Source organism: Quercus lobata, chromosome 12 (assembly GCF_001633185.2).
Source record: "Quercus lobata isolate SW786 chromosome 12, ValleyOak3.0 Primary Assembly, whole genome shotgun sequence".
Classification (NCBI taxonomy): domain Eukaryota; kingdom Viridiplantae; phylum Streptophyta; class Magnoliopsida; order Fagales; family Fagaceae; genus Quercus; species Quercus lobata.
Window position 1 is genome coordinate 6,730,462 of NC_044915.1, and position 71,839 is coordinate 6,802,300.

A 71,839-nucleotide genomic window follows, 5' to 3' on the forward strand; every position below is an offset into this window, starting at 1 on the left:
GGCAAGTTGTTACTAGTTGTTATTGTTGGGGCAAAAAAGTAATCTTAGCGTTAGTTTGAAATTTGAACCAATAACCACTAACTACATGTGATTTGTTGTAAAAATATTGTAGAAATGTTGTAGACGTAGCATCTCTCATTTTTTTTAGGAAAAAAGGTGTTGTTTTATGTTTCATTTGTTTCGTTGTAAATATTTTTAATAAAATATTTATAAGAGAATTTGGTGTAACATATAAAAAATTTTAGCACAAACCGCCAAAGCTAACAGCACTGTTTGTCGAGCTAACAGCACTGTTTGTCGAACTGTCAGCTCCAACCACTGGTTTCAATTGCTAAATCAGTAACCTAGCCACCAAATAAGAGAGAAAAGCCACTGTTTATTTTTATAAAATAAGTATATTACGGTTTTAGGAAAATATTTTCAGTTTTGACCAAATTTTACAACGAGTAACGCACAATAATATACTAAAATAATTTTCCTTAAAACATTACAACAAAACAACAAAGTGGATAGTGAAATATATCAATAAAAAAATTTCTCCCAAATTGTTCTATTAATGATTTTTATCATATCTAGGCATAATTCTTAAATTGACATAATTTATAATGTCTAGAGTAATATGAAAAAAAAGGCATAATTTAATAATATATCATGTATATTATATTAAAGTTAAAACACAAGTCGAATCTTAAATTTTTTTTTTTAAAAAAAAAAAAAGAACTAGAATCCAAATTAGTTTTTTATTGTTGTCTAATTTTGCATCATATGTCCAATTTATTTTTTTATAATTTTAGTACCAAGTGAGTAATTTACAATACTAAAAAAAAAAATAAAAAATAAAACTGAAATGACCACCTTATCAAGGATGGCAAGAAAAGATTGCTACATAAGTACTAAACAATCCACCACAATCATGGTCTTAACACTAATTAGCCTTTTTCATATTATGGAATATATCAAAACTTTAATCATGCAGAGCTGGTTGAAGAGATTTGGTGATCACCAAAAATGCTATACACCAAAAAGTTACCTTATCTATTTTAATACACTAATTTACAATACATCTTACATCACATCTCTTATTTTAAGACATCACTTATTAAAATAATTTTAAAAAACTCCTACCTTCTATTAAAAACAAAAAAAATCACCAGCACCAATAAGCAACAGCCAGCCAACCACCACAATAACTACTCAAAACTCATCAAAACCCACCCAAAACTGAAGAAACCCAACTCAAAATCACAACCACAACCCACCTAAAACCCATTGGCACCACCCAATCACCAAAACCACAACCACCAACACCACAACCCACCTCCAAAACCAACCAAACCCACTAGATCGGACCACCGCTAACAAGATTGGCCACGTACTGCCGCCAAAAACCACGGCCGATAGGGGAGAGAGAGAGAGAGAGAGAGATGAATAAAAATAAATAAAAATTTTTAGCACTTTTGTTCATACCATCTCGAATTTAGGACAACACTTTAGCTCCATGCCAAATTTGTTAAGATTTGAAACATTTGATTTAGCTGACTTTTTTCCTGTTTGGTATGTTAAATGTTAAAAATTTTATCATTTAGCAAACTTGATACCAATATACCCATCGGAATTTTTGGTCAAAAGAAGCTATGACCTATCAATTGAACCTTGGTGAGATATCGGTCTATTGAGTGTACCTAGTGGGTTCTATCTCCTTGCCAATTATGGCAAGAACTAGTCCCAGAAAAATCACAAAAATGACAAATTTCCTCGTGGTATATTGCACATGTTGTTTAGTAACCTCTGTGAAAAGTTTATCCAGAATCATCTTTATAGTAAAATTCTTCGCAATTTTTTTTCAATATAAATTATCAAATAGTTTGTAAAAAATTGATGGGTTATTTGACTTTAAATACATTCAATGATTAATGGATCATTCTGACTTTGAAAGTGCTCAATTGGTTTATTTAGACTTCAAAAGAAAAGATGGGTAAAAGTACAGTTGTACTCTTTTTTCTTTTTTTTTTTTGAGAAACAAGTACAATTGTACCTTAAAAAGTAAATTTTAATAAGCATAAAGCTAATTAGTAATTAGTCAAACAAACAATCTAATTTAAATACACTGCTCATCCAAACAGTCTATTCGACTATTCCCCACCCCCCACACCACGTATAGTTTGTCCATATTGTGAAACCCTTAAAATGTTTATTTTTTGTCTTTAAAACTTTAAATTATTTTTTCCTAATAGTTCAAGAATGAAAATTTGGACAGAACCTTTTTCCAATAGTTTTGGGACAATAAAAAAAATATATATCTTTTTAAATTTTAAGGACAAAAAGTGTAAGATTTTTATTATTTTAGGAATTGGAAATGATTTTTTTAAAGTTTAGGGACAAAAACAAAATTTATACAAATTTCAAGGACAAAAATAATATCTTAACCCAAAAAAATTTGTATGTACTACAATAATATGTGATAAACACAAGAAAAAAGATATAATTTTTTATAACTTTTATGCTAAATGTAAAATGTGTGACAAAAAGATAAAGTTAACTTATTTTTAATAAGTTAATTTATTAATTTAAGAAAAAATTGGGACAAAAACAAAAAGCTTTTTGCCAAATAGACACCCAACTTTCGATTATATAGGACTATTTGGTAGGTGGATTTTTGTTTATATTTTCAAAATAGTGTGAAAACAATTTCCAAAAAATTGAATTTGAAACTAGTTTTTACTTTTTAAAGAACAATTTTTGCTCCCATCAAAAAAAAAAAGAACAATTTTTGCATTATATATATTTAGCTCTCACTTTTAAGAACAATTTTCAAAAGGAAAAAAAAAATGGAAGACCATTTTATATTTTTGAGACAAAAATTAGCTGGTAGAGTATATATTAAAAAAAAACCAACCGTAAAGTAAAACACCAATGAATTATGCAAAAAGAAAAAGAAAAAAAAAAGTAAAAGATATTTAAAAAAAATAAAAATTAACACCATGCAACAAATCTATTCCTGCTCGCTAGCTTCCTCCTTATCTAGTGCAAATATGTTGTTTTCAAAAATTTTGTGATAATGATATGCTCATTTTCTAATTTTTTTTGTGTAATAATGATAAGCTCCTAAATTGTAGAGAAAGAATAGTTTGTACAAATCTATGGGATCCATTATTTTTAATTTATTTAAAAACATTTTTTCCTCTTTAATTGTTTTCAAAATCTTATTTTTAACCATGAATCTTCAGAAATGTGGGTCTCACTATTTTTGGGTTTTTTTTTTTTTTTAATTGTATTTAAATATAGCTACCAAACAGACTTGCGGCTTGCTTTCTGGATTTGACGCGTGCATGAACAGTACATTGACACGTGTATGCATTGGAATTTCACTTAGGTCGCACTATCTTTAATATTTTGGTGCCAACTATAGGTATACTCTGCTATCATCGAATATTATCGGTCTGAACAAAAAAAGAATATTACCGATCTGATCAAAACAGGTTCTACATCATCGCATGCACCTTATTCAGCAAAAAAAATACATCATCACATGCACCTTTTAGTTTTTATTTTTTTAAGGAAAAATAGTACTAATAATTTCATTGAACTGAAAAGACGTTATGGGTCGATTACAAGTTCCTAATAATATAAGCAGTCTCTATCATGTCAAATCATGGTTTCAGTCAAGGTTTTGGCTTTTCTAATATATATATATAAAACATAATTTTGATACAAAACTTTTTTTTTCTTTTTTCTTTTTTTTGTTTTTGTAAGGTATAATAACTTATGTGTTGTTCGTTAAATTTTCATCTTAAGATTCATCCACGTAGTTACTTAATTAAAAAATACATTTTTATCTTATGATAAAAAATTCAATTAGATTCTACAATTGAAGTCCAATTTTATACCATGTATCATAAATTATTTATTTTTAGAGAGAGTTCTATTTCTTAATTTTGAAGTAAGATTACATCATAAATATTTATCCAAGTAAGTTTTTACATACAAAAATCAAAGAGTTTAGAATTAATAAAAATTTTAAAAAAATTGACAATTTACATTTTCTACCTAATAATATCCTTACAAAACTTTTTAAAGAGTTAAATAAATACATATATAAGAATGACTATCAATAATATTTAAATTATATATATGAGAATTATACTCTGTATCTTAATGTATATCTTTTAAGTATATTTATACATATATATGGAATTACAAGCTAATTCTAACTAATAAATGGGTCATTAACTTGCATGACTTGAATGGTTGATACTTGAACCTCTAAGTTGATAAATTTCACTCTCATAACTAGCAATATGGGCATCAAACATGTGGTCTCAATTCTATTTTGTTGTCGGTTATCCTCACAAGAATCAAATCTCTAAAAAAAATCTAAGAAAAATCCAAATGATATCATGCCAAATTCAAATGTCATTTTACTACCCAAAAAAAAAAAAAAAAAGCCCCATATCTCCATATATATATATATATATATAGAGGAGAGAGAGAGAGAGAGAGTGTGTGTTAGGTCCATGACAATCCTAAATGGCAAATAGAAAAAAAAAAAAAAAAAATATATATATATATATATATGGAGCTCTAATGTGTGGTTACTGCTCCTAACTCACTTAAACGCTACTCATAAGTGATGTGAAATCACCTATGCAAAAGTGCTATTAATCGAACTCACAATCTTTGACTCGCAAGATGATAAGCCACAAAGGCATCCTACCACTACTAGGCCATCTCCAAAAGTGATAGCTATGTATGTTATTTTTGTTTTGAGTGAAGTCTCGCATTAAATAATGAATGATTAATATACCATAATTAGAGCCTTAGCATTAGTCTTGATACAATTTTAGCCATATTCCTTCTAAAAACCTTGCTTTTCTAGTTTAACTAATCTACAATATAGAGACCCCATCAAAAAAAAAAAAAAAAACGACAATATAGAGACAGCTACATTAAGTCATTAACCTCACAGTTTCTCAAAAAAAAAAAAAAAAGTCATTAACCTCACTACTCTATCACTATTCCATTTAAATATTATATTTTTATCTCTAATAACTTCTACCCTTTCCCTATTTTCGGCCAATTTTTTTTCTTCACCCCTCATTCTTTTTCACATATACAATTCACATATTAATCTGAACTTTAATCACATTCTAAAATGGAAAGTTTAGTTCCTCTTTCTTTCTTTTTTTTTTTAAACCACATTTGTTCACATTAAAAAAAATAATAATAAAAAAAAAATAAAAAGAAAGAAAGAGACGAATCCAAATATACATCACCCACAATTCAAAAGGAGATTTTGCATATTCTTGCTAATAATGTGCGAAATGCTATTCGTGAAGAAATTGGAGATGCAAAATTCTGCATTCTTGTTGATGAAGCTCGGGATGAGTCGAAGAGAGAGCAAATGGCCATCATTTTGAGATTTGTTGATAAATAAGGTTTTATTAAAGAGCGTTTTTTTTATGTTGTGCATGTTAGAGACACTACTGCATTGACTTTAAAGAATGAGATATGTGTTGTCCTTTCTCGTTATGACCTCCACATTGAAAATATTCGAGGTCAAGGATATGATGGGGCTAGTAACATGCGTGGTGAATGGAATGGATTACAAGCTCTTTTTCTTAAAGATTGTCCATATGCTTATTATGTACATTGTATGGCTCATAGGTTGCAATTAGCTCTAGTTACAGCATCTAGAGAAGTAAAAGATGTTCATCAATTCTTTGATCATTTGGTCAATATTATCAATATTGTTGTTGGTTCTAGTAAGCGTAGTGATGAATTGCAACATGCTCAAGCAGAACAAGTTGAGAATATGATTGCTTCTAATGAAATTGAGACTGGAAGAGGTGCAAACCAGATTGGTACTTTGCAACGAGCTGGAGATACTAGGTGGGGATCTCATTTTCAATCTATTTGTAGTTTGATTAAAATGTTTGATGCTACTTGCAAAGTTATCAACACTATTTCTGAGGAAGGAGCTAATTATAAACAACGCGGTGATGCCGAGGGAGCTTATCAGGTATTAACATCATTTGAATTTATTTTAATCTTGCATTTGATGAAAGAGATAATGGGAATTACTAATGTTCTTTGTCAAGCTTTGCAACAACAATCTCAAGACCTTTTAAATGCCATGCATTTAGTTTCAACTACAAAATCACTTATTCAAAAGTTGAGAGATGATGGATGGGAGCCTTTACTTGCTAGTGTTATATCATTTTGTGAGCAACATGAAATTGATATTCCTGATATGAATGCTCGTTACACTAAAGGTCGAGGTAGATATCGTCGTCAAGATGACGATTTAACAATGGAATATCATTTTAGAATTGGCATATTTACAGTTGCAATAGACTTTCAATTGCAAGAATTGAAAAGTAGATTTTGTGAGCTAACAACGGAACTTGTCATTCTTAGTTCAGCTTTAAATCCCAAGGATGCTTTTAGATTATTCAAGATTGTTGATATATGCAATTTGGTTAAGAAATATTATCCTCAAGATTTCACTGAACATGAACAAGAACTTTTGGAGTCTCAATTGCGACATTATGAGCTTGATGTGATAAAACATCCAGATTTTCAGAATATGAGTACAATTTCCGAGCTATGTAGGGGATTAAAAATTTCAGGAAAGTCTCAAATATATTTTTTGATTGATAGACTTATTCGTCTTGTGTTGACCCTTCCAGTTTCTACAGCAACTACAGAACGAGCTTTCTCAGCTATGAAGTTGTTAAAAACAAGACTTCACAATAGAATGGAGGATGAGTTTTTGGCAGATAATATGATAATTTATATAGAGAAGGAAATTGCAGGGAATTTCACTATAGAGATGATAATGGATGAATTTTATTCCATGAAAAATCGTCGTCAGGCATGATTTGATTCGGTTGATGACCCGACCTGACCCGAATAATGGGAGATTTACTGAGGCTTAGTCCATGGAGCGGAGGCTTGGGCCGACAAAATTTTTTTGGCTCGTTTTGTAACCCATTGTGAATCCTGTGCGCAGGATATAAAAGCTGTTTTTTTTTGTGATTGGGGTTTTGTCTTGTTGTTGTTTTTGAGAAAGAAAAACATTGTAGCCGCACATTGTAATTTTCTTTGATAATAGTGAAATCCCTGCAACTCTGTGGACGTAGGCAAATTGCCGAACCACTTAAATACTGTCTTGTGCGTGTGATTGTTTTACTTTTGGCGTTTTGTTTTTTCTATTTTTTTGTTTCTCACAAGTTTGAAATTTCGGTTGAATTCCCAACATGTTCAAGTATATAATAATATATAAAAGTTGATAATTTTGTATCCAATAGACTTAAAAATTATATTTGGTATATCTCTGTTACAACCCGGCCCCCCAAGCATGTATTCCTGGCTACGCCCCTGTGCGCGCACACATGCGCACACAGCAAGAGAAAGAGGGAAAATATTTATTAAAAAAATGGGATATTGAGCTACAGTAACATAATAGATGTATTGAATTAGTGTTCATAAATTAGTTTGGCTCAAAGGTTTATTGAATATGGGGTGGAGGTGGAGCTATTTTGGAGGGTTTAGTTATTATCTGGTTTGTTGAGCCAAATGTGAGTGCTCTTAGTCCTAGCTCATAGCCTTAAGCTTTTGGGTAAAGTGTTATCTTTATATGATATATAAACTAATCACTTAAGGATAAAATGGTGTCCCCAAATTTTTTTTAAAAAAAATTCCACGTAATAATCCGTAATATATATATATATATATATCAAATATTAACCGATAAAGTGTTCATTAAAAGAAATGTATTGTGATCTCAAAAAAGAAAAAAAGAAAAAAAAGTATTGAGATTTTAAAAAAGAGAAATGTTATGTCTACAACATTTTTACAATATTTTTATTAAAAAATAAATATGAAAATTTGGGATGTGCATTATCTATCTCTCCTTCCCCATATAAGAGTTTGTATTTCGCATTTCTCTTGTGTGTGTGAGTTTTAGACTTAGAGTTTCCCATACATTGAAATAGAAAAATTGCACAAACTCTCTCAGATTTTTGTCTCTTTCTCAATACAGTGCTCAAGTTGTTGTTGTTGTTGTTTTTTTTTTTTTTTTTTTTTTTGGTTTAAAAATATGGGTTGAGGGGGGCGACAAATGTGGCTTCCCTACTTGGGCATGACCATAATAGCACCCTACCCACTCTCGAGCGAGACTCCATACTCCCGATCTGTGAAAAACTCACTTATTATTCTTTGGACCGTTTGGAATAGAGATGAGATATAAGGAGCACTAATACATAGCTAGTTGTTGAGGCTCGAACCCAAGTCTTGAGACTTGTTGGCCTAGTGTCTTACTAACTAGGCCACCCGAATGTTAGTACAGTGCTCAAATTCATTAGTACTTGAAATATTATCTCTTTAATAAATCAAGGTCATCGCTATATTGATCCTCTCTCTCTCAATCAATTTGTCTCTTGAAAGTTCCCTTCAGTAGTTGTCCCTTGCACCTAAGGTAAGAGCAAAGCTTCAATTTCTACGAATTTTCTCTATCCATCTTGCACTGGATGTTGGACTAAGGAGTAATCCTAAAAACAACAAAAATAAAATAAAATTGTCAACTATTTTCACACTTGTTAAGTTGACAAACTTTTATTAGTTCTCACACCTATCACTAAAATATTTTATTTATTTATTTATTTATTTAATTTACTACTAGCAATTTGTCATATTTTAGGATGTTCGCAGTACAGTTCAATGCGATTTTAGGTCATTTTTAACACCACACTTTGCGGTGCAGTTTGACCAAAACCATCATTATACAACACCTTGGTTTTGTGGTTACATGTGCGTTGCGGTGTGGTTCAATGCAGTGTACAAGATGCGATTTGATTGGTTTTGGATTGGTATATTTTTCAAAATTTTGAGCTGGATTGGCCTAGCCCAAAACTAATTTTTCCTTTGTTTTGGGCTGAATTTTAAACCATTAGGTAAGTCTTTCTTTATTCTAGATTGACTTTTCCTAATCAACACCTGCTGGGTTGGTTTGGACCAGCCCAAAGCTTTTTTTTTTTCCTTGTAAAAGATTGTGCCTAACAATGACAGGGTCACAAACTACACAGTCAATAACTCAGTAGCTTTTAACACAAAACAAAAACTTGTAAGAAAAAACAAGTATTATAAACACCAATTACTAGTTTACTATTAATAAGTAATAACCATGATAATATGATAGTAAATTTAAAAAAAAAAAAAAATCTCATCACAGATTAACATTAAACTAAAAGTGCCACACATATATACAAAACATAAAAATAATCTACAACAGTAAACCATACATAATTATAACCCTTAAACAAGGTGCAACAGCTAGGGTTTGATTAGTGGGTGTGAGACTTGAGAGAGACTAGCAGTGAGAGAGGGTATCGGGAGCGAAGAGTGAGATTAAAATGGAGAAGTGAATGAGGTTTTGGACTTTTGATTTGTATTTAACCAAAATGAAGTCATTTTTAATGTAAAATTGAAATGCATTAATGCTAGGCTCAGTGGGCTGACCACTTATTCGTATAGTCTATATATATATATATAGGTGTGGTGCAGTTTTGTGTGGTTTTCTGATCATAAAACTGCACACCACACCACACTGTGTGTCGTAGTACGATTCACTTCCACTTGTGATGCGGTTCGGTTTCTCCATTTTATAGGTAATTTTGATTGGTTTATGTGTGGTCGTGCAGTTTGATCGATTTCATGAACACCCCTAGTCATATCTTTAGACTTTCTTTGGACCAAGTATTTGGAGTCTTTACTTTTAACTATTTTTCTTTTTCTATCTTTTAGTCTTTTATTGAACACAACCTCATTCTTAAAGAGAAAGTCTAGAGACACAAAAGTAGTTTTGACAACAAAATTTGACACCAGATGATGTGCAAGATTTTTAGTAGTAGGAAAAAAAATATTTAAATTTGTTGTGTATTTATTAAGTCTTTTTTTCCCCTAACTTTCTCAAAGAACTATTTTTTTTTTTTTTTTTTTTAAGTTTTGCTTTTGTGGTTGGAAAACTTTTAAAACTGGAGCCAAAAATTCTTTGTGTAGACATGGTGTTTTTAACAATTAAATATAAATGTAAAAATGGTTGCAATGTTGTGGTTACTTTTTAATAGAGCTTTTTTTTTTTTTTTTTTTTTTTTTTTGCTAGAGCTTAAAAAGTTTAAAATAAGACAAAGACATGAGTTAAGATAATAACCAAAATTAAAAACATATCACAACCGTCCTTTGTCCAATCCAAGGGAAGATTTCTTATAAATAATATCACAACTAAATCAAATTTATTAATTTTATAGAATATTAATCTAACTTTGTAGGAATTTTAAATAAGCATTTTTTATATAGTTTTTGAAAAATCTCATTTTGTTAAAAAAAAAAAATGCTATGTCCACAATATTTTTCACAACATATTATAGGTGGTAGGTTGTTATTGGTTGTTATGGGCGGACAAAATAGTAAATTAAGTTATGAATTCAAATTAGAATCAATAGCAACTTACCACATATAATTTTTTTTTAGAAACATTTACCATCTATGATTTGTTGTGAAAATATTGTGTACGTAAATATTTTCTTATTTGTAAATAGCCTACTAGTCTCACATAGGCTCCTTATGGTTGTTTTGATTCTTAAAAAAAAAAAAAAAAAATACATACTTAATTTTTATGAAATATCAAGTCAACTAGTTTTTTTTTTTTTAATTTTAATTTTTTATACAAAATAGAAATTTTACTTTAATCTAATCTAAATATATATGTGTGTGAAACTCCTCGACCTTTATCCCTACACCCCACATCCTACGAATACATGTAAAATGACTATCATATCAAATATGCGTTGCGGTAGGTCAACCAATTTTTACTTTAAAATAAAAATCTCAAAGTTCAAAGTTCAAATAAGGTTTTTATTTTTTTTTAATTTTTTAATTTTAAGCCTCAGAATAGCTGCAACGGTATTGGTGCGCGCAGATTTTTTGTTAGAGTAAAAGCAACCCCTTATCGAAAAAAAAGCTACTGCTCCCGAGTTTTTCACTTACTTTGATCAATCATAAATTCACATCGCACATCTGTAGAGTAAGCCACAATTGACTATTTCATCTCGTTCCACAACCCCTTTTTAAACTCCTTACTCTCCAGTCTTTAACCACACAAACACTGACAGCCCCACAAGACATGAAGCTCTCCCTCAGGTTTCAAGAGAACCCCAACCACCATAACCAAAACCAAAACCAAAACCCAAATCAAAACCCAATCCTCAAAGCCAAATTACCCATTACCATATTCAGCCAACCTTTCATCTCCACCACCACCACATCCACCACCAGCTCCTCCTCAGACCTCTCCTTTTCACTCTCCACCAACTTTCCCTCTGGTCCTTCTCTCAAGCTCTCCTATTTTCCTACCACCACTACTGTATCCTCTCCTTTCTCTCTCTCCCTTAAGTCTGGCCTTGGCCTCTTTGGCTCTCCACACAACTCCCCTCTTGTCTTTTCTGCCAATTTCTCCCTTTCCCCAACAAACGCTCCCATCCCCACTTTCTCTCTCCATTTCAAGCCCCAATTGGGTCACTTTTCCCTCAAAAGATCGACTTTTTCTGACCCTTCTTCTAATCAGGTTTCTGGGTCTTTCTCCAATGGTGGTATTGAAGTGAATTCTGGGTCTTACTCCAATGGTGCGGTCAGTTTTGATTCTGGGTCATTTTCAAATGGCAAGCTTGGAAGTGGGTTTGTGTCAGAGGAATTATCTGTTTGGCAGGAGCTGAAATTGGAGCCTTGTAGTCGCAAAGATGGATTTACAAATCCTGAATCTTTGAAGAATTGTGGGGTTGATTTAAATTCTGGAATTGGGCTTGTGTCAGAGAGGCAATTGGCTTTGAAGGATAGTGGGAAAGATGGGATTTTGCATGGAGTTGCTGTTATGGCAAGAACGGTTTTTCCAGTGACCAAAAGGCTAACAGTGAATATGCGATGGGGCGTGAATTTTCCGGCTGATTTGAGAAAGACAATGCCTTACTTGAGTGTGAATAAGATTGGTATAGAAAGGGTTGAGGAGGTGAAGGAGGTAGTGAAGAACAGTGGTGAGAACAATGTGGGTGATTCGGAATTGTTGAAGGGAATGTGCTTTTGGACGAGAAGGGATTTGGAATCTTTGGAGAAGGAAAATAGAGAGATGAAGCAGAGTTTGGAGGAGATGAGATTGGGAATTTCTGTGAAAAATTTCCGTGGAGAGAGTGATGTTATCGGAAAGAAGGTGTTGCCACCTACTAGTGAGAGTTCTAGCGAGTTTGAGCGGTGGAGGAGCAAGAAGAGTGGCGGAGAAGAGAATGGACAAAGGGAATCAAAGAAGTCCACAAACCGGGTGAGTGATGTAGAATCTGAATTGCAGAGGGCGATAAAGGCGGCTTCCTTGTAGCAAGGTTTGAAATATTTTTGCAATGCTCAATTTGGTTGCTTTGCATTGTAAACTTGGAATGTATATAATCTACCTTTTGTTTTAGCATGACCTAGGCCTTCTACTCAATGCAGTGAAGTTGCATAGATAAGGGTTGATTGGAGTAGTTTAACTTAGTTACAGAGTATTGCAAATGCTTTGTGAGCTCTCCTCTGTTGATTTCATGTACCTTTACTTCAAGTGTTTGGAACAGTTTAATTTTTCTTTTGACCTTTTGCAGTTCTTCTACTTTGATTTATGAATCTTAAGTTGGCTACTTTGGTCTTTGGGTGAGGTGTTTAGTAGTTAGCTTAGCAATCAATCTTAATAGAGTTCTATGAAATTTTTTGTATGTATCGTAGTGAATGGGTGAAAGCCAATGTCAATGCCCTATTTATAGTTTGAAGGGGAACTTAGATTGGTCAGCATTGTCTGGCCCTCTCATGGAGGAGAACCTTGTTTGAATCCCCCCTCCCCCCACTTGTTGTAAGAAGAAGAAGAAGAGGTTAAATCCTTGTGGACTATGTTCTGTTCTGTGTCCTTTTCAAGTATAAATTAGCAACAATGGCTCAACAGTTCTGGATGATTTTGAACATGTTGATAGCATTATACATGGCAAATTGATTTATTTCTCAATCTATTAAAAAAATGGTTATTGATTTATATAATAAAAATTGACAAGAAGGTTTGTAATACCCTATGTTGATCAATTGAAGAATTCTGATGCTTGTTAGGCTTTTCAAACTCAGTCCAGGATTTGAGGCTGATAAGTCAACATTATCCTTTCTTGTAGGAACCTCAGAGGTTCTTAAAACTTTATTGTTTCTTCCTCACTAAAGAAGCTTAAAAATTAAATAAGAAAATAGTAGTGTTGCTTTGATGCCATTGTTTATAATTAAGCAAGTCTAATTATCTCACCGGATGGAGCCATTGCTTTGTTAAATAAAGTAAAATTAAAGTTACCTACAGCTAAAAGATGAGAAAGAACAAAATCTTTTACATCATTGACGGGTTGTGTTGGTGATGTAGGGAAAATAATGACTTAGACATGTCTGTTTGGCTTTTTTCATTGGGTGATTCATTGGAGGCTACTGAGCTTGTGACATACACAATGGGAGGTAGGAGACCTAGGGTTGATATAGGGAAAAAACTGACTTAGAAATTTCTGTTTACAGAAGCTGGTTCTTTTGGGTTTTCAGTTGATGGTTCTTTTGGGTTGTGACTTTTGAGTAGTTTTTAAGTTGTGCTATAATTGTTGTACCCAAACATTTCACTTTATTTCTCTCTGAGGACCAGATAAAAGTAATTTCTTTCCACCTCTCTTCTCTCCACAGCTTATTTAGGTATTTAAAATGGAAGTCATTTAACTTTTCTTCACTCCACTTCTTTCCTAAGATGTAAATTATCTAAATGAAATCCTGCAAACTTATTTCCTAAGTTATCCATTAGTTTCTCTCAAAAAAGAAGAAGAAAAAGTTACCCCTTAGTTAAGTTAGTGACGTAGGACAATAGAACAAAGGTTTTTATCTTGACAGATTGGGTTGATGGAGTTAACCTGCAGGAGGTTTGTTGGATTTGTGATGTCAAAGATTAGGGTTTTATAGGTGGGAAAAGGGCTAGAAAATATTAGGGAATATAGAAATAGCAGGATTCATGTATAAAACAGATAGGGAAAACGTAGGGTTTGGGTTGCTTTTGCAGAGTTGTGAAGTGTGAACAATGAATGGAGAACAGTATTTTGCCCTTTTGTAGATTCTTTGGGGCTATTTTATGGAAAGGTGGTCTAGGGTTTCAAAAGTAACAAATAAATGTTTAGTTGCAAGATTTCAAGTTGCTGGAAATTTAAGGACAGAGAAGTGAAAAAAGAAGAAGAATGAAACTAGAGCCATCACACTTAATAGTTCCTTGGAATTACACACGGAGAAGGTTGAATCATACAAACCTTAAAAGAAAACTTTCATAATTACAGAAAATTTAGAAAATATATCAAATCATTACATTCATATAAATGGATAAATATACCTAACAGGCTAACGCTAATCGGGGCTGTGATGACTAGGCTTAAACTGAATAACTAAACTCACAAATAAAACCTAATAACATAATCAAAACCCAAAATAAGACCCAATAGACCAAGACTGCAACCCATGTCCAGAAAGCATAAATTACGAAAATTCCCTTTAACACTTAAATAAATTAAAAAATTAAAATGAATTGGAGTTAGGCAACTTCATTGAAGTTCAATCTTCGTCAGTCATAAAGGTTTGCCATATTCTCTCTCGCTTATTAGGTTTCTAACCTCCCTTTTGTTTTCCTGATAAGTAACCTTTTCTATGCCTATAATTATGCAACTTGAGCATGCAATACATGTTCAGTCTTCAGTTGAGTTGGGCAACCCTATAAAGCAATCAAGTTTAGTGGGGTAAAAATAGATCTGCTTATGTGCGTGTGTAAAATATAATTATTACTTCTCTCTAAAGAAGATTGGCTCACAAAATTATTTAGAGATTGATTTAAAGATTTCTATGAGAAATGGTATTTCGGCCTTCCTTAAAATACTTCATTACTGTCAGTATAGATCAATTGCTTGCTACTATTTAGTCAAAGTTGTGATCAGAGGAGTTTGGATCTGGTGAGCATGGGTATTATTCAAGAAGTTGATTGACCCAAAAGAGTGAAAGCCAGAGAATATATACAAGTGATTCAATTTTTCCTTTCTCTTACCCTCCTCCCCTAGTTTTGTGGACCACTTGCTGACAATTCCTAGACTTCATTTGGATTTTTAGATTAATTGATAGTGAGATCTTTGCTCTTCAGTATAGGAAAAAGGGGGGTGATTGGCAAATTATAACCTTAAGAGTTTCCTCCCATTTTTGTGTATCTTTAACTCAACTTGTCCTCATGTCCTCAAGGAACCACACTATTTTCCTGCTACTGAACGATAAATAATAAGGAAGACAAGTTCTATACGAAATTTGAAGTTTGCATGTCTATGTTTTTCTAAATGATAGAAATCCCCTATACCAGGCCTCATAGGCCTCATGGTCATTGCTGGAAAACGTCATTCCATTTGTTTCAATGAAAAATCTTATGTGAAGATAGTTTTCCGTGAAACAAATGGAATGACGTTTCCAGCAATGAAATCAACAGAGGAGAGCTCACAAAGCATTTGCAATACTCTGTAACTAAGTTAAACTACTCCAATCAACCCTTATCTATGCAACTTCACTGCATTGAGTAGAAGGCCTAGGTCATGCTAAAACGAAAGGTAGATTATATACATTCCAAGTTTACAATGCAAAGCAACCAAATTGAGCATTGCAAAAATATTTCAAACCTTGCTACAACGAAGCCGCCTTTATCGCCCTCTGCAATTCAGATTCTACATCACTCACCCGGTTTGTGGACTTCTTTGATTCCCTTTGTCCATTCTCTTCTCCGCCACTCTTCTTGCTCCTCCACCGCTCAAACTCGCTAGAACTCTCACTAGTAGGTGGCAACACCTTCTTTCCGATAACATCACTCTCTCCACGGAAAATTTTCACAGAAATTCCCAATCTCATCTCCTCCAAACTCTGCTTCATCTCTCTATTTTCCTTCTCCAAAGATTCCAAATCCCTTCTCGTCCAAAAGCACATTCCCTTCAACAATTCCAAATCACCCACATTGTTCTCACCACTGTTCTTCACTACCTCCTTCACCTCCTCAACCCTTTCTATACCAATCTTATTCACACTCAAGTAAGGCATTGTCTTTCTCAAATCAGCCGGAAAATTCATGCCCCATCGCATATTCACTGTTAGCCTTTTGGTCACTGGAAAAACCGTTCTTGCCATAACAGCAACTCCATGCAAAATCCCATCTTTCCCACTATCCTTCAAAGCCAATTGCCTCTCTGACACAAGCCCAATTCCAGAATTTAAATCAACCCCACAATTCTTCAAAGATTCAGGATTTGTAAATCCATCTTTGCGACTACAAGGCTCCAATTTCAGCTCCTGCCAAACAGATAACTCATCTGACGCGAACCCACTTCCAAGCTTGCCATTTGAAAATGACCCAAAATCAAAACTGACCACACCATTGGAGTAAGACCGAGAATTATTGGAGGAAGACCCAGAAACCTGATTAGAAGAAGGGTCAGAAAAAGTCGATCTTTTGAGGGAAAAGTGACCAAATTGGGGCTTGAAATGGAGAAAGTGGGGATGGGAGTGTTTGTTGGGGAAAGGGAGAAATTGGCAGAAAAGACAAGAGGGGAGTTGTGTGGAGAGCCAAAGAGGCCAAGGCCAGACTTAAGGGAGAGAGAGAAAGGAGAGGATACGGTAGTGGTGGTAGGAAAATAGGAGAGCTTGAGAGAAGGACCAGAGGGAAAGTTGGTGGAGAGTGAAAAGGAGAGGTCTGAGGAGGATGTGGTGGTGGTGGAGATGAAAGGTTGGTTGAATATGGTAATGGGTAATTTGGCTTTGAGGATTGGGTTTTGATTTGGGTTTTGGTTTTGGTTATGGTGGTTGGGGTTCTCTTGAAACTTGAGGGAGAGCTTCATGTCTTGTGGGGCTGTCAGTGTTTGAGGTTCCTTATGGTGTTTTCTTTTCTCTCCAAAGTCAAATATTAACATGTCTAGAAATTCATCAGAGTTAAATCTAGTTTGACTAGAACACCATATGAATCCAAGTTACCCACATAATTTCAATATTTATACAGTAGTTTGTGTTTCATTGTATTCTTGCTTATCCAAGTTGGGGAGCTCATGCATGTTTTTGTCCGGTCTCTTTCGGCTGAGTATAGTTGTATTATTCTCTCAAGGTATTGCACACCTGCCCATTTATAGCCGCTCAAGAGAAAATGGAAAAAGTTTGTTTTCCCTGAAAAAAATTGTTTATGCAGGGTGTTTTGGCAGTTGATTGAGAAGAGAAACAACAGATGGTTGTGAAGCTGCAACCGTAGTTGTGGCAGTAGGGATCCTCATCTTAATGAGACCAGGATTTTTCCAAATGGAAACGCAGTAGCCCATAACACGTGGAGGGAAGAAAGTTTTGTATGGTCCTATTAGAAACATAATAGGTAGCCAGATTTTATTGAGTTGGTTGATGTTCCAGCCATAGCCCGGGCCTTGGAACATACTAGGAGTGCAAGTGGATATGTAGAACTTGTGCATGCATTGGAAACATTCACAATTTATGCCCAGCATAATTATATGTTTGGATTGGTCAACCAGAAGTGAGGACTCCATGCGTTATGAGAAGCACATTCCTTAAAGCCGAGCTTAAGAGGTAGAGTTAATGCCATAACAAGGAACATAGTATGGTTCTGATTGTCAGGTGAGGATAGTAGTCGCAGTGTTGCACTGTGAAGGACTGTTGGTTTTCAGTGCTAACTACCAACCTCTATGGGACTGTTGTTTTCATGGACCCGATTTAATTATGCTGACTTATCTTGTGTTGATTCCGAGTTACTGAATTGAGTTCTGTATTGCATTCTATTTGAGTTTTGTAGTCGAAAAACAAAACTACAAATAAGTCGACTTTCTTTGGGATCAAGTACAAAACTACAAATAAGCGGGCAAGATAACTTGGGTTGTCATCTTTCAATCACTTGAATTTCTTATCAATTTTTTTAGTATTTTCCAACAATTGATAGGTGGAACTCCACCCAGCTTTGAAAATCCAAGTATAAAAGGTTCTTGAACTAGCATTATTATTATTTTTTTTGATAAATAGATAGTGGGGGAAGGAGAGGTGGGGTTCAAACCATAAATATGGAGCATAACAAATGATGTTATTACCACTGAACTATAACCACAGATATGTGGCATCACATACGTAACAAGGATTTTGTATTGAAATCCATGCATTGTTGGCGAGGCAAACCCTATAGCCTCTCAAGTTTTCTTCAAAAGTTTGGTTGCAAAATATTACAAAATCTTTTAAACCTATCATTTACTATAAATATAAAGGATAACGCATCTATTATGACCATCTGAATAAGAGCTTTTCTACTAGTAAGGCAAACCCTATGGCCTCTCAAGGTTTCTTTGAAAGTTTGGTTGTAAGACATTACAAAATCTTCTAAACCCATCATTTTCTACAAATTTAAAGGATAATTCATCTATTATAACCATCTCAATAAGAGCTTTTCTACTAGTCTCAACAATAAACCTCGTCGCCACATGATATAAATCCCTATTCTCTTTTTTACTCCATTTTTTTTTCTAATTTTAAATTGGTGGCACTAATTAGTTTTTTTTTTTTTTTTTGGTTAGAAAAATATTTGAACTAGTGAGATAATAAATATAAAATTTATTTAATTTGTAGATTATGGCAAAGGCAACTATGATTTTCTAATGGGATATTTGATTTTATTTATCAAAAATGAATTTTTTTGTTTGTGAAATTTAATAAAGGATCAATCATAAATGATATTCGAGATTTAGATTGAGTTAGTGAAAATGTAACTTAAAAAAAGAAGAAGCTATTTTGTGTGTTTTCTTTTATTTATATTTTATTAATACTAAAAATATATATTAGTTTGAATTTTCATGTATTAATTTAGTCTTATTCTTAATATATATATATATATATATATATTGTAGGGATAAGAGCTCATAATCATATATTGGGCCTTGGGCTTGGTCCGAGGATGTTGAATGGTCTGAGAAGGGACAAATAATTACTAGAAGTTCCAATTTAAAGTCTCATGAGTAAGGAACAAATGGAAAGTGGTCCGAGGAGGAACTCCCCCTCAGATATGATGAATGCAGCTCAAGTATGTATTTCAGCAATTAAAGTGACTTTCCAAGAAACTCTAATGATAGGGACGTACCTCATGAACATACGAGAAGGAAGGAAACCCAAAAATATCTAAAGGAAGTTGCTACCACCACATTAAATGCATTGCAGCTACTTTTTTGGTCGTATTTATGTGGAGAAGACCTTTGAATAGTGTTGCCTTGGCTACCACAACTCACAGAAAACCAAAGAGGATGTTCGATGGGACAGGTACTCAAGTAAGGGCTCAGATGATCAACAAGTGTAGGATTAAGACGGTCCAAGGGGAGCTATATAATGTGAGAGACCCTCCATGAGAAAGAAATTGAAAATTTGATCAGAGAAAGCACTGTAGCAATCTAAATTGTATTTGTACCCAATTGTGATCAACTTATAAAAGTGAGACCTTCTCGGACTATAAGTCCATTGATATCAGGATCTTTTATTGGTGTTTGATTGTCATTTAATTTAGTATTGGCCGTTGTCCAACTCACTAAGGCCTAATTTTTTGACTTACTCTCTACAAATTCATTGTACTAGGCTCACTGGGCCAAGATCTTACAACTTGGGCTTGGACTGTGAAACGGGTCCTTACATATATATATACATTATTTATTTATTTATTATGGAATGTTACAAATTTTTCGGTTCATGCATTTGCCTGTAAAAATGAAATCCTAATTCCATTTCTAGTGGGTATCAATTTACTTCTTGCTAACAAAACTAATTTGGTTTATAATTTAGCAGAATTTATTTATTTGCTTATGGTAGGTATAAAATCAAGGAAAACTTAAATAATGTACCCAGGGCCGGCCCTAGGTCTAGGCCACTTAGGCCATCGCCTAGGGCCCCCTATTAGAGAAAGGCCCCCAAATTTTGGGGTAAAAATTAATATATATATTTTTTTTTTTGAAAAAATACATTTTTGGAGATATAGATTTTTTTGGGTACTTTTAAGAAGTCTCAAATAATTAAGTAATACTAGAGATAATACAACTTTAAATACGTGAGTCTTACAAATATATGTCATTAATCACAAGAAATAATTTAGATAGAAAAACGCAAAAAATAGGTACTATAAGTTTTACTTTAAAGACCTTACAAATTGATGTGATAATTAATATGATTTATAGACGTCAACAACTTATTAAATGCATTTTTGAAATACTTTTTGTGATTGGTGATGCATCTTTGTAAGCTTCATATTGTAAAATTTATAATATTCTTAACATCATTCATTCAAATATTTGTTTCTTATCTTCTTCAAATGTTACTAATTATATTCATTACTATATCGTTTCTAAGTGTTTTTTAAGTAAAATTTGTTATAATTTTAGTATTTTTCCAAAAAAATAAAAAGCATATTACAAAATAAAAAGAATATAGTTTTGTTATAAAAAAAATAATGATATTAAACACTAGTTAAATATTATTTAAGTGATAACAAAAAAGTCTCATTTAAATATATCGCCTAAGGCCTCCGAATTTGTTGGGCCGCCTTTTACTGTACCTTATGAATTACTCCTCAGGTATTCTTTTAAAGTTCAGCTTTAGTCCATAAAGAAAACGGTGTCAAAAAAACGTTTAGAAAACCCAAATTCCAAAAATTTTGTTGGGAATATTGTTCTATATGGGGATTCCCATCCAAAATCAAGGCAAGGGAGATAAGACAATTAATGCATCTCTAAAGTTTTCAACCCAACCTCTGTAACTTCTGCCTACCACTTGGATGAAATTGCTGTTTGTTTAGTTCAGCAAGGTAGAATTTGTCTCTGGTCTCAAAAAAAAAAGAAGGTAGAATTTGTCTCTGACTTTCTGGTTCTAAAGGAAACTTTAGAGAAAACTCAGAAAAGTGATGGTCCAATATCTCAGTGCAATAGAGAGAGAAGCGAGTATAGCTTGATTTCTTCAAAAATTTAGAAGCAAAGAAAAGAGAAAAAAAAAAGAAAAAGAAACAAGATGGTTTTATTAATGTCTTTATATTTATTAAGTAAAGGTAGCGAAATTTTAAAAGAAGTACCTAAAAGAATAACACTTTAAGGTACTGTATTTAAGTTTTTCTTTTAGATCAAATCAGTAGTACTTGGACTCGGAGTTGGACGCAGTCCAAGTCCATCACAAAACCATTTAAACCTCATAAGGGCGTAGGGTGCCATTTCTCCATACGCGAGCACTCCGCAATTGTTAAATGGACGGAGCTTATGATCATACAACATTTTGCAGCATCTAGTCAAAGAAGGATCTGAGATTCTCAAATCGCGTGCCAGAATGTTGGGTATAATCGTGGTTGCTATCAATACCAAGATCAATAGGATCAAGTTAAATCTATGTTGAAGTGATCCCATTTCCTTTACAAGCCTTAAAAATACAATTGTGGTTTATACTACATATACATGCAAGGCCAGGCCTAGGTATTTATATGTTTTTGGTTGAAAAACAATGCGGTAAGTTACAAATTATGTAATAAAAATAGGAGGTATAAATTAGCTAGTTAAGTTACTTTATGATGGTACGAAGTTACACCACCGGAAAAATAAATTAGCTAATTAATAACCCAACGTTTCTTGAGTTTCAAGGGTGAGCAACCGCAACAGCTCTTCTAATAGATTTCATCTATTTTACACAAAAAATCTACCTTTTTTATTTTACACCATTATTTTTACAAAACACCCACATCAGTTCATTTATTATACACTATATTTTATATAAATAATATTTTTATGAGTTGGGGAGAGAGAGAGAGAGAGAAAGTGGAAGAGAGAATGTGAGGGGAGAGAAATAATACTAAAATAATGTATAGAAAAGTTACAGTAATCGTGCATATATGCACGGTTACTATAGCACTTGTGTATTTATGCACAATTTTACACCCATTGATGTGAGTGTTATTTTGATCAAAATGTATGAAATAAGCTACTTTTTGTATTTTGCAAGACTTTGTATGAAGTATCTTCTCAAAAAAGAAAAAAAGGGTTAGAACTTAGAAGTAACACCAAGGGAAATAATCAAAATGCGATTGATTTTAACTCTATAAATTACTAGTGCCAATAACTTCCTGTAAATCTTCTCAAAAAAAAAAAAGAAAAAAAAATCCTGTAAATGTTCCGAGGTTTAAGTTTAACCCGATTAATGTTATTTGCCATCATCATGATTCATGAGCACTGTTTATGGCTATAAATACTTTTACCTGGATTGCCATATCAGTTTTATTTTTTCAATTGTGTGCTCTTCATTGCGCCACTTGTCATCTATATATATATATAAAATCGAAGCTTCTGCTGACACCACAATTTTCCACGTCAACACAATATTTAAAAAATAAAAAATAAAAAATAAAAATATTATAATTCTTCAAAACCCTAGCAACCTTACCCCTCTCTCAAGTTAAGAAATATAAATCCACGGTTTCTGCAAACTCTCTCTCTCCAAATGTAAATATCAAATTCAACCCTTTTAATTTCTCTTTATATTTTTTAGGCTTCTATAGAGTTATAGTGAGTTATGTTGATTTTGTTTTTTGTGTGTGTGTTTATAGATGGTCATAATAATCCGGTATTCCAAGAGAAGTTTGTGTTTTCGTTAATTGAAGGCCTTAGAGAGATAAGTGTTGCAGTTTGGAATAGCAATACAGAAGACGATTTCATTGGCAGCGGAAAGTAATTACTTTGTCTCATATTTTTGTTTTTGAATGGATTTTGTGTGCTTTTTAGACCCTTTTGGATCAAGAATTAAACCAAAATTCTAACTGCGCTATTATAAAATATTATTATTAGTATGAATTTTATGGAGTTACAGTGTTCAGGAATTAAACCAAAATTCTTTTAAATTATCTATAATATTTTGTCTTCCGAAAATTTTCTCTCTTTAATTTTCGTATATTGTGTTTCTTAAGCTATAGAGAGATTTTCTTTATTTCTTATTTTCAATAATAAATCATTTTATTGCAATACCGGTAATTGTTTGAGAAATCCAATATGTTCATATCTCTATAGAATAAAGAATAGTAGAAGCCAATTTTATTACAACTACTTAAATTGAGTTGACTTAATTCCGTACAATTACAAATTATAGCATGAAAGATAATGGAATTAATTGTTGTAACTTTTATTTTCTTTCCATGTTTTGAATTTCCTCTATATTATTATTACAACTGAGTAAAGATTGAGAAAGTAACATTACTACTCTAATTTGAAGTTTAATGCGTCATTCTCAAGTCATGGTCTTTATTTATATATTTGCAGTTTATATTTCTAACCGTTGATGAGAAATTAAGGCTTAATTGCACAATATGTGTAAATTCTTCAGAAGGCTACTTTAAATAGTAAGTCAATGTGTCTCTTACATTTGGGTATTAGTTAGAATTATTTTCAAATGATTGTACCAATAAAAGTGAATGTGTATAAATTTTGTTTAACTATCCCGTGCATCGCACGGGTTAGCGACTAGTGTTCTTAATTTACCAGGAAAATTCTAATTTAATACAAACAATGAACTTGAGATATACAAGGAATTCTCACAGCAAATTTGGGACAAAGTCCAGTTTGCAGAAGCAAATTTCTAACGAAAGTTCATTAGCAAAACTTTAAAAGGGAAAGAGAAAACCAACACCAAGAGCAAACATTAATACAATATGGTACAACATGCCTTTGAAACCTTCTTGAACAATGAAAATACTAGCAAAACTACGTACAAATTGTTGACCCACAAAACTAAGTACCCACAAATCTTGAAAATATTCCAAATATCACTCCTTAGCCATAACCTATTGATACAACTTTCCAGCTAAAACCATTTTTAGACTCAAAATTGTCTTCTTGTTGCAAGGTTGATGGTGGTGGTTGATTTACCTTGTGATAGTTGCATTTTATTGACAATTGATATCCATGAAATTCCAAGTTTTCGTTGTATGAATCATAATTGTTAAATATATTGGATTGTGATAATGCACAAAAATAGTTAGTGAGTTGATCATCCACAGACGTTCCAAGGAGGGTACCTGGAGAACAAAAAGGGTAAGAAACCTATAGAGAGCACTGGTAGGGTGCTGGCCAAAGACCCTTCGAAAGTTAAGTCAACGATAGAAGAATCTCCAATAACTCGAGTGTGAGAGTTAGGAAATTGCACGTAACTCAAGGAAGGAGAGGCCTACTGCTTTATATAGCGATGTAGGGCTGATAAAGATCCCTTGTATGTAGAGTTTTCCTTGTAGAGGAGATTCGGAGTTAAGGTCCCAAGATCTTGGGTTTTTCTTCCCATATAAGGAAGATATGAACGTGTAGGGTCTTTGAGTGTGGTGTGTGACTTATGTCCATATAGGGATCCATGAGTGGAGGACACATTAGAGCTTGTGGGACCCAGCAGTTTTAGTCGACTGATCACCATTCATTGGTATAAGCTTGCTTCATCCATTGGGATGAGCTTAATCCCATTCGTTGGTCTTAATTTAGTCCCATTTGTCAGTTACAAATGGTCGTCTAGCAGGACTTCTGGAGGAGAGGTTAACCTGTCGGGACCCATCCCATTTAGCCCACGGATCATTAATCCCATGGGACCTATCTAAGGGGTACATACTCCTGACAAGTGGGAAGTTTCATAGGTGTGGGGTAGGACGAAAATGCCCTTATCAAATTGAATTCCCAAAGATATGGATTATGTAAATTGGTTAGAGCATCTACATTAGTGGATGCAAACTTCTAGTCTATTTTATACGAAAAAAACCTACTTCTTCTATTTTACACATTCATTTTTACAAAACACCCACATTAGTTTATCTATTCAATACATTTATTCAATAAAATATTCATTATTTTACAAATTTTTATTATTCACTCCCTTATTGCCCTTCTCTCTCACAGACCCACAGTCCATCACTATCAACGATCACTCCACACCCAGCCACCACCATCACCACCCAGCCACCATCACCACCCAGCCAGCATCATCAAGAAAAACCAACCCATTCAATCCGAAACCCATTAATCACCCACCCAACCCGAAACCCAGTTAAGCCAACTCATCACCCACCCAATCGACAGCAAGATCATCAAAACCCACTAATGAACTAGAAAAAACGAGCCGATCAAGATCAAAACCCACCAATCAAAATATTCAACCCACCCATCAAAATCCCAACCACCATCAACCCGATCAATACCCACGGATCAATACCCATAAAAACCCACTATCAACCCGATCAATACCCCACGGATCAATACCCATCAAAACCCACACATCACGTCCCTGAGAGCTCCGCCACAGTGTCGTTTCTGGGTCTCGTGCGAGTGAGATCGTACTATCTAAGCTCCGCCACAGCGTCGTTTGTCTGTTGAGATCGTATTGGTGATGAGTGAGATTGGTGAGATCAGTGGCCTGAGGTGAGATCGGTGGACTGAGGGAGAGATGAAATGATAGAGAGGTGAGAGTGAGAAGACTATACACGGTTGAAAGAGAGAGCTGTGAGCTTGAGAGAGTTGAGAGGAGAGAGAAACAATATTAAAATAATGGATAAATGAGCTACTGTAACCGTGTAAATATACACGGTTACTATAGCTCATGGAAATTTTTAGACAACTTTATACACATTTTTACACCCACTGATGTGAGTGTTTTTTTGCTCAAAATGTGTAAAATTTGTACTTTCTTCTATTTTAGAAGACTATAGATGGACTAATGTGGTTGCTCTTACATGAAAGGTTTAGAACTTCAAGCCATGGTAGATTTGCTAATTTCCTATAAGAATCTTCCCAGTTGCTAAATGTTTGGAACTTTGGTACTGCCATTTACTGTTTGGCTCCACCTTAACAATTTATTTGAATTTTTCTTATTTGAAAATATGTTAGAATAATATTGAACTTATAATAGGACGTGATCTTGAGCGACTGAGGTTGTGTAATTTAGAACTTTTGTTTACGCATTTGGGTGGTTTAAAAAAAAAAAAAAATTATAATCGGCAACACTAATTTTTTTTGTTAGAAGAATATTTGAAATAGTGGAACAATAAATATAAAATTTATTTGATTTTTAGATTATGGCAAAACCAGCTAGCCATGATTTTCTAACCGGATATATAATTTTGTATATCAAAAATGAAATTTTCGTGAAATTTATTGAAGGATTATTCATAAATGATATTCAAGATTTAGATTGAGTGGAAATATATTGTTTTGTGTTTTATCATCAGGAATGAACGTTATAGGTTGAAAGTTGAAACTCTCTAAAAAAAAAAAAAACACTAGTTGGAGCATTTACATGGAAGCTGGTTATAGGATTATTGGTTGAAAAACAATGGAATATAAGTTACAAAATTATGTAATAAATTTTTAGCACTTTATGTGGTATGAAGTTTTTTTTTGTTGTTTTTTTTTTCTTTAAAACTAAAACATTGCAAATTTTATTCAACTAAAAAGAGAATTAATTCTAGTTTGGAGGAAGAGAATTAATATTAGAAACAAGGGAAGAAAAAGTTAGAGGAGCAGATTCCATCCAAGCTAAAATAGGAAAAGAAAGTCTAGTTCTCTTTGGTAAAACATGAGTTACAAGTTACAACATTACTCTATCTCTTAATATGAGAGAAGTAATGACTCACAAGTGAACTAAGGGTCCACTTGAATTGAGGGGGGAGGGAGGGGAGTACAGTAGAGTTGGCTAAAAATAAGCTAATTTTGGGCTAACTCTACTCTGCTCTGCTCCCCTCTCCCTTTCCCTTAATCCAAACGGACCATAACGATTAAGTTTTATTATTCTACTAAATAAAACTCTACCTTGTTCTACCACAACTAGCTCTACCCTAACCGTTTCTACCAAAATAGTCTCTCTCTCTTAACAAAGATCTGAAAAAAAAAAAAAAAAAAAATTAGTGGCTGTCATGTTTCTCTGTCTCAAATCAACTAGAAATCATGTTGTTGTGCAATTTTATGTTATCTTTTAATCTCACCATTAAGTCATAACTAACAAAGTAAAGGATGAGGTTTGTTTGTCACAACAATGAAAGTGTGGAGTTAAAAAAAAATTTTTTTTAAAAAAAAAAAGAAAGAAAGAAAGAAAGAAAGTGTAAGGATGCGGTTTGAGTCCTAAGCCCAAAAGTTAAAAAGATCTAAGCCCAAATAGTCCAATACAATGAATTTGTAGAGAGTGGGTTGGAAAATTGGGCTCTAATGAGTTGGGTAGTAATTATAGTGATTCCAAATGACAATAAAGTAAAAATAAACTAATTTTATCCAAAGAAAATTGTTCTTGACACAGTCCGAGGAGATCAGTTTTTATATATAATTCTAGGAGTTGATTACAAGTACAGTTCTTATTGCTACAATATCTCTCTCTCAATTCTCTAATCCCCCTCTCTCAAGGCCTCCCTTCTATTTTATATTATCTTTCTCCTTTCATCTCTACCCTCCACATGTAGATTAGATTGTTGGTGTTGATCCTTGTCACATTAGCACCTTCCTAAAGTCTTTGAGGAGTAGCTATAAGGCTGAAAACTACTGTTCAGGTATCACTTCCTTATTTATGCGGCCAGAGAGTTAGCTGTAGAGCATTCAATACGGTGGTAATAGCTTTCCCTTAGATATTTCCCAACTCCCATTTGCCCTATACGTTTATAATGCATATCCTTATTGACAGAATTTCCTAGAATGTCACTCTGGATGACAAAGCACACTTTTTGATCTCTGCTTTGTTTAGCCGAGAAGATACTCCTCCTCGGCCTACCTTCCCCAACCCTCTCATTCGTAGCTTGCTTATGAAGTTTTGAGTCTCATATCTTCATTATTGTTTATCTGTCCTCAGACCATAGCGTCCTTAGACAAGGCCCAAGACCCAACATGTATTCTTGGGCCCCTTATCCCTACAAAAAGAAAGTGTGGAGTTTAAATTTTAAAGTGACACGTTTAAAAATATGGGATTTAATTTGTCACAAGGATACAACAATAGGACTTATTTTAGAGTTGCCCCAAATATTTTTTTTAATAACAAATTTTTGGCTTGTATACAAAATTACAATTTCTTGAAGCTATGGATGAGCTCACTCAAAAGCAAATTAATTAACAGATATATTAGAATAACAACTATTTCTTGATAATTTTTATTTAACCACAACATACCGTCAAACCTCAAAACTCAAGTATAAAATTTTGTAACTCAACTGCTCGGCACTTTCTAATATTTTCAAAGTAAAAATTTAATGTTCAAATCTCCTATTTTTCAACTATGTAATTATATATATATATAAAAAAAAAAAAGAAGGTAAAAAGTAACAAACCCTCAGAACTCCCATTTCTTTTATATCATTTTTTTTTTAATCAACAACTTGAAACACTTCCTTAACAAAAATTCAAACACAAAAGCAAATATCATTGATGTGGGACCTTATTGTCTAAGAAAACGCGGCCTAAAAAAACGTGGCTATAGGCCAAATTGTCCTATAGTCATGTTTTTAAGAGCTATAGCCGCGTTTTAAAAATGCGGTCATAGGACTTTTTTTTGTAGTGAAAGTACTAGATTATAACAATTGCCAGAACTCTGGACTAGAATCCGAAGCAATTAATTCTAGGATGGATGATCATGCTGATTTGTGAAGAAGATGATGGAAAAAGGGTAAAAAGAAAAGGAAAAAAAATAGCCATAGTGCCATAGTGAGAGAGAGAATAAATAAAGTAAAAGAAGTTGGGAACTGTTGTATGATGTTTAATTTCCGGGTTATATTACATTCTAACCAAAAGAATTTACGAGCACGTACTATTCTTTTTCCTTGTCATCTTTGCAAGTTGCAACAAAAATAAAAAATAACAACAAATAAAACTTTAGTCCAAGATTTTGAAGGGTTTATAAATTTTCAACGCGTTAGTTAAGGCCGGCCAAGGAGAAGTAAAAAAAAAAAAAAAAAAAAAAAAGTTACTATACATACACTGAATGCTTTATTTCTTTGATTGAAAATAATATATTTGAAGGTGTAAACTAAAGAGTTTATACTAACTTCTTATAGAACTTAATCTCATATATTGAACGCTAAGTGCTAAGAACTAAATCTTGTCCGTTCCATTTATTTCATTTTAAAGGCAATTTTACTCCAAACAACTAGCCTCATCTTAGCAACTCTTTCATCAATGTTATCCATAGTCCATACTAGCTAGGGTACTCATCAACATGGTGATGATGAACACGGTGATGATGAACCATTGATGGACGAGGAGTATTGACACCAATTAAAGCACAATACTCATGGACATTAGTAGCAAAGGAGGGAACGAATGCTCGGCCCCCGAAAATCCAAATCCCACATCGCCGGGGAAGCCTCTGAATGGCTTGGCAGCACTTGAAACTAAGAAATATTTGGTCTAATTTGTCTTGGCCAAACGCTGCAAATAGTTCGTGTTGGCACCCCTCAACTCTCTTAATGTGCTTCCAACATCTTTCTGATTCAGGTGAACGTGTGAACGGATCCCCGTCATGTAACCAAGCGAAAGCCGGTGTGCTTGCCATGAAGGCAATTGCTAGTGTTAGGAGAAGGAGTTTCTGTTGAACTGACCCCATTTGATATGAACCTGCAGCTTTCAACTTCAAGTCTTTTTATTCCTTCCTCCTATTTTTCTTTAGGCTTCCTTGGCTTGAGGTTATATAGGCTGTTGGTTATGGGACATGGAGTAACATTAATTATGCTGGTAAGTTACGAACACATATACATGTAACAGATATCCATTGTTCTTATGAGTTGTTTGAGCATTGATTTTAATAGGTTACAAGTACTAAATGTGAGCATCTCAAGAGCGGAAATATTAATTAAATAATTTTCTTGGTCTCGTTAAATACACTCAGTCGAAGGGAAATGGATAGATTAGTGATATAATTGAACAATTAATAATCCACTTTTGACAATTCACAATCCACCGACAAGCCAATGTTAATGAAAGTTACAAGTTCATTGAACTCGTGTATATGTAACTCATCAACCTGCAATTGACAATTACTTTGCATTAATTATAGGCGAAAATACCATTTTGGTCCCTACATTTTGGGGTTACAATCAATTTGGTCACAACATTTTTATAGCAGTCAATTTGGTCCATGTTATTTTTGACTTGTAGTCAATTTAGTCCTTACGTTAACCACTAACGGAATATGCTTATGTGGCAAATGGTGTGCATTGTTGGCACACTTAAAGTTTAGGTGGCAACTAAAAATAATAATAATAAATGCTACGTCAACATCTAAATAAAAGAAAAAAAAAATCAGCTCACCAATTTTAAATAAATTATTTATTTATTTCTAAATTCAGATGATCTAATATTGAATTTCAACACAAATCCTGAAAAAGTAAACTCAAATCAACCGCTACAAATCTCATTTTTATTTTTATTTTTTTATTGAGAAAGAATCGCTACAAATCTTAGTTCTACAATTCAAGTCATGTTACCAACCATCATTGTCCTCTCTTTCCTAGCTGAAAAATTGAAATGATACCATATCTCAACAACAAATAGAATTAGAATAATCAACCATAGAATAAAAGACTAAAATAAAATAATCTCAATTTCAGCTTCGTTTCGTACGCGAGTTCAAATACATGTTTTTAGTTTTTAAACAATATTACACATATTTTCACCCACACATATTTTCAAAAAAACTGAAAACTGTTGTTTAAACACACGTATTAAACAGGCCATTTTAAAATTCCTTCAAAAAATTTTGAATTCCCACCCAACTCCTCTAAAGTTCACCAAATCCAATACCTATAAGATCCCATCTGAATTAGCCAACCATGTCCTGCTTACCCTTTCCCTCCAACCCACAAACGAATCCAACATCCTCCTTCGAACTCGCGAGTGTTTCCCTTGCATCCCTCAATGAAGATCCTCTCACGAGCGGCCAGCTCTTCGTCGACATAGAAAGCCGGTACCGCGTGGTGTACCATCTAGTCAACTCGATATATGTTCTTAGAATCACCATCGTCGACTTTAGGGACTTGGACTTGGATTTGGATTTGGGTTTCGATTGTGCTTTCCTCCTGCCATTTCTTTCAATCTCAAAATTCGAAACTTTTTTCTCCCTTTGGATTTGATCGTCTATTCATCACGCACATAGCCTACATGGATTATTTTTTTTCTCGCTTTGGATTTGGCTTCTCTTTTTCTTTCTTAGTTGAGTCCAATTTGAGTTATTGAGTTGTGTTGTGTGACTTTGGTTGGAATGCTTGGGACGTGCAAAGAAAAATAAATTGAAGAACTGATATTTGTGGAAGTTGATTTGGGTTTGATTTTTCTGATTCATGTTCAAGTTTAAGAGCATTTGAATTCCTTTTTTTTTTTTTTTTTTCTTAATTGGTGAATTGACTTTTTTATTTGATCGTGTCATTTATTATTATTATTTTTAGTTGTCACGTAAGCTTTAAGTGTGCCAATAATGCACACCGTTTGCCACATTAGCATATTCCGTTAGTAGCTAACTATAGAGACAAAATTAATTATAAGTTGAAAATAACAAGGATGATCGCTACAAAAATGTAGGGTTTAAATTGACTGTGACCTTAAAATGTAAGGACCAAAATTGTGTTTTTGTCTTAAGTACATGGAAACAATATTTAAGTGTTGTTCCTAAGATTTCTCTCTTAAGATTTTATTATGTGGATCTTTTCTCGGGTGATGGAAGTGTATTTTTTTTTTTTTTAAGTAGCCACTAGCTAAATTTTAAGAGAGAAACCTAAGAAACAGTACCTAAGATACTGTATCTAATTTTTAAAAAAAATTATATATACAAGCAATATTTTAAAAATATCATTCACAATTTAATCAGAAATCTTGTCACCTGTATATTTATTAAAAATAAATAAATGGTAAAAAAAAGTTTTTTGTTTTGTTTTGTTTTTTTTTTTTTTTTTTTTTTTTTTTTTTTTTTTTTTTTTTTTTTTTTTTTGAGAAAGGTATGCGAACACAATAATTGTAAATATAGCATGATAATTAAGTGACTGCTATAAAATAATAAATTACATAAAACGACATAATATGAATTTATAAGTGAGTTTATAATCCAAAAGGACAAATTATTAACTAGTACTAGTATTAATTTTGAAAAAAAATATAAAAACAATACAATTTAAAATAGAGATAAATGCAACCAAAAAAAAAAAAAAACTGTACGGTACCAATACAAAATATAAGATATTATGGGAGCCAAAAATAATATGGAGGGAGATGAAGACTAGGTTCCCGCTCACCACCACTATTTACCAGGGCACAAATATAAGATATGAAAGCATCAAAAATTGGCCAAATGGGACCATTCACAATTGAAAATTCACTCACTCACACACACACACACAAATTAAACCTAAACCTAAATGTTTTGAATGTTATTGTTTTTGTCTCAGCTTCTTAGTTTCACTCTCAAATCTCATCTTCTTAGTTCTCACACATTATTGGCTCACACTTGACATGTTTCATGACATTTAATATTTTTTTTTTTTATTTCTTTTATGGTGTGGATATCATTATTGAACTTTGAATTGTGTAAAATAAGTTTTAGAATTTATGTGTTATTTAACTTTTATTTTTGAGTATGTTATTTGTTCTCTTATTTCTATCAACAGAAAAATAAAGACAATTTGATTGTGTTATTATTATTATTAGCTTGTAATTTCATGCATATGCATGAATACACTTAAAGATATACAATAACATACATAATATAATTCCTATATATGTAATTTAAATACTATTGATAGTCATTTTTATATTTTGTTAACTCTTTAAAAAAAATTTGTAAGGATATTATTAGGTATAAAATGTAAATTGTCCATTTAAAAAAAAATTATTGGTAAGCTTTTTATTTATTTATTTATTTATTTTTTTACGATTCATTTATTCTAGATTTTTTGATTTTTGTACTTAATAACTCACTTGAATGAATATTTATGATTTAGTCCCACATTTAATTCTAAAATTAAGAAATAAAACTCTTTAAAAATAAATAATTTAGGATACATGGCACAAAATTGGAACTTTAATTTGAACCTAACACAGTCAAACCTGATGAGGTTTTAATAACTCGTTCTTTAAAACCGTCTAGGTTTTTCATGTACTTCAAATCACTTGTTTATCAAAAAATTTAATATGTATAAATAATTTCGAATTTTGGTCTTTAGAAAAATTCTATATTAAGAAAAAAAAATCAGCAACATATCTTTTAATATATATACAATGTTATTTTGAAGAAAATTACAAAATTTTAACATTGCCAGTTATATATTAATATATTTCGTTGTTCCAAAATGGGTCACTTTGGATAGCTCAATCACCAAAGGTGAGTGGACTGTTGTATATCCCGTGATACAAAATGAAAATTCTAGTTGCCAACCCAACAACACAAGCTCTTTTGCTATAGTCGCTTATATGTAACAACATGTGTTGTAGGTCGCCAGCTGATTTTGTAGGAAGTAAGAACCTCTGCAATGACACCATTTTATAAGCTTCTCAGCCTTGTTTATATTTCCAAACTTCCTCTTATTGACACAGGCCCTGTTGCAGAATATGGATCAGCAGCATTTGCATCCCTTGTTATGTGAATTTTGCTCCTGAATTGTACCACAAGTAATGGTATATAGTATCCTCAGTCTTGCCAACTGGAACGCCAACCTGCAACGACATTTATATGATATTTCAGAGACTAATTCAACTTAAAAAAAAAGGGTGACAAACATAAGTTACAAACATTTCCTACTGTTTACTAAACTCCCAAAATTTGTTAAACAAAAGAGCGGGAGGCCATGTAGGAGAAGCCTCCCTTTTCAATCTATGCAGTGGTTCCTTATGATATAACTCTAAGATTCAGAAAAGAAAAGAAAAAATTTGTATTTGGCAAAACACTGAAGATATAATTGGCTTTACTGAAAGTGGTTATTTCTTTGTTCAAGAGATGTCACTGAATGGCAGCTCTCTCTCCAATAAAAAAAACTCCCCCAGACTTTCTCAGGGCTACTCATCTTCAGGGCATTAAGTGACAATTGAAACTATCTACTAGAAGATTAGACAACACACCTCATTATTAGGCACCTCTACTTTGCGCATAATCTGAGAAACCACTGTAGAGGGTTGCTTACTTTCCTCTTTAGATGGTTCTTGAGCGTTTTCCTCACGGAATCCTCAACAGATGGCAGTTGAGCATCACCTGCCTCAGGATTTTTCCTCGCTGTTAGCCACTGTTTGTGGAATTTCCTCAGTGTGAGGTTGGGACCTCCGCATCAGGTTGCTCATTGTTCTCTCTGATGGGGTCCATCTTCATTCTCCTTCTCTTGGTCCCCATTTTCATTAACTATATCACCAAAATCAGAGCATTAGTTAATTGAAAACATGAAACCAGATGTATGTATTGGAAGGTTTTTTTTTGGGATAAGTAAAAGATAATCTTATTGAACTATGACCGATGAATCAACTAGCTGAACATTACAAGCTGAGATTAGAGAATCTAAAAAATCCAGAAAGGTACAATACAGGTGCTTCCTAATGCAAACATTCAATCAAAGAGCATAACTAAGCTGTTTAATGATGTGAAGGGGGCATTCTGCACCATCAAAGATACTGATATTCCTTTCTCACCAAATAGTCCACATAATACACAATAGAACAACCTTCCAAATCTCTACACTCCTGTGATTACATGGATTTTAATCCAGAATTGCATTTCTGTGACAAGTCATCTTGGTCTCTGCAGGTTCACACAAGCAGGCTATGTTCTACAACTTATAATTAGGTGCATGCTTAAATGAAATGTCTATCACCATTTACCAAATCTTCATTCTTCCAATATCACTCTGGCTTGAAAGGTCCCAAAGAGTCAAGAGAAGTACTAGATCCAAGGTTGTAACAGAAACATAAAAAACCAAGCTATAATGATGCATGTATATGTAAAACCAAATCAGGATTTTGTCTTCTGTTTTTTTTATTATATTTTTTACCATCAATTTTTTTTTTTTTTTTTGAAAAACTGCCTGCAATTATATCCATGAATTATTCCTGAGAGAGAGAGAGAGAGAGATAATTTTCTTCTCTTTCGCCCCCAAAAGAGGTCCCTTTTGAAGAACTCAACTACACTGAAGTTTCACAAAAATGCTAACACAGATGCAAAAAAAGAGAGCTTCTCTTTTCCTCTCAAAATCTGATTTTTTTGTTTTTTTTCACTTGCCCATAAAACTAGTAATAATAAACAAATCACTGTAATTACACAATTGTCTGCATATACAAACCTAAAGCTTAACATTAAAAGTTTAAAAATTATAATTCAAACTCAGGATAAAGCAGATAAGCCACAAGCCAAAAATGAAAAAAAAAAAAAAAAAAATCCCTAGCTAAGGCGTGTGTAACTCTAATCATTCAGTTAAAACTTAAAAGACACTAATATTTATGTATAATCTATAAGTAAACAAAGAAGAATTTGATACACCATTATAATAGTCCCTGAGTACCAAAACCAAGATTTCCATAAGACATTTTAGACCAATAACGCATTGCACAAGATCTTAAAGTGGAGGATAAAACTTAACTCCCTAGTTCGATAATCAGATAATTAAGATCACTGCATGTTTCCATCCCAATAGTTGAAGTTATCAAAGGAGAATTTGCTTATTTCTATCAACACAACATACAACTATGCATGAACCACTGAGTTTGAATACTTGAAAAATGAAACAATACCAATTAAGTTTCTAAAAGTAAATAATAAAATACAGGAAATAAATCAGTAAAATAGTAGACATATAGGAAAATGATAAATGATATGATCACCTCAAGTTTGGAAATGATCGTTTCTTCTTTGAAATATACATTATGCTGTGAAACCTTCTGCCTTAACCATCGCTAAACTGAGATGAGCCAAAAAAAAGAAGAAAAAAGAACAGCCAGCCAACTTTTTCCCGCACCCAACCCAAATTCCAAATATATGAAATGCAAGAAATTGTGCTTTGTAAGGGCCATTTCCTCGAATTACATTCACGTACAAAATCATACCAAAGTCATCTTCATAGCCATTCTGATTAGCTTCAAGCACAATTGCTCCCAAAAAGCAAACATTTACATTGAACAATCCAGGTGACTATTGACCTATCCAAAGAGAGATCCAAAAGCCTCAAATGATGTGCATTGCAAAATATTTGAAAGCAAGAGAATCAATGGTTAATCAGCAATACACTTGCTTGAGAATAGAAGATATGTGTGGATAATAGCTAAAACCAAATGTCCAAGCAACTCTTTCTGAAGCTTAACTCAAGATATTAAACAAAGAGATCATTCCATGAGCAAAATTTCTTTCTAGACACTAAAACAGATCTGAGGAAAAAGTATGACTCTCCTTGGCACTTTCTTTAACAAAATTGGAGACCAATAAATACCAGGTCACATTATTAGGTATGAAACCATTCTCCACTCCCTTATGTAGAATCAAATAGGCTTTATCAAGCATGTCCGCTTTGCAGTGCCAACAGATTAAAGTGTTATAAGTAATAGCGTCAGGACAGATTCCTTCAAGTTGTAATCGATCAAAGAGATTCCAAGCCTCCTAAAGACGCCTCATCTTGCATAAACCATTTATCAGGGTGTTATAAGTGACTATGTCCGGCATCAAACCCCGATGAATCATATCTCTTAGAAACTCAAGTGCACTATGTACTTTTCCAACTCTACAAAGACCATTGATCAAAATATTGCACGAGATATTATTAATGTTAAGTCCTTTCATCATCATTTCTTCAAACAGCACCAACCCTTTCTCAACAGCCCCAGCTTTACACAGTGCCTTAATTAGGCCATTATAGGTTATTATATCAAGAGGGCATCCTCTAAATAACATTTCATTTACAAGCTTAAATGCTTCTTGGATCTCACCTCTCCTCAGAAAAGCATGAATCAAAGTGTTGTAAGTTTCAGTGTTGGCAATTACACCCTCCAATAACATATCACGATAGACTCCCAAGGCCTCATCTATCTTGTTGGCTTTACAAAGTCCAAATATTAAAGAATTAAATGTAAAAATATCAGGTTTACAACCTTTCCTAGACATTTCACCAAGCATTTCCAAAGCTTCATTAATCTTTTCATCCTTGCACGGAGCACATATAAGGCAATTGTACCCTACTGTATTCAGACTAAGTCCCTTAGCTGACATCTCATTTAAAACATCACTAGCTTCCTCTAGTTGGCCTGCTTTGCAAAACCCATCTATCAATGTTGTGTATGTTACCACATTAGGTTCGCAACCCCTTATTGCCATCTCATTAACCAATCTGCAAGCTGAAATCAAAGAACCCTTCTTACAAAGCCCATGAATTAGCATGTTAAATGTAAAAACATCAGGGGCACAGCCAATACTTAGCATGCAATTGTACATAACATCTTTGGCTTCATAAAACCGTCCACTAGTCACATACCCATTAATTAAGGTATTGAAGAGCACAACATTTGGAGCTGGCACTTTATTCAACAATGCCCTTGCTTCATCAACTTTCCCCTTTCTACACAACCCATGCATTAAAACTCCATAAGTTATATTATCAGGGGAGAAACCCCGATGAAGCATCCGATCAACCAACTTTGCTGCCTCATGAATCCGATTGAGCTTGCAAAGGCCATGGATTACATCATTGAAGGTCTGAACATCAGGTGTACAACCCATAAGAAACATTTCATCCAAAAGTTTCAACGCTTCATTTACTCGATTATTCTTAGAGAGTGCATGTATCAAAGTCTGGTATACCACTGAATTCGGCACACACCCATGCTTAGTCATGTCCCTGAGGAGAGAGCATGCAGAATCCACTTCACCAACCGTACAAAGTGCTTTCATCACCACCCCAAAAGTGTAGGCAGTGGGAGAAACACCCTTGCTCAACATGTCATAGAAAACATTAGGTGCAACTTTAGGACAATTCCCAGCCACCAATATATCCAATACAACATTATAAGATCTAAAAGTTGGTTCACAAGAATAAATACCCCTCATATCCAAAAGCAACCTAGTTGCTTGGCCAGGCAAACTGGCACTCCCATAATATTTCATAATCATAAGGAAAAGGGTCTCTTTAAAGACAATCCCTTCTTCTTTCATCTGCATCAACAACCTATCTATGACCTTAAACTCCCTGGCCGCCCCTAGCTTATCTATCAATACATAATACACATCAAATGAATGGCAATAGCCCTTCTGGGCACCCGCCCATTCGAATATCTCCATTGATGTGGGCACATCAAGTGGGAGCTCAAGCAATTTACAGAGCTGATAGGGGCTTATTTGATTAAGTGACTTCCTAAGCTCTTTGAGGTCAAAGGGTTTAAGTAACCTTTCCCACTCAGTCTCAGACTCTGATAATCCATTTTTATCATTCAAGAAGACTCCATGTCCGTCATCACTAAAATTTCTACCACTAACCCCACCTAAGTAAATCGCAAAACAATGGGTTTTGAACAAAGATTGTAGCTTTTTGCTCACATGGGTTGAAAGTTTTGATATTTTCAACATTAAAAAGAATAAATAGCTAAGAATGTTCAGAAACTAACCCAAAATTCAGAGATGAGGAGTATCTATGAAGCAACAAGGCGAAATAGCAATGACCCTTCTTCCGATTTGGTCTGAATTTCAGTTTCAGTGAAATGAGTGATGAATCATGAAACTCTAAGAAAAAGTAGTAACTTGTACCTGGAGAGAAGTGGTGAGAAAACCATGGATGAACAACAGGGAAGTCAGAGCTGTGACCTCTCTATTGGCTGAGCCATGCTTGTTTAACCGGTAGAAATTCAAAGCTACGGTTTTTTTTATTTTTATTTTTTATTTTTATTAATTTTTATGATGAAGAATTGGAGCTTTGGAGTTAGGGATGATACTGGGCCTAAAATTTCAATGGGAGGCCCAAGGCCTTATCGGAGGGTATGAAGTAGCGGGCCTTACGTTCACATATTTGCAGCGTGAACTTTGAAGTAGCTTTGCAGCAAGTGTACTTATTTTAATTTTTAATATTTTTTATATTAAAACAAAAATTTTAAAATTAACAATAGTGAAATATACCTTTTATTTTTAGTTATGGAAATTGGAGTTTATATAATTGTTAGAAATGCTATTAGTCTATTACTAAAGAGAAAATGATAATTTAAGTCTATATATTACTCTCTAATTGTTTTAGTATTAATATTTTTTGAAAAAGGGTTCATTTTTTAGAGAGCATTTTTTTTAAAAAGCTATCTAATTTTTCAGTATTTGGTAACAATCTTGAAAATGAGTTTGAGAACATTTTCTAGTGTTTGGTATGCACAATTTTTAATAATATTTCTTGTATAATTTAAAACATGTATAACATGTGTATTATGTAAATTCACCTAATGTAATTAATATTAAAAAAAAACCAAGAATGAATTTGGTTTCAAATTAAAATTTTGACAATAGATACAATTAAAATTAGTTGTCCAATTTCATGATCTCAAACACCCCATCTTGCTTATATATATGAACAGTAACATAAATAATATATATAATCAACAATATTTCTCATAATTCAAAATAGCCATAAGCTCTATTTTGAATAGTTCAAAATGCCACATAGGCCAAGTAGTTTAACTGGGAAAATAATCCAGTACAAATAGTTTGATAAATACCAAAATGCCAAATTGTTATAGAACTGTTGACTAATCTGTGAAGGGAAAAAAATAAAAATAAAAACCTTATCAGAGAACAGTGTTATAGAGGGAAAGAGAAGCAGGGAGAAAAAAGAGAAGAGAGATAGATAGAGAGAAAAATCTGTGGGTAGAGAAGAGATCAGAGGGGGTAGCATTGAGGGTGTGAGAAGAGAGAAAAAAAAAAGGAAAGAGAAGAAGTGAGAGGGCTTACTGTGAGAAAGACTAAAGACATGAAAGAAAATATAGTTTCCAAGACTAGAAGAATATAATATTTAATTATTTATAATAGAGAGAGATTGTTTTCCACTTTTTTTTCTTGGAAAACAACTTATAGAAAATAAGCCTTATTTTTTTTTATTGTTTTCTGTTGACTAAAAATATTTTTCCATTGACCATTTTTTTTTTTTAATATTACCAAACACTAGAAAATGTAAAAAACTATATTTACAGAAGGTTTTCCAACAAAACAAATAGAGCATTAAGAGAAAATGATAATTTAGGAGAGAAAGTGAGAGAGAAAACTAGTGAGGCTCGAGTGTTTTCTCTTTGTGCTCATCAAAATATAATCTCTCCAAAATGGGAAGAAAATGTGGGACTTCCTTTTTGGATAAAATTGTCCCTGCACATCGGTATTATTTTTTTCTTTCTTCTATTTCTTTAAAATTGTCCCCAGTGCAACCTAACCTTATATGGCTTTTGTCTCTTTCATTTTAGACAAAATTGTCCCTTGTGAAACAGTCTTTTTTCCCTTTTTTTTTAAAATATCTATATAGGGTTTTATTTTTTATTTTTTTTAATCATCCTTTTACTTTCCCTCGTTTGTTTTGGTTTCTTATATCTTTTAAATAAATGAAGTGCCATCCATACACAATTTTTAAATTAAAAAATAATTTTTTTTTTCAAAAATCTAATAGGGGTATATGAGTAAATCTATATAAACTATATTTTCTATTCCCTCATTTTTCTTCTCAACCAATCAAAAAAGTTTTGCATCCTCCACTTTTCCATCCCCAACCAAACACAAATAAGTGAAACTATTTTTTTTTTTTTTTTATTCTCTCACTTTTCTATCTCTTCAACCATACGAACCCAAAGACCCCAAACACTTTGTGCTAGGGGATAGATTTTTATTTTTTGCTTCCACACACAATAGAGAGGAGAAAAGATAGATATCCCTCCTTCCAAGTTGAGGGTTCCCTTAACTCCTTGGCATGATTAGCCAAAGCATAGGTTAATTTATTACACTTTTTAGAAACTGTCCTATAGAATATATGTCCTGCCTCTGTCCTAACATATCCAAAATCTCTTTCAAGCATGGTTTCTGCAAGTGAATTAATGCTAGCAACTGTGAGTTAGCAAACTACGCAGTCAAATCCCTGATCCCTAGTTCGTGATAGAAGTGTAAGGCTCTCTACACAGTGTGATAGCCACAGCTATCCACAATGGGTCTACTTGGCAAGGAATTAATTCAGTATGGACTATAATAGGAGAATCATGACTATCTCTAACAATAATGATCAAAACTGCATAATTGGTGACTTTGAAAAAGGTTAGTGCCATATCCACATTGAGATGAGGAGAAATAGGTGGCTACCATTGCCATGGTTTAGAAGCTACAGTTGTTGACTCATATTGCGAAACCTAAATACTTAATGGTCCTAAATTGAAATTTTCTTATAAAAAAAATCCAAATTGCATGGAAAAGTTCTTAATGTTCAGCAATTGAAAAAAAAAAAAAGGCATGATTCACAACTGCAAATTAGTAAAAGTTAAAGTAGTAGAAGATTATGCTTCACCTAGTTTGGACTTTTGAGAACAATGAATGGCCCATTGTTTGGGTATAATATAGGATAGACCTAAATTATTTTTAGAAGGTAAGGGTTTGTTTGGATACAGCTTATTGCTGAAAACTGAAAACTGAAAACTTATTACTGAAAATACTGTAGCAAAATAATTTTTAAATGTGTGAATAGTGTCGTGGGATCTAGTTTTAACTTAACATTTGTTGAAATCCATACTTGCGGATCTTGTGAATAGTGCATGGGACCCAGCCAAAAAAATGCAGACGCTCAAAACACTGGGTCTACCACTATCCAAACTCACACTAAGTCAATTTTATTCAATAATCAAATCAAACATGTTTATATGGTAAAAATCTGATGGTAGGTCCTCCATCCATACAATTAAATCAAGAACCAGTTCATGGGCCATAACATCGCCTTGACGTTTAACATGACTAAAGCGATGCCAACCTATTGTTGTTGCAAAAACTGTTGTTTCTTGGATAACATTTCCATAGCTAATTTGGTTAGGCTATGGTTTGGATAGAACTTTGATGATAACAGCTGAGTCACCTTTGAAGTTCGAACACCACTCTATATTTTTCTACCATGACCTCTCCCTTATCATTCCATATTACTAATACTATCCCCAAACAAAAATAGAGGACAGCATACATAAAAATTTTACCAAGCTTTTAATCTCTACTGATTTCAATTTCAATCAAGCATTTTGTCGAACACTTAGGTGATGGGGTTTGGCTTGTCTTCACAAAGGACAAATGAAAGTTTCAAATGAAGATAGAGAAGACTGGAGGCAGGGGAACGTGGAGAGAGAGAGAGAGAGAGAGAGAGAGAGAGAGAGAGAGAGAGAGAGAGAGAGAGAGAGAGAGAGAGAGATTATCAATGCTTTTAATACAGAGTGGCAAAATGAGTTTTGTACTTTGTTTTGTTTTTAATAACTTTGTGATTGTATAGAATTAATAAGCAAACCCGGTTTTGCATCTGGGTGGTTTTGCTTAAGTTTGAAAGATTGATTGCATATGCAAAAAATATAGAATTTTGTTATTGTATGTTATTCACTCTTGAGTTTTTAAATTCTTGTAATCGGAGAGAATTTCATTGTGGAAAACAAATTAAGCTTTCTAGGATGGAGAATTCCTGGAAATTGTCTTGTTGAATCAATATGAACCAAGTAGACTACAATGTTTTTTTGAACTTATTTTAATTAAGAGGAATAGATGCTACTTTGATATAGTTTAAAAGCACTTAGAATTGGTTCCCAATAGATGTATATGAAATCGTGAATGAACATTACTTGGTGGACAAGCAAATGAGGGCCACAATGGCACAATAGCACTGTTTACCAAAAAATATATATTAATCTACCATTGTTTCGGAAATATGTAGGGATCTACCACTTTTTTGGTACTTGAGTTTTTCATAGTACTCAAGTTCCATGGAAAAATTTTGAAATTTTTTTATGGTACTCGAGTTCCATAAAAATTTTCCGGCAAATTTGAAGGCTATTTTTTCATAGAACTCGAGTTACATAGCAAACTTGAGTTTCAGAAACTCGAGTTTCAAAAAGATGGTAGCTTGCTATATTTTTCATAAATAGTGATATATTGCAAAATATTTTGCAAAAGGGTGGTATTTGGCCATTTTGGCCAACTAATGAGTCAGAAAGAACAGCTAGTTACAGTGAAAAAGAACATGAAAGTGTGTCCACCAAAAAAAAAAAAAATTGGAAGAGAATGAAATACTGGTGTTGTCAAGAATTCACAGGGGATGATTGGGACAAAATTATCAAGTGGGCAGAGAAGCATTGGAAAGGTAAATCCTTGAAGTGTGTATGCAGCAAATTGGGATTTAGTGAAGCTATTTAATGTTTATCACATCTAGGGCCATACTCATAGGAATGCAATCATTTTCCAAGGGTTCATTAATTCTGAAGAACACATTGTGAGTTTCATTAGAAAACAAGTCAAGATTTGTTTGGGGGGGGGGGGTAAGCATTTGCTAGATCCATCACTAACTTAGAGCTTTGCTACAAATGGTGATTTGCAGATTATGCCCTTAAGTCATAGTAGTTCAGAGGCTAGTTCGGTCTCATTGTGGTTGTAATGCTTAACAAATACTTGAATAATTGGGTCATTTGATGTGCTGTTATAGTCTGATGTTTATTGTAATTCCAATTAGTTGGGGGCTTTGGGAGCTTATTGTCTGACTCAACCCCAATACTAGAGGTATGCTATTCAAATGAAGTTGTCACATTTATAAAAAATTTGAAATTTTAAATGGTGATTATTTGGGGTTGAGTCTTATTATACTTTCATATCTTGAGAGGATATATATATATATATATTTTAATTTTATCTTTGAAATGGTTTGCATAAAAAGAGTATTATGAGAGTAAAAATATGAAGGAAAAAGAAAGAAAGTAATTGATAGACTTTAAAATATGTACATCCCATTGCAACATTGATTAGTTTTTGTGTCAACCAATTTCTATCAATCTTCAAATAGTGGTAAAGAAAAAAAGAAAGAAAGAAGTAATGATATTGAGGTTCCATAATAATTATAACATTTATATTTCAAGTTTTAACAATTACAAAACACTAAAAGATACATTAATACTTAAAGTAGCATACTAACAAATGGAAAAGATTTGGTTCCAAACATGTTTAGTGCCAAACTTTGTTCTTAACAAAAACCTTATGAAGTAACTTACACGTGAAAAATAATTTAAAATAACACAACATCATTTATACCCTTAAATTAATAGAAACTCTGGAATAGACCCTCTTTCTTTTGAGACAAATGAAAATGGTCCTTTTTCCATTTGACATACTACATGATGTCTTGGTACCACTTTCTATTTAGTCGTCGTACGATGGAAGCCATGAATGTGGCTAGGACTCTTGTTTTCAATCCATTAGTTCAGACATTCCATGTTAAGCCATAACTAGCTAGCTTTTGCTCAGTTATTTGATCAATTCGTGTTGCCATTGCAGGTGTAAGATGATTTTCCAATCTCCAATGTTACCTTTCCTAAAATATATATTGTTTTTTAGCTCGAATGTGTTGACTTCATCTTTCTTAATTCCAACCTCCAATGTCATCGCTCCATTTTTATTCACCTCTAAATTGGACATGTTTTCAAAACTGCATAAATCTATGATCTTTTGTACCATACATTTATCTTCTTCTTCCAAAGAGAAAGGATAACCAATAAATTGAGACAATTTCTTTACCTAATATACAGTTTCATTCTTCAAATCTTTATACTTTATAAACAATATCCTCTTTGGTGATTCTAAACTTGCTCTCCAATACCCTAATAAATTATCCCAAAATGGACCACAAGTAGTTAATCCTTGACAAAAGCACTCAAATACATCCTCCTCAATAATTTCATTGGTTGGGAGTTCCTCCTTAGTATTCACCTTGTAATAAAAGTGATATAGAGACACAAATGTATCCTTTGGATCCCTGCATATATAAACAATTTTACAACCAAAATTGGTAACAGATTTTGGTAGGGAAGTGTAGGGAATGTGTGTAGACACAAGTGGAACATCTAAACTCAATTTTGGTTGGCTTGAGCTAATTTGAAACTCAATAAAGGGTACACAATCATGTGACAGTCTTGTAAGTAAAAGGTTTGTAGTCTCGCTTTCACAGGATCGTGTTGTAATGGAAAAAGCTAGAGCCTTAAGCCAAGTTGTGCCACATTTTGGAAAATTGCTCAAAATCACTTGGTTGGGTTGAGGCTTGAAATGTTCTTGAGCCAACAATATTCTTGGTATATGGAAGAAAGGGTATCAAAAACCTTTCATACTGGTAGTAATCCATTGACCAAGCATCTTTTTTTGATGGGAAGGTTGACAATATTTGTTTGAATTTATTATCAATTTCAAGATCAGACATATTCTCTTCTTTCTCAATACTTTTTGGAGCAAAGTTCATTTTGGAAGAAAAGGATTCCACTGGTAGACAATAAAATTAGCTTGATTCTGTGTAAGTGACATGTATGTATGAATATGGAAGAACACCATTATATATAGGAAAATTGCAAGGAGAGTTTATCATTTTAAGCCACTCATTTTGACTAATAGAAAACCTCTATTTTCTTTTTGACGTAAATGCTCTTTTCGTCCCTACATTTTGGGGTCATTTCTATTTTGGTCCCTACATTTCTATTTTATCACTTTTAGTCCTAAATCCAATTAACACTTGTTATTTAAGTCCTTTCTGTCAGCCAATAGACGGAAATGGCTGACGTGGCTAACGGACTGATTAAAATATTAATAAAAATCCACCGTTGCTCTCGTCTCCCATGCCACCTGGGTTTCCCGCCCCATTTTTCACACGTGACCCTCACTTACCCCCCAAATCAGTACCAAAAACCCAAAATCCCCCAAATTAGTACCAGAAACCCTAAACTCCCAAAATTCGAGCTTCGACCTCTACCCATACAGCTAATCCTCATCTCCCAAAACCACGATCAAAACAAACAATCTTCAAAGCCCAATGGAAGCAAGCTGTTCAACAAGTTCCAGTGTGAGGAAGAGAGCACCAATAACGTGCTACTGTAATAAAAAACCTGTCCTAGTTGTGGCGTGGACTGAAGACAACCCTGGCAGAAGGTTCTATGGTTGTCCAAACTACTGGGTATGTCAATTTCAGTAAATTTTTTGAGTGGGTTTTAGTTAATTTCAGTATGTTGTTTCGGATTTCCATTTTTCATTTTTCAAAGCATTATCTGTGTTTCAGGTGGGGCGAAAGTGTAGGTTCTTCCAATGGCGTGATGATGAGATATGTGAACGTGGTAAGGTGCTTATCCCACAGCAAAGGCAAAGGATTATCAAACTTAAGGCTGAACTTGCAGACTGCAAAAAGAGAGAGAAGTTTTTAGTTGTAGTTGTGGCATTGTTAGTGGTGATATTTGCAGTTCTATGTTTGCTTAGGTAGGGGGTGTGAATAACTTGTGTGGGTTGTTGCGCTTGTTAGTGCATGTAGGGTTGCAGTGTTTATTTATGGAGGATTGTAGTGTTTATGTATGTTTATGTATGAAGGGTTGCAGTGTTAATGTATGGAGGGTTGGCAGTGGCAGTGTGCTTTATTTTGGTAGGATTAGTTATTAGCAATGACACACACCTGCTGCTTATTTTGTACTCCTTCTGTTGAGAAATAAATGAATACCTTTCTCATTCAATTCAATGTGTGGATGTGTGGATTGGAAATGTCCCTGTTGAACTAAGTAGTAGATTTCCAAGTGCATGCAACAAATAAAACTGGTAACAGATAACATATTCCAAGAAAGCACTATACTACACATATAAAACAAGACAGAAGGAAACAATAAACTCAATCTTGAAATCCAAACATCTTAAATAACATACTGCCAAACTTAACCCAGACATAGTTATCATTAAAAAAAGCAAAAGTATGTTTGTAGAAAGGGAAAATTCCCGACCTATCACAAGCTGACACGTCACATTATCAAGTCCACAAAATACAGCCAATTACAGTGCACCATGTATTGCTGCTAGGTTTTGCTATCACTATTCAGAAGCCAATAGAAATTTGCCAAGTGTCATGCAAGAACCAATCACGCATCAGCGCACGTGTAAGCGATGACTCAAGCAATCTCGCACGTGTAAGCGATGACTCAAGCAATCTCGCACGTGTAAGCGATGACTCAAGCAACCCAGCACGTGTAAGCGATGACACAAGCGGACCAATCAGGCTGTGACATGTGTCACCAATCAAGTTCCTCCACGTGTCGCTCACCCACCCAAAAACTCCTATAAATAGAAGCCTTCCTGAGACATTTAAGAGGACGAGGATTCAGAGGACCAGGATTCAGAGGACCAGGGATTCAGAAGTGAAAAAGCTCTGCTGGAATCAAGCCTTGAAGCCTCCAGGAACTTCAAGAACTTCAACCCCAAAATCGGAGAACATTCGAAGCAGAATCATCCAAATCATCTGCCTAGATCCTAAAGTTTGCGGGAATCAAGCTCAAAGGTCCGAAAATATCAACAAATCATAAATCAGTGAAGTTCTATGGATTCAAGCCTCTAAAGCCCCGAAGAACTTCCACCACAAATATTCAAATACAAAGAACATTCGAAGCAAAATCATCCAAACTATCTGCCTAGATCTCAAAGTTCACTGGAATCAAGTTCAAGAGCCTCCAGAAACCTCAAACAACCACAAATCAGTGAAGCTCCACAGATTCAAGCCTCTAAAGCCCCGGAGAACTTCCACAACAAACCTTCGAAGACGACGAACGCCCGAAGAACACACGAAGAACACAAAGAACACGAAGAACAAAGAATTTCTAACAAGCTCATAGCCAGAGATTCATTGTAATTCTGTTCCAAAGATCTTCGATCCATTCCTCAACCAAATTGAAGGATATCTTGTGTTCAAAACAAAATCACATCATCACAAATCCAATCAACAAATCTTTTAAGGAGATCGAATCAGAGGATAACTCTTTTGTAATCACAGAGAATTGTACCACACAATCATCAATACAAATTCGCATTTGTGAAACTATTTTACTTGTTTGATTTATTTCGAACCGAGAAATTTAGTCGCTTACAATGTTTAAATAACAAAAGGGCAGTGTTCAACTGCCAATCTTAACCTAAACAGCAAGGCATTGTTTAACAAAAGGGCATTGTTCAACTGCCAATCTTAACCCAAACAGCAGGGCATTGTTTAAACAATACCAATAATACAAAATAAGGGCTTGGCTATAATTATACAAAACACAAGCCATTCATCAAAAGGTATAAAACGACAAGCTATTCATTTTTTTCTTGGATCATGCGTTGATGACTGACTCCTAGCAAACTTGATAGCCCCCATGTATCTAGATGCATTCTTGGAAGCATTCATGGTCTCTGATGTGACCATCCTTTTCCTCCTCAGTCTTGGAATTGGACTGCTGCCTAAGTTGGGTGGTGCAATTGGATTGGATGATCCTGTGAGGGTCTGGTGTGCACTTGGACTGGAGCTGTACATGCTGGATTAGGGTGGTGGAAAAGGTGTGGCAGTGTTGTGCATGTTGGTCTGGAATGGCACTTGGGCTGGATGAGAAGTGCATGCTGGTCTGGTATGGTGCACTTAGATTGGATAAGAAGTGCATGCTGGTCTGGAATGGTGCACTTGGGCTGGATGAGAAGTGCATGCTGGTTTGGTATGTTGCACATGGCCTGGAAGAGCTTGTCCATGGCTGAGGAAATGCACAAGGAGTGAAGATGTGCATGCTGGACTGAAATGATGGCAATGGCTGAGGTCGTGCACCAGGAGTGAAGGTGTGCATGGTGGACTGGGATGATACAGATGGCTGAGGTAGTGCAAATGGGATGGCTGAGCTTGGTTGAGCTTGAGCTTGTCCTGTTGGCTGATTGATGTTGGAATAGTTTCTATATCTACTGGTCTACAAACAAGAAATCCACATTTATTGACATGTAATATGTACAAACTCTCACACATTTACTTGACAGATATGGTAGAATGTTACCTTTTTGGCTGCACTGGTTCTGTTTGTGGTGCCTGGTTCAATAAGATCCTCATCAAAAGCATCCCAACTATCACTACTGTCCTCCACAAACTCCCTCTCTTTAGGATTCACTACATCTTCATCCTTTAGGCCACTTCCTTCACCATCACCTCCTTCACTATCACTGCTATCAACTACATCCTTGTTCTCATATGGGTGCTGAGTCATAGGTTCCTTACCTGCTCTCCTAGAATACACCTCTGCAGCATCAACCTCAACAACATCATCATCATTATCAACCTCCTCAACCATTGGTGTGTTACTTTCTCTCCTAGAGTAGGCTTGTTCAGCATCTACTTCAATGTGATTCTCATTATTATCCTCATTATAACTGTTATTATCCTCATCATTATCCTCATTATAACTGTTATTATCCTCATCATTACTGCCACATCCTAAAGGGTTTTACTCTACTGCCAATGGCTGCACATCTGCCCCAACATGCTCACCTTCATCCACTAGTATAGGATTATCCACAGGGTGCTCTAAAAACACATGAATTTCTTCATGACCAATCACTAAATCTGTCATAAATATGGCATCATCATCATCAACTATCAAATGGAAATTAGCTCTCTCTAGATCACTACCAGGCATTTTATACCAAATCCTACTCACAGAGGTGTATCTAAACTCCCTGCATATACCCTCAATCTCTGTCTTGGACCACCTATCAGGGTTACAATTGTCCACTATATCCACTTTACCTCCCACATATTTTCGAGGGTCATCAGTAAAATACCCACCATGATACACAGACAAACTAAATAGCTCACTCATGCTGCATGCAAAACACATATAAACCATTAGTTAACAAAACAACACTCATTACTTATTAGTTAAAAAATACTGACTACATTCCAAAATAGTACTCATTAGTGAACAAAATATCACACAGTAATTATTTCCCAACTCAGCACTCATCATTCCACAATCCATCTCAGCTGTTTTGAATTATATAATATGGTAATGCACATTATCTTCAATAGGGGAGTAAGGGGACCACGTTGGAAAGTACAAACAAATACATATTAAACAGCAATGTCATAAGCATTTTGTCCCACAACAAAAACACATTGGAAGCCACAAAGAAACACATACCCAGACAAGGACCAACAAACAGTCAAAAGTAACTAAACAAACATAATAAAGCCAAAACCCAAGCAATGAATATACAAAAGCAACATTGTGGCCCCTACGCATAATAGCTATATATAAGGACATACACAGAGAGAGAGCTAATACCTGTGTATTTGGTCTTTATCTCATAGAGATAGAGATCTCACTGCTCTTCTTTTCTTTGCTATTCAAAGAAAAATGGGTTTGGGTATATATATATTTCTAGGGTTGTTTGTCTGCGATGGTGTTTTGTTTGTCTACAATGGTGGTTTGATGGCTATCTCAAATCGGGAGAGAAGGTGGACTAATTTGGTTTGGGGGTTCACAGAAAGAGAAGGTAGACTGATTTGGTTTGGGGGAAGGTGGACTGATTTTGGGTTTCTGGTACTGATTTGGGGGGTAGTGAGGGTCACGTGCGAAAAATGGGACGGGAAACCCAGGTGGCATGGGTGACGAGAGCCATGGTAGATTTTTATTAATATTTTAATTAGTCCGCTGACTGTTGGCTGACGGAAAGGACTTAAATAACAAGTGTTAATTGGATTTAGGACTAAAAGTGGTAAAATAGAAATGTAGGGACCAAAATAGAAATGACCCCAAAATGTAGGGACGAAAAGAGCATTTACGCCTTTCTTTTTTCCTTTTTCATCTTCATCCTTTCACCCCAAATAAACATAATATTAGAGCAAAGATAGGCTTCATGCTTGTCTGCCACAAGTATATACGTAAGCACATGATTGTTAGGAATGGTGAATGAAGCAAATTTTGATAGCCAAAATTGACCAGAGACAATTGGACAATGATACTAATAATTTCTCACCATCATTGTACTAGAGACAAGGAAGAGTCATAAATTTAGTTTTTTATTTCAACCATATAATAAATTAGAAAAAGTCTTGGCTGATAATGGGCTTGGGCCATTATTGACTTACCTATTGAAGGCCTATTCTACAAGGAACCATAACATATATAGGCATAAAATCTTTTTTATAGCCTATGTTAGAATTCTTTCTTAGTTGAATTTTTATATAGAAGGAATAATGTTACACTAGCTATTTTGGTGGGTCGAATATTTATCATGTGCGAAAACAAACGGCTTTTCATGTTAAGTTGAATGACCAAATCAAATTTTTGCAATTCAGATTTAGAGTTCTTGGAGTGATGGGAAAGGTGGTAATTGTAATAATTATAGTAAAGCATGTTATGAAAAAAAATAAAACTTATGGAACATTTGTGAACTAATATAAAAACTATGATCTACTAGGGAAAGAAAATAAAAAAAGAATCCTTTTAGTCATTTATGTTGACAAATGCATATTAGTCTCAGGTGTAAAATTTCCTTGCCTGCAATAAAATGATACATTACACAACAAATCACTTTCTTTTTTTCATGAGCCATGTAAATGAGATTGATTCTTCCTGCAGCTTCTTAAATAGTCATAAACCAACCAATATTCCTTCATGGTCTATCTACTTAGTTACTCAAATTATCTATTATCTGATCGCATCTGCAAGCCCATCTGATAAAGCTTCCAAAGAACCTTTTGGCAAAAACTTCTACAATCAAGAATACTGGACCAAGTAGGTAGATTTGCTACACAAATATTAGTATAGGATATCATTTTTAACAAGTGTAGGTATCTTTTAAAAATAGCTGCAGTTTTGATATTTTTCATTTCTCTCCTCTTTTGGTGCAGGTGTTAGAGTAGATGCCTCAAATAATTTCATCCTCAGATGCAAATATGGAGATCGGATTACAAAAGTTGTGTTTATAGTATGACCTTATTATTTTCAATTATTATCAGTCCTAATTGGTCTTTAATACATTAGTAACTCTCAAAAGTTACTCTCACTTTACTAGAAACATGTAAATAGGTGTTGGAGTTTATATTACAGGTTATGAACAAATTTTGAATTGCTTTTGGTCTTGTTCCATGGCGGAGAATGGGTAATTATTTAAGTTTCATTGATATTATAGATCCTTTAACTTTAAACATGAAAACATAGTACTATCCATGATGATCCTTGTAGAAAGAAGAATAATTTGGTTGGAATTGGCTGCATATTTCCTTCTTGGTCATTCAGCTTTACCCACAAGCCACAAGCCACTTGGCTATTGCTATTTGTTGTATGGATCAAAAGGAAACATATTAAGATTGTGCAAATATCATAATTGTTCCTGACAGAATGATGCAATGAAAGTTGTAATTTCCTAACTGCATTCATCAACTTTTTATTGTTTTGTGGTCAAGGTTTCTTATTAACACTTTTTACCCAAATTTTTTGGACTTATTAGATGGAACTTATCATGTTGTGTTTCTTTAGTACTGTTAGGTTCTAAAGTCTTAGGATTTTATATATTTAGAACTCTAATTAGTATTGTTGGCAAACCATGATCAAAACAATGTTTTAGAAGTGTTTTTAGTCTAGCTCAAAGTTGTGATTTTATGTAAAGTTGGAATCGAGTTAAAGCAGGAAGTATTGTGCCTTTTGGCCTGGCTCGATCGATCGAAAGACAGACTCGATCAATCGAAGCTCGGGCAGAATGTTTTTCTACAGATTCGTCCAACTCAGCCCTAAGTGTTTTAAAACGTTTTTTTACAGTTTCTTATTTGTCCTAAGTATAAAAGGCAAACCCTAGCCACGTTTTAGTGTTGCTCATAATTGCGGTTTGTGTAAATCTCTTGTGAGATCTAGAGGAGCTTTCCTTTACATGAACTTAGGGTTTTCAATGAGAAGATTTATCTATGCCTTGATGATCAATTTAGTTGCTGCCATTGAAGTTTAAAGAAAACACAAGCGGGTGTGCTTGTATCTGGTGGTGAATCCAAGAAAGAAGGAATCTGTGGATTCGGAGTTTGCACGTGATCGTGTCAGTAAGTTCTACTGGTTGGTAGCAATAAGAAGTTGTGCGTAGGGGCTTGTAAGTCTTATTGTATGAACTTCGATTCTTTCAAGACAGTGGATTCAAGTTTACCTTGAGGATAGCTAGGTCAAATCCTCCTCAGGTTTTTACCGGTTTGGTTTCCTGGGTGATCATATCTTGTGTTATTTATTTTCCGCTGCTTTGCATGATTTGATCTTTTATTATTGTGATAACCTAGACTTGTTTAATTGGACTAAGTAACAACTTGGCTAATTACCTAGATTAAATCAATTGTTTAAGGGGTCTAAAAACTATCAAGTACAAACTATCTAAAAAATCTTCTCACCAGTACTAGTTATAAGGGGGAAAAAAAAAAAAAAAACCTTTGGGAATGGGGTTATCGTTGAATAACCCTAATACTAGAGGTATGCTGTTCAAATGAAGTTGTCACATTTATAAACATTTTAAAATTTTAAATGGTGAATATTTATTGTTGAATCTTATTACAATTTCATATCTTGAAAGGATTTTTTTTAATAATCTTTGGGACGTTTGCATAAAAAGAGTATTACGAGACTGAAAATTTGAAGAAAAAATAATAATAATTAGGTAATTGATAGACTTTAAAATATGTATATCCTATTGCAACGTTAATTAGTTTTTCTATCAACCACTTCCTATCAATCTTCAAATAGCGTTCAAGAAAAAAAAAAGTAATGATATTGAGGTTCCATAATAATTATGACATTAATATTTCAAATTTTAACAATTGCAAAATACTAAAAGATGCATCAATAGTGGGTTCCAATTAGCTCAACTGGTAAAGTCTATGATGATTTAATAAGAGATTTGGGGTTACACGTGAAAAATAATTTAAAATAACACAATATCATATATACCCTTAAATTAATAGAGACTAAGGAATGGAAAACCTTTATTTTGAGACAAATGAAAATGACCATTTTTCCATTTGACATACTACGAGATGTCTTGGTACCACTTTTCATTTATTCGTCATACTCAACCATTACGATAGTAGTCATGAATGTGGCTAGGACCCCTATTCAATCCATTAGGTGACATTCCATGTCAAGCCATAACTAGTTAGTTTTTGCTTAGTTATTTGATCAATTCGCGTTGCCATTGCAGGTGTGAGATGGTTTTTCCAATCTCCAACGTTACCTTTTCTAAAATACATATTGTTTTTTAAATCGAATGATTTGACTTCATCTTTCTTGATTCCAAACCCAATGTCAGCTTTCCATTTTTATTCACCTCTAAATTGGACATGTTTTCAAAACTACATAAATCTATAATCTTTTGCACCATACCTTTCTCTTCTTCTTCCAAAGAGAAAGGATAACCAATAAATTGAGCCAATTTCTTTACCCAATGTACAGTTTCATTCTTCAAATTTTCAAACTTTATAAACAATATTCTCTCTGGAGATTCCAAACTTGCTTTCCAGTATCCTAATACATGATCCCAAATTGGTCCAGCAGAAATTATTCCTTCACAAAAAATCTCAAGTGGGTCCTCAATATTTTTATTGGTTGGGAGTCCCTCCTGAGAAGTCAACTTGTTTTGAAAGTGCCATAAAGACACAAATACATCCTTTGGATCCCTGCATATATAAACAATTTTACAACCAGAATTTATAATGGATTTTGGTAGGGAAGTGTAGGGAATGTGTGTAGATGCAAGTGGAATATCTAAACTCAATTCTGGTTGGCTTGAGTGCATATTAAACTCAATAAAGGGTACACAATCATGTGACATTCTTGTAAGTAAAGGGTTTGTAGGCTCGCTTTCACTGGATAGTGTCGTAATGGCAAAAGCCAAAGCCTTAAGCCAAGTTGTGCCACATTTTGGAAAACAGCTCAAAATCACCTGGTTAGGTTGAGGCTTGAAATGTTCTTGAGCCAACAATACTCCTGGTATATGGAAGAAAGGGTACCAAAAACCTTCATACTGGTATAAATCTATCTTCCCAGCACCCTTTTTTTTTTTGGGATGGTTGACAAGATCTGTTTGAATTTATTATAGGTTTCTAGATCAGACATATACTCTTCTTTCTCAATACTGTTTGAAGCAGGGTTCATTTTGGAAGAAGAGGATTCCATTGGTAGAAAATAAAACTAGCTTGTTTTTGTGTAAGTGATATGTATCATGTATGCATGAATAGGGAAGAACACCATTATATATAGGTAAATTGCAAAGAGAGTTCTTCATATTAGTAGATAAAACTGAGAGAAAATTCAATTAAATTTCAAATTAGAATTCAATTAGAGTCTATATTTTAGCAACAACCTATGCAACACATGGTTGTATAAGAAAAAGTGAAGACACCCATCGTTGTATTTTCTATTTTTATCTAGTCAAGAAAGTCATTTGAGTTTGCACTCTTCACTAATAGACATTTTATCAGAAAAGAGTGGTTGATTTATTTTGGTACATTTGAGGTGTTGGCTGACAACTCACAAGGCACTAAATAGTAATGGAGTAATGTACCAAGGTCTAATGGGTGTCTCTTCCATTTTCCCTTTCTCATTTTAGTCAATGAAGCCACGTTGATGTCAATGCATAGTTTGCACTCTTCACTAATAGACATGTTATCAGGAAAGATTGGTTGATTTATTTTGGTACAATTGAGGTGTTGGCTGACAACTCTCAAGGCACTAAATACTAACGGAGTAATGGGCCTAATGGGTGTCTCTTCCTTCTTCGCTTTCTCATTTTTGTCAATAATGACATGTGGCTGTCAACCAGCCCCCTCAACTCCTTGGAAAATTGCTCAATTTTTGGATACTAGACCCTTTTCATGGGCCCTTGATGTTGCAAGCGTCCTCAATCCGCTTGGCAGCATAGATGATTTGGGCTCATGTAAAAGGTCTAAAAAGAGTTCACTCATGCCCTCCAAGCCATGTTATCTTAATTGCCCATGGGTTGCATGGGTTGGGTCATGAATAAAGAAATAAAAAATAAGAAAATAAATGAATGGGGCCCATTAAGGAAGTTCGGCTTGGTTGAATTGGGATTACAGAAGTTTGTCGCGAAAATGATCATCAACAATAATTAATAAATAAAAGAAAGAAAGCGCGAAAAATGACCATCAACAATAATTAAATAAATAAGAAGAAGAAAGAAAGAAAGAAAAATGACCATCAACACACACACACACACAGACACACACACACGCACACACAAATCAGCTTTATCATCCATCCTAGAATTGTTTGAGATTCTAGTCTAGAGTTTTGGCGATTGTTTATCCAATACTTTAGTACTTTGTTTACAATCAAATTTCCTAGACAATAAGGTCCTGCACCAATGATTTTGATTTTGTATTTGAAATTTTGTTTAGGAAGTGCTTCAGGTTGTTGATAAAAAATAAAAAAAATGAAAGAAAAGAATGAGAGTTGTGAGGGTTTATTACTTTATTTTTTTAGTTTTTTTATAATTCCATAGTTGAGCTACAAAACTCCATGCGAGAGTTTTGAGTTTTGTCTGTGGGTTGTGGTTTAAAAAAAAATTATCAAGAAATAGTTGTTATTCTAATGTCTATTAATTAATTTTTTAACATATACTCCATTGTTTTTCAACCAATAACCCTATAACCAGCTTCCACGTAATGCTCCCACCCAGTGTTAATTAACGGAATATTGTTCTCATTCCAATTGGGTGGTTTACTCTTAAAATGTTATAAGCAAATAAATCATTGTTGTTAAATAAACTAAATTAGTTTTCCTTGCGGGCGCAGATTGGTACTCGTAGGAATTAAATTAGAATTTCATCTTTGGGACTAATGAACTCTTTTCTTTTTCTTTTTTTAACTTTTACCATTTTAGATTCAAAGCTAAATTAATACATATATAAAAATCCAAATTAGCTTATTTTTTGTATTAAATAAAAAATGAATAAAAGAAAACACAAACAATATATTTCTACTAAATCTAAATCTTGAATATCATTTATGATTGATCCTTCAATAAATTTCACAAAAAATTTCATTTTTGATAAAAAAAAATTATATATCCGGTTAGAAAATCATAGCTAACTGGTTTTGCCATAATCGAAAAAATCAAATAAATTTTATATTTATTATTCCACTATTTCAAATATTCTTCTAACCAAAAAAAAAAGTAGTGTTGCCAATTATAAATTTAAAATAAAAAAAAAACAAAAAAAAAACACCTAATTGCGTAAACAAAAGTTATTAATTACTCTGGTTTTGCCATAATCTAAAAATCAAATAAATTTTATATTTATTATTCTACTATTTCATATATTCTTCTAACCAAAAAAAAAAAAAAGTGTTGCCAATTATAAATTTAAAAAATAATAAAATAATTTAAAAAAAACCACCTAATTGCGTAAACAAAAGTTCTTAATTACTTAACCTCAGTCGCTCAACATCATGCTATATAACAAGTTCAATATTCTTCTAACATATTTTCTAATAAGAAAAAATTCAAATAAATTGTTAAGGTGGAGCCAAATAGTAACATGGCAGTACCAAAGTTCCAAACAATTAGCTCTAAATCCCAAACAACACATAGTAGAAGCGTCACACATAGTCATTTGGATTAAAAATACATCAAAATAGATAGTCGTTTGAATTTGAGGACAAAGAAAAAGAAAAGAAAAAAAATCTAGACAAGTTAGTACTAGTTGCGGTTAGGGATTTGTTACATACAATAGGGTTTTTGTTTTGGATAGGGCCAGAAGAATGGATCAAATGACCATTTTATTTCTCGAGGTTTTGGGCAACCCTTCAATTTTTTGGGGGTACATAAATTTTTACCAAAACTTTAAAATCTTAATAAATATCTACACACCTTAATTTTAAAATAATTAAAAAAAAAAAAAAAATAGGGGGCCTTGGTCCATCCATGAATACCCAAACTACTGCCACCCAAGCTACTAATCACTCCAATAAGTACAATTGAGATATCTCCACATCCACCTAATGTCAAAACAAAAGTGACTGGTAGTATAAAAGGGGAAAAAAATTATAAAACTAGCTAGGTAATATCTCCCGAAAGGTAATCCTTGTGTCCAAAAAAAAAAAAAAAAAAAACGAAAGGTAATCCTTGAAGTCTACCATGAACCACCATCACTCCCTTGATCCTCGTTAAAGTGACAAATCTGTAGGAGTGTTACTGTAGATCCTTCCTCCTCACTTGATGTCCCTACATCAAACACCCCGGGTTGAAAAGGACTTGTCCTTGAGTTCGAGCGTTTGTCTTTTTCACCATGATAGGCCTGCAAATCTAAAACATTGAAGATAGTTGAAACATTCATGTCCCAGGCAACTTGATAATGTAGGCATTCTCTCCAATATGTTCCAAGACAGGGAATGGTCCATCAGCTCGATCATGTAATTTGACGTGCTTTCCTCTGGGGAACTGCTCCTTCTGCATATTGATCCACAGAAGATCTCCCTGCTTAAACTCCACATGCCTTCGATGCTTGTCAACCACTTTCTTGTATTGTTTATCACTTTGTTCTAGCTTCTTACGGACTTGCTTATGTATCTTTTTAATGTGTTCTGCCATGTGCATGTGCGTCTCCACTAAATTGATCCAAAGTGGGTATAGGAACCAAATCCAATGGACTATTTGGATTCAGACCATAAACAGCTTCAAAAGGACTCATACCAATGGCCTTAAGCTTTGATCGATTATAAGCGAACTCAGCTTGTGGCAGAATTTCACACCAATTAGCTTTATTCTTCCCTACCAAAAACCTCAAGAGATTTCCCAAACAACGATTGGTTGCTTCCGTTTTCCCATCAGTCTATGGGTAGTGAAAGCTGCTAAATTATAGCTTAGTTCCTATCACCCACCACAAGGTCAGCCAAAAATGCCCAACAAACTTTGGGTCTCGGTCAGAAGTAGTAGTTTTGGAAATGCCAGGCAACATGACAATCTCCTGAAAATATAAGTTCTTCACATGATTAGCATCTAAAGTCTTACTGTAGGATATAAAATGAGCCATTTTTGAAAAGCAACCACTACAAGTATTGAGTCATGCCCATACCTGGTTTTAGGAAGGCCCAACACAAAGTCCATGCTAACTTCCTCCCATGGAGCAGTTGGCTTAGGAAACGGTGTGTAAAGATTAGTGTTTTGAGAATGACTTTTCACGGTATGAAACTTTCTGCACCACTAAACGTATCGCACCACATCCCTGTACAACTTAGGTCAATAGAACACTTCTTCTACTAAGGCAAAAGTCTTGTCAAACCAAAGTGTCCACCCAAACCTCCTTCATGCCTCTCCTCAATGATAGCTTGTCATAGTGAACATTTGGGTACACAGAGTCTGGTACCTTTGAACAAATACTCATCTTGTAGCAGAAAGCCACCTTTTGAAATTTGTTTACGCTCAAACCATATGTCACAGAACTTATCATCCTTCTCAAACAAATCCTTTAAGAGCTTAAACCCAATAAATGTGACATACATAGAAGACAACAAAAGGGTTCTCCTACTCAAAACATTTGCCACCCTATTTTAAGTACTTGCCTTATGTCGTATGATAAAGTTGAACTCTTGTAGTTCTTCCACCTAAGCAGCATGTCTTGAGTTCAACTTTTTTCGGCCATTGATGTGCTTCAATGCTTTATGATCCGAGTAGAGAACAAACTCCTTATACTTCAAGTATTGATCCACTCTCATAAAGCTCGAATGACTTTATAGAATTTGACATCATATGCAGAGTACCTCCGTTTTATGTCATTGAGTTTTTCAAAAAAAGGCAATATGCCTTCTTTCTTGACTCAACAAAACACCTACACCAACACGAGAAGCATCACGATCTACCTCAAATGCTTTACCAAAATGAGGTAGTGCTAGAACTAGGGCTTCTGTCATGGCTTTCTTCAACTGTTGGAAACTTGATTCTGCCGCATTAGACCTTGTAAATCCCACAAACTTCAAACAATCTGTGATAGGAGCAACAATTGTACAAAAGTTACGAATAAACCTCTGATAAAATGATGCTAATCCATGGAAGCTCCTCACATCATGGATGGATTGTGGTCTTGGCCAATCTACAATAGCCTGTACCTTTTCAGTGTCAACCTTGATAACTTCTGCATAAATAACATAACCCAAGAACACCAAGCTGTCAGTCATGAACTCGCACTTCTTCAAATTAGCAACTTCTGCTCCCTTATTGTCTTAAAAACTTGTCTCAAGTGCTCATAGTGTTCCTTTGATTCTTACTATAGATGAGAATGTCGTCGAAGTATATCACCACAAACTTTCCAATAAATGGACGAAACACCTGATTCGTTAATCGCATAAATGTGCTTGGAGTGTTTGTCAACCAAATGGCATGACTAACCATTTATACAACCCGTCGCGTGTTTTAAACGCAGTCTTCCATTCATCCCAAGATAGATTCGTATTAGGTGGCAGGGACAGAGCCAAGACTTAGAGTTAGGGGGGCGACTCTACTGCTAACTGTGTGCGGCGGCTCCAATCTTTGAGTCTACTACTTTACTACTAAGGATTTTTGTTTAAAATTTTTTTAATGGCCAAATTGTTTGTTCGGGGTAAAATAGATTGATTGGGCTTAATTTTTTTATTTTTATTATTGGTAATATTTGTTGTTGGGCTAATATTTTTGGGCTTATATATTTTGTTTTAGATTTAATCTATTAATTTTTTATGTCCTTTAAAAGGTGACAAATGCTAAAACTACAAAAAAATTTACAAATTGCTAATATGGTGAGTAGTTATTGATAAGTAAAAAATGATGCAAGTATACGAATCAATAAGAATTTGCTACCTTAATAATTTGTATAAACGTTTGTACCATCATATATTTACATGTTTAGCATTTTGGCTGATGAGCTACTTTGGATTTCACATGCTAAATTTTCCTTACATTTGGCATATACCATACTAATTGTGAATGCTCTAATGATGCTTGCATGGTTACTTGTTTAGAAAATGACAAAAGATAAATTCAAATAATAAAATGAAAAAAGAGTGAAGAGCGGCAGCCCTATTTTTGTCTTTTACTATTTTTTTTTTCCCTTGAATAACAACCTTATCTTGTTTATAAGGGCACAAGAAGCATTTTATAAAGACTTTGGTGTAAAATGTGATACTATAATAATTCTATTTAGATCTCCGAAATCTTTGAATTCGATTAAAGTGGTAATTAAAAACTAAAATGAACAGATTTCGGGAGACAAAATCTATATATTACTAAAAGTTGAAGCATAGCGTTTAATGCTGCTGCTACTCTCACATTGCGCCACATCAGTTGTCACGTCTTTTTTTTCTTTTCTTTTTTTTTAAATATAATTTGTCCTACAATTTTAAAATGGTTTTTACAATTTTCAACCTTATAAATGCAACTCACTACTTATTTATTTACTTCCACTATCACCCTATAATAAATCCAATCCACTATTTATTTATTTACTTCCACTATCACCCTATAATAAATCTGTATAATTAATCTAACCCACCTTTTATTTATTTAGTTCCACTATCAAGCCCAACCCAAAGCCTTTTTAGTTCAGTTTTAGGGTTTTGTGTAAGTCTTTTCAGTTTAAAGGAAGGAAAACAAAAAACAAAACGTTGAAGCCTTTCAAGTTTTGGGGGTTTTTTTTTTTCAATTTTCTTATAATTGTTTTTAACATTTACACTTCTCTAACCTTTCTCTCTCCCTTACCATTTCATCTCCCCACTACTTCTTCAATCTCTCTCCCTCCCTTACCTTTTCATCTCCCCACTACCCTCTACATTAATATCATTCTTCCTCTTTCCCTTCATCTTTCTTTATTTTTGTCTTTTTTTATTCACACCCTCTTACTATAAGTTTGTCACTATCTCTTCTATTCTATGCATAGTTTTCTCTCACAAAAAAAAAAAAAGGTTCCCTCTATCTCTCTCTCTCCCTCTCTCTCTCTCTCTAAATTTTTGGGTGGATTTTTTTTTATTTTTCTTGCATCTCTACTTTGGGTTGATAATTTTTTATATTCTTTAAAACTCTATTTTGTATTAGAAGTACTCTATAATGCCATTTATTTAAAGAAAAACAAAGGTTAGCCAAACAAAAATAATCACATAAGTGACAAATTTTAACTTTTACAATTTTATTTTTATTATTATTATTTAATAACAATGCATGTATAGAAATTTAATTCTTAGATTTTGCTAATAATTGTTTATTTGATAATATGTTTGGGCGGCCGAAATTATAATTTCTACAAAGAAAATAACCTTAATAGATTATCAAAAGCAAAATTTTATCCTAATATTGATTCAATTAATCATTGTTAAGTTTTATTAATTTTTTTAGTTTACGTTTTTTTGGTGTTTTAGACTATTCCTATATTACATTTATGATTGTTCCTATAATAAATAAAAATATAATTACGAAATACATTACTCATTATTAGATTAGTTTAAATTGTAAAATAAAATTTAATAAAACCACCATAAAAATAATTATTACTCACAACACGCGGGTTCCCGGCTAGTTTATTTTTAATATTTAATATGATGGTGTGTTAGGCTGTCAGTCACCAAAATTTTGAGAGAGAATACAAAATTCTTCACAATTGATTAAAGAGAATTTTAACGTCAGAGCTTAGTTTGCTTCTCATGGGTTACATTGACAAGTCACCTATACACCTACCATTTATATAAAAAAGACCATGATGCAGCACTTAAGCATTTTCTGACAAAATTTTACTCCAAATATGCATGTTTAAAACTTTAGATTTTAACCTCCAATAAGAACATAACATATATTCTCATTATGTGCAATTCAGACGACTTATTTGGTTAGTTCAATTAAGTGACATACATGACATCTTCTTGCTAGGAATTGAAGTTTTCTTTTGTTTATTTTTTTATTTTTTATTTAAGAAGAAGTTTAGTGCATTTTATTAAGTATGGCTGTTCAAATCAGTCTGAAATATAGATGATTCAACGCTTGATGACACATCTTCCATCTAAACTAACAAATATGGAGTCAAAATTGCTCGCCTAACAAGTGAATGAGCAATAGTACTACAATACATGAGAAAATTTAATATCCGTAAAAACATATGCAAGGTACTAACATCTTTGGCAATATGGCCAAACTTAACTGCTGTCACTCTCCAAAAGCTTTTATGAGGATCTTAGAATCTCCTTCCAAAATATCCTGATCAATACCTATCTCCATAGCAAATTCAAGAGCTCGTCTTGCTGTCAAAGCCTCCACCTCAATGATTGTGTAAGGAGGAGGAATCTATTGGGACAAGGAAGCCATGACCAAACCTGCTTCATTCCTTATTACCACCTCACTCCTGCACTGTTTTCCTTTTCAAATACAGCTCCATCAAAATTAATCTTATAGCAAGACATTTCTGGAAATCGAAGCCTAGTGAGCCAAAATTTTTCCACTCATTTTTTTTGTTTTGCACCATCATATGAACCAATTTGGGATTATTGTTGCTTTTCCCAAACAAAAAACAAGTACCAATCTACGAGATGCTCCTAAAATAAAATATCAAAAAAATACCAACCCAACGACCTTTGAAAGGATCTGTTAGAAACTCACAGCAATACTCAAGAATAAATTTTCAAACTTGAGAATTGAGATACGATCATACTATTTTTGAGTCTTTGACAAGCACAACTATCATTCTGAACAAATGGTGCTCAACTATCATACTATTTTGAAAAGGAAATCAATTTTTAAATTTCCACACTTTTTTTTATTTTATATATATATAAATTAAATTTCCACGCTCATGTCCCTTAAACAGTAACCAATTGCATATATAATGAATGGTTTTTAAACCTCACTTTATCCCCATATACAATTTTTTTAACACAATTTTTTTCTAAATATTTTTTCCAATTTCAACAAATAAGTCCTGTAGAAAACAAAACAAAACAAAAAAAATCCAAACACATAAGGAAAGCTCCACCAATGATACCCTAGACAACCGCATCACTAGATCCTTTGTTGGACACTGTTTATTCTCCACATATGACCATCGCTTAGCTCCTCCCATTTTATCAAAATCAAATGCTCGTGACTTTGGTCAATGAAGTGAACGTGGCTGATGAACCCACCAACGACGTCCCAACCTCAATCGTAAACGTGTCATAACGGATGAAAAGCTCCACCAACATTACCCTAGACAACAACACCACCAAATCCTTCGCCGAACACTGCTTATTCTCCACCGTAGGATCATCAATCTCCCTTCCATTAGACCAATAAACATATTTCAAAAGCTTCTCTCCCTCACCCACAAACCTATGGCCTACAAACTCCTCAGGATCCTCAAAAACCTTTGGATCTTTAGTAGCGAACGGTTGATAACCAAAGATCATTTCCCCCTTCTTGATCTCAAAAGCCGCATCATGGCTGTGGACCACCAAATCCTCCTTTGCCTTAGCGTACTGAAACACAACTGGAGGCTCAATCCTAAGTTCTTCATAAACCACTAACTTAGTTAAAGTCATCTTCTCCAATGCAGAGAACGTGACCCCACCTTTAGCTCTAACAATGGTCCTGATCTCATCACACAACTCACGGTGTAACTTCTCTCCTGCTAAGCCAACCCACTTGATCAAAGCATGTTAGTTTTTAGACCCCTTAAAAACACAATTAGATTAACCTAGGTAATTAGCCAAGTGATTACTTAGTCCAAATTACAAGTCTAGGTTATCACAATCAAACAATCATATCATGCATAGCAGCGGAAAGATAAATAACACAACGATATGATAACCCAAGAAAACTAAACCGATAAAAAACCTGAGGAGGATTTAACCTAACTATCCTCAAGGTAAAAAGCAAATCCACTAGAAAGAATCGAAATTCATACAATAAGACTTACAAGCCCCCACGCTCGACTTCTTATTGCTACCAACCAATAGAACTTACTGACACGACCACGTGCAAGCTCCGAATCCACGGACTTCTTCTTTCTTTGGCCTTTGCAAAACACAAACACCCCCGTTTGTGACTTTGAGATCCCACTCAAAGGTTTAACTCTCCTATTTGTGACTCCAAGACCACCCTTGAAGGTTTAGATCATCAACACCTTTGATGACTAGAGAAGGCAGCAACTTCTACAATACCGGATCTTGAGATTCTTCAAGGAATAGCACCAGTAGAAGATATAAGAGAGCTTTTTAGGAACAAAACCCTAAATACAAAAGAGACACACTTTTTTCTCTCTGAAAAGCCACACAAAAACGTGCTTAGGGTTTCCTTTATATACTGGGAGAAGTAGATTAGAAACTCTAATCCTTAATAGGCTTGAACTGCTGTTTGGGCTTAATTAAAATTCTGCAGATACGAATTTCGATCGATCGAACCTGTCTTTCAATCGATTGAACCAGACAGATTATGAAATCTTCTTCCTGCAGCTTGTATGTTCTTGAATCTTGACTTGAATCATCTTGAACATTGTCTAATAATACCTATAGACTCTAAGATCTATATCTAGACAAGTTTGTGTTCATGATTTGCCAATTATTCTAAACATTTAGAACCTAACAAAGCAGGAAGCAAAGTTTTCAATCCACCATAGGTGTTGAAACCAACCATGAACACTAAATTATGACAAGCTTCATTTCTTTTAATTCCACTTTGCTCAGCTTCGTCCAAAATCGAAGCCATGGACCCATAAAAAGCATTATAAAGCTTATTATAGTCGGATTTAACAAGAAAAGCTGGTAATGGGAATGTATGGAGTAGTACATCTTCGAAAAAGTTCAACAACTTTGGTAACCCTAGTGTTATCAATGGTGCAAGTTGAAAAAACAACCATTTATCGGACATTGTCGAACCCTTTGATCCAAGGCGTATATCTAAAGGGTTTTGATCACAAAAGAGCCTAAACACAAAGTCGAAAGACATTTTGTCACTAATGGTGTTGAAGTATACTTTGCCTTTGTCAGAGAATTGGTCTTCAAGGTTGACGAAAAGTTCAGACAAGCAGTTTCTGAAAAGTGGGATGAATTTATCGTGAAGAGAAGCGAGAATAGAGAAAATCAAGCGCTTGAGAAGGGCATGTTTGGGTTCAGAAGGGTCAAGATAAGCACAAACACGGTAACCACCGGTGAGAGCTGTGGAAGGCATGTAAGTGCCGACAAAAAAGTTTAGTTTTTGGACTTTGGAAGTGTCAAAGAGGATGGGAAAGCTGATAGCATCAAGGAGAGCAATGACATTAGAGTTGGAGGATATGAATGGTCCTGGAGGCATGTTGGTTCGGATGACAGTGGATTGGTGTTCTTGAATTCGGGTTTGGAAGAAGGTGTCTTTTCCTTGGTGGTAAAAGTAGTCAAGGCGGTCTTTGATGGGACCAAAAAAGGGTTTGCCATAGTTGCCTGGGATTGGCTTTAAAGGGAGGTCTGTTGGGGGAGAGTCATCACTGGAAGAGGATTGGAGTTTGGAAGGAGATGAGGAAGACTTTGAAGACATTGTTAGGGGATTTGGGAATGAAGAAATTGTTGGTTTTTTTTGTTGGGGGGGGGGGGGGGCACTGCCCCCCAGGTCCAAGAATAGCTCCGTCTCTGTTTGGTGGTACTTGCTTTGGAGATCAATTTTGGAGAAGATTCCCGAACCCGAAAGATGATCCAACATATCATTCAAACGAGGAATTGGAAAGCTATATTGGACCGTAATCTTGCAGCTATCTATACACATCCGTCATGACCCATTCTTCTTTGGAGTAAGAAGAGCGGAAACCGCACATGGGATTATGCTTTAGCAAATCAACCCCTTGTCAGCTAGCTTCACCACTTGTCTATTCAACTCCTTATATTCTTTTGGAGTCGTGCAATAATGCGGTCTATTTGATAAACTAGATTCTGGGGCAAGGTATATGTGATGTTGAATATCCCTCGTTGGTGGTACTTGCTTTGGAGATCAATTTTACAGAAGGTTCCCGAACCCGAAAGATGATCCAACATATCATTCAAACGAGGGATTGGAAAGCTATATTGGACCGTAATCTTGCAGCTATCTATACACACCCGTCATGACCCATTCTTCTTTGGAGTAAGAAGAGCGGAAACCGCACATGGGATTATGCTTTAGCAAATCAACCCCTTGTCAGCTAGCTTCACCACTTGTCTATTCAACTCCTTATATTCTTTTGGAGTCGTGCAATAATGCGGTCTATTTGATAAACTAGATTCTGGGGCAAGGTATATGTGATGTTGAATATCCCTCGTTGGTAGTAATGCAGTCGCAAATTCACTGGGGATGACATCACAAAATTCCCTTATTAAATTAAGGCTCAAGTTCGTGTGGAATAGAGTAGTCCTCACCTGCTTCCATCACTACTAGAAAAAATCTCATTGCATTCTCCTCCAATTCTGTAATGAATCTCCTCGTGGATAGTGACTTTAAAAACCAAAAGGTTTAATTGATATTAATAATATGGCTGAGTTTTAGACCCCTTAAAAACACAATTGGATTAACCTAGTTAATTAACCAAGTTATTACTTAGTCATAATTCCAGATCTAGGTTATCACAATCAAACAATCATATTATGCATGACAATGGAAATATAAATAACACAATGATATGATGACCTAAGAAACCACACCGGTAAAAACCTGGGGAGAATTTAACCTAACTATCCTCAAGGTAAACCTGAATCCACTATGAAATAATCAAAGTTTTACAATAGGACTTAGACCACTAACATCCTATTACTACCCACCAATAGAAACTTACTGATACGACCTCGTGCAAACTCCGAGACCACGGACTCTTTTTTTCTTGGATTCTCCAGCAAGTACAAGCACACCTACTTGTGTTTCTTTAAACTTTTATGACAGCAACTGAATGATTATCAAGTTCTTGAACGAATCTTCTCTTGATAACCCTAAGCTTGTGTAAAGGAAAGTTCCTCACAGATCTCACAAGAGATTTACACAAACAGCAATATGAGCAACATCTAAAACGTGACTAGGATTTGCCTTATATACCTAGAGCAAAAACATAAAACCCTAAACGTTTTAATGAACTAGGACTCAGTTGGAATTCTGCAGAAAAACGCATTCTGCCTGATTTTCGATTGATCAAGCCTAAATTTCGATCAATCGAACCAGGCTGAAATGCTCTATTAAATCTGCATTAGCTTGAATCCAACTTTACATAAAAGACACAACTTTGAGCAAGTCTAAACAGACTAAATAACTTGTTTTGATCATGTTTTGCCAATAATACACATTAGAGTTCTAAATACATTAGTTCCTATGTCTTTAGAACCTAACAATGGCAAAAGATGACCTTTCTCAGATACCCCTTACACCCTTTTTAGCACAAGCCTACCTACTGCAAACTTGAATGATATTAATCATAATTGGATAAATAAGAAAACAAACTAATTCTTTTTTTTTCTCTAAGATAGAATTCTACTCTAGCCTTAATTTAAGTGTATATGTGTGTGAAGCTCCCTCTTAGAGACTTGAACCCCAGCCCTTACCTCCCACATCCCGCAAGTACTTATATTTATGGAGTGATCATCATGCTAAGAGTGCGCGGTGGTAAACAAACTAATTCTAGAGATACTAATGCAAATTCAAATTCAAATATGATAACTACTAAGGAAACATAAAATTATCTTCAATCACGGAAGGTAATTCTTGAAATATGTTGGCCTCCTAATGTCTCAACTTGAAGTCTGCCGTAAATCACCATCACTCTCTTGATTCTTATTAAGTGTCAAATCTGTAGGAGTGTTACTACAAAATCCTTCCTCCTCACTTGATGTCCCTACATCATTTAATACATCAGTAACTCTCTAAAGTCACTCTCACTTTACTAGTGTAAATAGATATTGTGATCTAAATTACAGCTTATGGACACATTTTGAATTGCTTTTGGTCTTGTTCCTTAGTGGAGAACGGGTAGTATTTTTAAGTTTCATTGATATAGATCCTTTAACTTTGAACTTGAAAACACAATACTATTTTGAGGATCCATGATGATCCCTGTAGAAAGATGAATAATTTGGTTGGAACTAGCTGCATATTTCCTTCTTGGTCATTCAGCTTTACCCACAAACCACTTTGTTGTTGCTATTTATTGTATGGATCAAGGTAACATGTTAAGATTGTGCAAAAAGATGTAATGAAAGTTGTAGTTAATTTGTTGATTGCATTCATCAAGTTTTTTTGTTTTGAGGTCAAGGTTTCCTATTAACACTTTTTTCCCAATTTTTTCTAACTTATTAGATGTAAATTATCATGTGATTTTTCTTAAGTACATACTATCTTAACACCTGGGTTTGAATCTTCTCACCTGCTCTAGTTATAAGGGAAAAAAACTAAAAAAAAAGTACAATTATTAACAATTTTGACGCCATTATAATGATCTTAACTGAATTGATACTTTTTGCTAGTATTGCAGTATCTTCCATGCTTTCATTATGACATACTTTTTGGTACTGTTGTGATATATTTTACGCTTATGATAATAATAAAAAATAAATAAATAAGTAAAATTGACACAACAATTTTAGGTAGAGTCTTTTAGTGGAATAATGGATAAGTGACGTGTGGTCCACCATGAAAACGGTATATTTTTCCACTACTAAAAATATGCTATTCAAATGAAGTTGTCACATAATAAAATTTAAAATGGTTTCAAATATTTAAAATTTTCCCCCTTATAAAAATTTTGAAATTTAAAATAGTGAATATTTAGTGTTGAAACTTGAATTTTATTATATTTACATATCTTGAAAAATATTTTTTTAATCATTATAAATCAAATTATAACGTTTTCCTCAAAAAAAAGAAAAAAAAGAAAAAAAAGAATTATAAGGTCTTTGAGACGTTTGCATAAAAAGAGTTTAATTTATACTGTATTACTAAAGTGAAAATTTGAAGAAAAAATAATAGTAATAAATTAGGTAATTGATAGACGTTAAAATACGTATATTCTATTTCTATTGCAAAGTTTTTTTTTTTTTTCTTTTTCTTTTGGGTAGTATCATATTGCAACGTTGATTAGGCTTCATGTCAACCAATTCATATCAATCTTCAAATAGTGTTAAATAAAAAAACAGAAATGTTATGTCTATAACATTTGTACAGTACTTTCACAACAGATTCTAGGTGTTAAAGTTGTTACATTTTTTATTTTATTTAAATCCACCATTGAAATTACTATTTTGCCTATCAATAACTGCTAATAACAACTTACCATGTAAGATTTGTTATGAAAATGTTGTAAACATAACATTTTTCTTAAAAAAAAAAAATAATGATATTGAGGTTCCATAATAATTAAACATTAATATTTCAAATTTTAACAATTACAAAACACCAAAGATACATTAATACTTTTTTTTTTAGGGAGATACATTAATACTTAATGTTTCCTCACCTTATTAACTTAAACAAGAAAAATAATTTAAAATAATACAACATCATGCATACCCTTAAATTAATAAAAACTAAATAGAAACTATGAAATGGATCCTCTTTATTTTGAGACAAATAAAAAATCCTTTTTCCATTTGACATACTGCAAGAAGTCTGGATGCTGCTATTTAGTTGTCATACTCCCAAGCCATGAATGTGGTTTGGACTCCTCATTTATCCATTAGGTCAAACATTCCATGTCAAGCCATAACTACTTAGCTTTTCCTCAGTTATTTGATTAAGTCGCATTGCCATTGCTTGTGTAAGATGATTTTTCCAATCTCCAACCTCACATTTCCTAAAAAATGTACTATTTTTTACCTCATACGTGTTGACTTCATCTTTCTTGATTCCAAATGCCAGTGTCATCACTCCATTTTTATTGACCTCTAAATTGGACATGTTTTCAAAATCACATAAATTTTTAATCTTTTGCGCCATACCTTTATCTTCTTCCTCCAAGGAGAAAGGGTAACCTATAAACTGAGCCAATTTCTTTATCCAATATTCGGTTTCATTCTTCAAATCTTCAAACTTTATAAACAATATTTTCTCTGGTGATTCCAAACTTGCTCTCCAGTAGCCTAATACATGATCCCAAAATGGTCCAGCAGTAGTTTTTCCTTCACAGAAGAACTCAAGTGTATCCTCAATATTTTCATTGATTGGGAGTCCCACCCGAGTAGTCATCTTGCTTTGAAAGGTCCATAAAGATGCAAATACATCCTTTGGATCCCTGCATATATAAACAATTTTACAACCAGAATTTATAATGGATTTTGGTAGGGAAGTGTAGGGAATGTGTGTAGCCACAAGTGGAACATCTAGACTCAATTTTTGTTGGGGTGATCTAAGATCCAACTCAATGAAGGGTACACATTCATGTGACGCTCTTGTGAGTAAAGGGTTTGTAGGCTCGCTTTCACAGGATCATGTCATAATGGCGAAAGCCAAAGCCTTAATCCAAGTTGTCCCACATTTTGGAAAGCTGCTCAAGATCACCTGGTTGGGTTGTGGCTTGAAATGTTCTTAAGCCAACAATACTCCTGGTATATGGAAGAAAGGGTACCAAAAACCTTCATACTGGTAGAAATCTGCCTTCCCAGAACCCTTTTTTTTGGGGATGGTTGAAAAGATCTGTTTGAATTTATTATCGGTTTCTAGATTAGACATATTCTCTTCTTTCTCAATACTGTTTGGAGTAGGGTTCATTTTGGAAGAAGAGG

At 33.9% G+C, this 71,839-nt stretch overlaps 8 protein-coding genes across 8 annotated transcripts; 3 read left to right on the plus strand and 5 right to left on the minus strand.

Annotated features, from left to right (window-relative positions):
- The first annotated feature begins 5,581 nt into the window (after positions 1 to 5,581).
- Positions 5,582 to 6,880, plus strand: LOC115970150 (zinc finger protein 862-like). Its single transcript, XM_031089813.1, has one exon. It carries the CDS (start codon positions 5,582 to 5,584, stop codon positions 6,878 to 6,880), a length of 1,299 nt encoding a protein of 432 aa, XP_030945673.1.
- Positions 6,881 to 11,094: 4,214 nt separating this feature from the next.
- LOC115971370 lies at positions 11,095 to 12,694 on the plus strand. The gene has a single exon (XM_031091250.1). It carries the CDS (start codon positions 11,183 to 11,185, stop codon positions 12,419 to 12,421), a length of 1,239 nt encoding a protein of 412 aa, XP_030947110.1. The 5' UTR covers positions 11,095 to 11,182; the 3' UTR covers positions 12,422 to 12,694.
- Positions 11,722 to 31,143, minus strand: LOC115970151. The gene is made up of 2 exons (XM_031089814.1): positions 30,969 to 31,143; positions 11,722 to 16,730 (listed from the first exon to the last, which is right to left on the minus strand). Exons 1-2 carry the CDS (start codon positions 31,141 to 31,143, stop codon positions 15,781 to 15,783), a joined length of 1,125 nt encoding a protein of 374 aa, XP_030945674.1. The 3' UTR covers positions 11,722 to 15,780.
- A 2,269-nt stretch (positions 31,144 to 33,412) lies between these two features.
- On the minus strand, positions 33,413 to 38,973 carry LOC115971874 (pentatricopeptide repeat-containing protein At5g64320, mitochondrial-like). Its single transcript, XM_031091975.1, has 3 exons — positions 35,970 to 38,973; positions 34,227 to 34,500; positions 33,413 to 33,824 (listed from the first exon to the last, which is right to left on the minus strand). Exon 1 carries the CDS (start codon positions 38,692 to 38,694, stop codon positions 36,739 to 36,741), a length of 1,956 nt encoding a protein of 651 aa, XP_030947835.1. The 5' UTR covers positions 38,695 to 38,973; the 3' UTR covers positions 33,413 to 33,824; positions 34,227 to 34,500; positions 35,970 to 36,738.
- Positions 38,974 to 46,156: 7,183 nt separating this feature from the next.
- Positions 46,157 to 46,597, plus strand: LOC115970152. Its single transcript, XM_031089815.1, has 2 exons — positions 46,157 to 46,297; positions 46,400 to 46,597. Exons 1-2 carry the CDS (start codon positions 46,157 to 46,159, stop codon positions 46,595 to 46,597), a joined length of 339 nt encoding a protein of 112 aa, XP_030945675.1.
- A 7,662-nt stretch (positions 46,598 to 54,259) lies between these two features.
- On the minus strand, positions 54,260 to 55,798 carry LOC115970153 (flavonol sulfotransferase-like). The gene is made up of 3 exons (XM_031089817.1): positions 55,699 to 55,798; positions 54,434 to 55,214; positions 54,260 to 54,398 (listed from the first exon to the last, which is right to left on the minus strand). Exons 1-3 carry the CDS (start codon positions 55,796 to 55,798, stop codon positions 54,260 to 54,262), a joined length of 1,020 nt encoding a protein of 339 aa, XP_030945677.1.
- An 8,436-nt stretch (positions 55,799 to 64,234) lies between these two features.
- Positions 64,235 to 66,664, minus strand: LOC115972624 (allene oxide synthase 3-like). Its single transcript, XM_031092958.1, has 3 exons — positions 65,725 to 66,664; positions 65,467 to 65,473; positions 64,235 to 64,783 (listed from the first exon to the last, which is right to left on the minus strand). The coding sequence occupies exons 1-3, from the start codon at positions 66,648 to 66,650 to the stop codon at positions 64,235 to 64,237; spliced, it is 1,482 nt and encodes a 493-aa protein (XP_030948818.1). The 5' UTR covers positions 66,651 to 66,664.
- Positions 66,665 to 70,799: 4,135 nt separating this feature from the next.
- LOC115970154 (cytosolic sulfotransferase 6-like) lies at positions 70,800 to 71,695 on the minus strand. Its single transcript, XM_031089818.1, has 2 exons — positions 71,616 to 71,695; positions 70,800 to 71,349 (listed from the first exon to the last, which is right to left on the minus strand). The coding sequence occupies exons 1-2, from the start codon at positions 71,693 to 71,695 to the stop codon at positions 70,800 to 70,802; spliced, it is 630 nt and encodes a 209-aa protein (XP_030945678.1).
- Positions 71,696 to 71,839: the final 144 nt, after the last annotated feature.

What these genes read in the sequence shown, in the direction of transcription:
- LOC115970150 (XM_031089813.1), top strand. Translation starts at nt 5,582, where the DNA reads ATGCGTGGTGAATGGAATGGATTACAAGCTCTTTTTCTTAAAGATTGT.
- LOC115970153 (XM_031089817.1), bottom strand. Translation starts at nt 55,798, where the DNA reads ATGTCTATTAGTGAAGAGTGCAAACTATGCATTGACATCAACGTGGCT. An exon ending in GAGACACCCATTAGACCTTG is followed by an intron (nt 55,215 to 55,698) that starts GTACATTACTCC and finishes AAATTCAAACAG; the next exon opens with ATCTTGTCAACCATCCCAAA. An exon ending in AATGGAAAGCTGACATTGGG is followed by an intron (nt 54,399 to 54,433) that starts TTTGGAATCAAG and finishes CAAATCATTCGA; the next exon opens with TTTAAAAAACAATATGTATT.
- LOC115971370 (XM_031091250.1), top strand. Translation starts at nt 11,183, where the DNA reads ATGAAGCTCTCCCTCAGGTTTCAAGAGAACCCCAACCACCATAACCAA.
- LOC115970151 (XM_031089814.1), bottom strand. Translation starts at nt 31,143, where the DNA reads ATGGTGATTCTAAGAACATATATCGAGTTGACTAGATGGTACACCACG. An exon ending in TTGTGGGTTGGAGGGAAAGG is followed by an intron (nt 16,731 to 30,968) that starts GTAAGCAGGACA and finishes CTCTCCCTTAAG; the next exon opens with TCTGGCCTTGGCCTCTTTGG.
- LOC115970154 (XM_031089818.1), bottom strand. Translation starts at nt 71,695, where the DNA reads ATGAAGGTTTTTGGTACCCTTTCTTCCATATACCAGGAGTATTGTTGG. An exon ending in TCAAGCCACAACCCAACCAG is followed by an intron (nt 71,350 to 71,615) that starts GTGATCTTGAGC and finishes TTATATATGCAG; the next exon opens with GGATCCAAAGGATGTATTTG.
- LOC115972624 (XM_031092958.1), bottom strand. Translation starts at nt 66,650, where the DNA reads ATGTCTTCAAAGTCTTCCTCATCTCCTTCCAAACTCCAATCCTCTTCC.
- LOC115970152 (XM_031089815.1), top strand. Translation starts at nt 46,157, where the DNA reads ATGGAAGCAAGCTGTTCAACAAGTTCCAGTGTGAGGAAGAGAGCACCA. An exon ending in ATGGTTGTCCAAACTACTGG is followed by an intron (nt 46,298 to 46,399) that starts GTATGTCAATTT and finishes TCTGTGTTTCAG; the next exon opens with GTGGGGCGAAAGTGTAGGTT.
- LOC115971874 (XM_031091975.1), bottom strand. Translation starts at nt 38,694, where the DNA reads ATGTTGAAAATATCAAAACTTTCAACCCATGTGAGCAAAAAGCTACAA.